General features: G+C 42.2%; 6 protein-coding genes across 6 annotated transcripts in view; 4 read left to right on the forward strand and 2 right to left on the reverse strand.

Moving 5' to 3' along the window:
• The first annotated feature begins 28873 nt into the window (after positions 1-28873).
• Positions 28874-32803, forward strand: arsa (arylsulfatase A). Its single transcript, XM_035642089.2, has 8 exons — positions 28874-29153; positions 29963-30203; positions 30325-30543; positions 30652-30821; positions 31083-31207; positions 31604-31731; positions 31833-31935; positions 32134-32803. The coding sequence occupies exons 1-8, from the start codon at positions 28924-28926 to the stop codon at positions 32427-32429; spliced, it is 1512 nt and encodes a 503-aa protein (XP_035497982.1). The 5' UTR covers positions 28874-28923; the 3' UTR covers positions 32430-32803.
• On the reverse strand, positions 32792-58475 carry mapk8ip2 (mitogen-activated protein kinase 8 interacting protein 2). Its single transcript, XM_035642088.2, has 14 exons — positions 57947-58475; positions 47394-47499; positions 42810-43037; positions 42615-42693; positions 42240-42443; positions 39617-41813; positions 39202-39410; positions 38002-38077; positions 37239-37411; positions 37028-37137; positions 36705-36827; positions 36161-36231; positions 35965-36063; positions 32792-35370 (listed from the first exon to the last, which is right to left on the reverse strand). Exons 1-14 carry the CDS (start codon positions 58009-58011, stop codon positions 35298-35300), a joined length of 3813 nt encoding a protein of 1270 aa, XP_035497981.2. The 5' UTR covers positions 58012-58475; the 3' UTR covers positions 32792-35297.
• LOC118315096 (gastricsin) lies at positions 49887-52884 on the forward strand. Its single transcript, XM_035642094.2, has 9 exons — positions 49887-49997; positions 50104-50245; positions 50388-50505; positions 50821-50939; positions 51447-51646; positions 51779-51895; positions 52023-52170; positions 52334-52432; positions 52523-52884. The coding sequence occupies exons 1-9, from the start codon at positions 49942-49944 to the stop codon at positions 52676-52678; spliced, it is 1155 nt and encodes a 384-aa protein (XP_035497987.1). The 5' UTR covers positions 49887-49941; the 3' UTR covers positions 52679-52884.
• A 920-nt stretch (positions 58476-59395) lies between the features above and the next one.
• Positions 59396-68506, reverse strand: LOC118315095 (zona pellucida sperm-binding protein 3-like). The gene is made up of 9 exons (XM_035642091.2): positions 68198-68506; positions 61251-61831; positions 61016-61134; positions 60759-60862; positions 60477-60651; positions 60250-60367; positions 60061-60143; positions 59709-59962; positions 59396-59515 (listed from the first exon to the last, which is right to left on the reverse strand). Exons 2-9 carry the CDS (start codon positions 61701-61703, stop codon positions 59451-59453), a joined length of 1371 nt encoding a protein of 456 aa, XP_035497984.1. The 5' UTR covers positions 61704-61831; positions 68198-68506; the 3' UTR covers positions 59396-59450.
• On the forward strand, positions 63860-66145 carry LOC118315097 (zona pellucida sperm-binding protein 4-like). The gene is made up of 8 exons (XM_035642095.2): positions 63860-64277; positions 64403-64587; positions 64680-64777; positions 64994-65151; positions 65237-65429; positions 65529-65715; positions 65834-65909; positions 66025-66145. Exons 1-8 carry the CDS (start codon positions 63893-63895, stop codon positions 66105-66107), a joined length of 1365 nt encoding a protein of 454 aa, XP_035497988.2. The 5' UTR covers positions 63860-63892; the 3' UTR covers positions 66108-66145.
• The window catches only part of chkb (choline kinase beta), an 8251-nt gene continuing 5339 nt past the window's right edge, over positions 68048-70959 (forward strand). Inside the window, exons 1-5 of the mRNA XM_035642090.2 lie at positions 68048-68685; positions 69057-69165; positions 69411-69524; positions 69748-69881; positions 69989-70093. Coding sequence (XP_035497983.2) covers positions 68174-68685; positions 69057-69165; positions 69411-69524; positions 69748-69881; positions 69989-70093 — 974 coding nt within the window. The 5' untranslated portion in view covers positions 68048-68173. The remainder of the gene's footprint in view (positions 68686-69056; positions 69166-69410; positions 69525-69747; positions 69882-69988; positions 70094-70959) is intronic.

Here is a 70959-nt window from a genome sequence, read left to right on the forward strand (position 1 = left end):
CAGAAGTGCATTAGCGTAGCAGCAGAATGGATCAATGGACCGTCCGTGTTGCACTTGTGAAGGGCACATCTGAATCAAATCCGCATGCGCATTAAAGCATTTGTGGATTAGGCATGTCGGTATTGCTATATTGTAAATCAATACATTTATTGACTACTAATTACCAAACAACACAGTTCTGTCACTCTGAATAATGGATTTGAATTGTGCTTCTACTCATTTATCTCCTCCTCCTTCAACCTCCTTCAAGTAAGATGAGAGAGACAAACTTTAAAAACCTTGAATGCATTACTAATGTATCGAGATGAATGCTGGAGGGAAAAAGAAACAACGAGTTATTACAGCATTAATGAAAAAGAAGGAAAGGGGAGGAAAATACTTTGGGTCCTACTTTCAAGTGCTGTCAAACTGTCGTCGTGAAAAATTAGCTGTGAGACTGCTGAAATTGCGAATTATGGATTACTGTGTATGAGTGTGTGAATGTGAAAGTGTGCATGTGAGATTGTGTTTACGCAAGTGTACACAAAGTCAGCAAGTCCCAGGTGTCACCTGTTCAGAGTTTTATGTATGTGTCTTTTCAAAGACTCTACAAGAACAATGAACAGGACACTTGAGAGATGATGATGATGGCAGCAACTATCCATCATGTTCAACGTCCCACAACTGTCTCCCTGAAGTGTCTCAATCAGGCCAGATCTTCTCATCATACATGAGTTGATTAAAATAGTACACAAGTCAAACCTTTGTATGATAAAAATATCATCAGCAGCACCACCCTGTACAAAACAATTCACACTGGTCTACACACCCAGACGGAAAGGCCCATGCTTTCCCTTGCTTCCTGCCAACCAAAGCAGAACAATGAGCATGACTGACCTTCACTAAGATGATGTGGATGTAGGGTTATTGGACGGTCACACACTAAAGGATTGCCCCGATTCTGCCTTTGATTATATTTCTCTGGGTTTGAAGGAAGCTTGGACTGAGGCAGGCTATGAGAGAATATGATGCAGCTTAAACACTATAATAGCAAGATGCACAATGCCCTCTTAAACAGCTCATAGTTATTGTAATGACTTCAATCTATTCTCTGTCATGGCTTTAATGCTTACTTGAACTCTGTCTGGATAAGGCGGCAGAGGGGAGAGTGGGTCAGAATATGAAGATAGATGTGTGGTAACAACTGTTAGTCTTGGCAGCAGAGTGTCAACATTAGATCTCTGAAGTGGCAAACGGGTCCTATGCTGCATGCTTAGACACATGGGACCACTAACACAAACATCGACACAAACCGCCTTCTGTGCCACCTTGGCAGGGGCAAACCCTCTGGGCAGTCAAACAGTCCACCCTCCCGCCCCCTTTTCCCTCTTCTCCTGGTCCCCTCTCCGTCTCCGTCGCTCAAGATCTCTGCTGGACTGTTGCCCAGCAAGGAGTGGAAAAGCCTTTTTACAGCAAAAGCATGAAACAGAAAAGTAGTAGAGGAGGTGTCAGGAGGAGGTTATGTGGCTTTGTGTAAGAAAAAAGTTCTGAGGGAGCTGGTGTACATAAATGCTGAAAACACACCCTATAGAAGAAGGGGGTGTGATTAATCAAAACAGGGCAACTCAATAAATTAATCGTCCAAATGCAAAATATGCTACAGTCTGTTAAGATGCATCAAGCTCTGGCATTATGAATGACCTATTTTTTTGGAAATAATGTTGTCATTTTCTTCGGAGTAAATTGCTCATATAAAGTTTTTCTTCGTATTCACCTTAAACCTTTCTAAGAAATGGGTTTTGTTGAATTAGATTAAAGGTGAGAAAAATGAAGGTCTTTTAACACAAACCCAAATTCACATAGGGTGGTACAGATAACTAAGCACACTGGAATGTTGGGACAGGTCCCTTCTGTTGCAGTGTATGTAAAAAAAATTAAATTAAAAAGCAACTCAGGATGAGAAACCCCATCTTTAGACGACAAACCATACTTATTTTATCAATCGATGATTACAAGGAATATCATAATCACAATTTAACTTTCCCAGTTTTACAAAACCTGACATTACATAGGAGAAATTACAGGTTTCAGTTCTGTATGTTTTAATAGAGGGGCTCTAACTGAGACTGTGCCTTCATCTCTATTTTTTATTCTAAGATTTGAGAACATGAGTGTCATTTAGACTGAAGTACTCCAGCTGATGTAAATGAAGTGGGATCATTGTTATTGATCTATGAGTGCATGCATACTGAGGATAGTGTTTGCGATTAGTGTCTATACGAGGCATATTGATCAGCTGCTGCCAGGCTCAATTGATACAAGCATATGGCAGACAGGATGACGCAGTAAACACAGTAAAAAGGGGAAACACAATATCACATGCCATACACCCTCTGTGAAGTTTGTATTCTGCACACAGCCATGCAGATGAGCAAGAGAAGGGTGTAGAGACGGAGAGAGATGGATGACTCGCACCTGGCAAGGGGAGACGGATTAACTGTTTGTGAAGAGGGAGAAAAATTGAACAGATAATGGAAAGGAAACACAGGAATACAAAGACAGATAAATTGATCACAAGAAAGATGGGGCTCCGGATTTGTGGCTGTGGATATTAATAAAAGGTTGATAAATATGAAAGATTTGTCACACAAAATTTGAGAAAATTACAAAAGGCTCCAGGGAGTAAAGCATAAGAAAATGAAAGGGAGCGAGAAAGAGAGCAGGGGAGGAAGTGAGAGTTTGAGGAGGGAAGCATAACGAACCAAATCACAAAGTTCATCTTCTGGCTTTAAACCAATCCCAATGTCTTCCTTTGTTAATCCATCATCAACCGTTCCCACATCCCTGCTGCCAAGCTGGAATGTGTGTAGTCCTGGGTGAATAAACAACCGGATAAATGAAGGTCAGATGCAGAAAAAGTGGTCGCTCTCAAAACTGTTACATGGGGCACAGGGGCAGAGTAAACCATTTACTGACCTGCAGTATCGGGTGTTAGTCAATGTTTAAACACTCTGGTCTGTAGTGTCAGTTTAGTTCATATTTATTTGTCGGTTGGTTAAACAATGTAAAACAGATTCTACTTTGTGTCTAACTTGTCTCAGACGCACTGCGGCGTTTATGATCGTCTATGGGTGTGAACAGCTGGTGGTGTGAAAAAAAAATTGAACACTACTTTGTTTCACTGCGTGGTTATTTGTCCCGCTCTCTCTCTCTCTCTCTGTGTGTGTGTGTGTGTGTGTGTGTGTGAGAGAGAGATAGATAGTCAAAGTTGCTGTGAGGCTCAGTGTTCAGCCATGCACAACACAGAAACAGTAATCAAACAGAAAGGCAACAACAAACCACCATGGCTACAACCTGGAACACCTGCTATCACACATTTGACTGGGCTTCAGTCTCTAGCTCACCATTAAGGATTTGCTCTGCAAATACCTGTAGCAACCTGGGAATATGGTTAGCCATTAGTGAAGGACACCCCTTTTAAGAGGTCATGTGTTTAGCAAAGAGCACAGAGCTACCTTGCATGAAGGGACTTCTCTGTATTTGAGGCAAGATAGACGGACAATATCGTGCCATGGTCCTCTTGCTGCTACAGTTAATTAAAGTCAACTAGTCAGATACTCACTCCAGGAGTTGCTCATTTAGAATTGAATCAATCTATTGTTCAAACATCAGTCATTTTGTAAAGACCAGCCATTTTCCCTCATCCAAGTCAATTAGATTTGACGTTACTTTGTTCAAAAGAAATGGCACCTGCATTATGAGAATGAAAAGTTAATATAAAAAAATATATAATACGTCAACTTAATTCCAATTTGAATTTGTGTTTTGTTTTTTTCTTCCAAATGGACACTCCAAATATTCTTTTTTTTAATAGAAATTAAGACAGTCGTCCCCAAGCTGGCATAGATGAGCTCCAACCTGAACAGAATAGAAAGACTGACGGAATTAATTATTAATATTTGTTCTAAGTTTAATTCTTTTTTAAGAAATATGCAGAATTGTTTACTGCAATGTTTACTGATTGCGCAAACCAAACCAAAATTGGAAGAGCTGAACTTAACTAACTCTTTCATGGCTGTCACCAAAGTCATTTAACAAGGCTAATATGCATGCAAACACATTCAAATTCACTTACATATGCAGACATACAAACATGGACTCTCTTTCTTTCTCACTCTCCCCCCCACCCCCACCCTCCACCCCCACCCACCAGTAATAATTGCTGATTAGCCTTCATGAGCACCATCACACTTCAGTGCATCACTATGGGGTAGATTACACAGACAACCATACCAATGATAGTGATGAATGAAAGTGGAGGGGTACTCATCGTCAGCCATGAGACAGACTCTGATTACAGTCGTTATTAGTTATGATGACTTGGACTGATTAATAATTTGAATAATCAAGTTGATAGGTCGGACTAGGTGTGTGATTTTAAACACCAATTGTTAACTATAGGCTATACTGTATATTAGAAAAACCCAAATTTCAGGTTTTAGTCTTCAAATTTTCTTTCAGTCAGTCAGACAAGTGATTTCACTTTTGACTCAGATTAAAATTAAAAACAAAAACAGACTTACAGTTGCTGAAGCTAAACAAAAGTAAAGTCCAACTAAGGGGAGTAAATACTGAACCGATCAAAACAGGAAGGCAAACTATCTGAAACTAACCAGTAAAGTGGACAAACTGACACTGACTAAATACACAAGGGAAGGTGAGACATGTTAGGAAAAGGGCAGACAATCACAGGGAAACACAAGAAAACTAAAAGTGACAGACAAGAGACAGGGAACTTAACTTAAATAAACTACAAATAAAAACAGGAACCAACAATGAGGGATCAAGAAACTAGCATAACAGATACACTAGGAATAGGAATTAAAGACAAAATTAAAACAAAGTCCACCAAGAAAGGCTAGAGTTCCTGGGGGGAAAAATCATTACACTTTTTATATTTTGTGCCTGTGTACAAAGTGTGTGTATGTATGCGTGTGTGTTTTGTTCCTCCACTGACAGATTGTTAGCTGAGCCAAATGAGGTTCTTCCTCATTAGCCTCATTAAGCTGTGTGTGTGTGTGTGTGTGTGTGTTTGTGTGTGTGTTTGTGTGTGTGTGTGTGTGTGTGTGTGTGTTTGTGTTTGTGTGTGTGTGTGTGTGTGTGTGTGTGTGTGTTTGTGTGTGTGTTTGTGTGTGTGTGTGTGTGTGTGTGTGTGTGTGTGTTTGTGTGTGTGTGTGTGTGCTTTTAGTGGATCCTTCATTCACCCTAAAGTCATCACTGTATTATAATCGAATTGCTTGGCAACCATTTCCTCAAAACTTGGGGAATATAAATGTTTGAGATTGTAAAGCTTTGATTATTTTTTTATTTTGCCTCGAGTGGACAGTTGACAGATGTTAGCAAAATGCTGATTGAAAAAGATACTTGGCTGGACAATAATCCAGGCCTTCGACAGTGAAAACCTGGATGCAATCGCCTTAAGTTGCAAGGTTATGGGCAGTAAAAAAAATGATATAGGGGGAGCTGAACAAAAAGCATTTTTGGCTTTGTAAAAATGAGATGTCACTGTTATATGCTATATGTTTTAGGTCATTATATCAAACTGTGTTTTTATTGCTTTATCCACTTGGGAGAATCTTGTTCTTCTGAACATTAGAGAGAGAAGCATGCTTGCCGGTAACCATGGAGACCCCACAGAATTTCTAAGAGGGACGTAGAAGAAAGCTTCTGTCAGACATTTCCACGTATTCTGCAAATGCCCCACTGCTCTGTAAGTGTTGCTCACACAAATGCAAAGGCACAATGCTGGATAACATGCAGCTCTCGGCAAAGCATGAAACCAATAACGTTAGTGATTTCCATGTGGAAATAAGGTGATCACTTGCGGGAGAAAGAAACAAGCTCTCAACAATTCTAGTACCGCCTTCACACACACACACACACACACACACACACACACACACACACATGTACACAGCCATGTTTGAGTTGTTGCGATGGTGACAAATGCATAGGAAAAGAACTGGAGAGAGAGAGGAGATTTTTGTGGAAAATGTTTAATCTCTTTCACATGGTGCCAGATAACACTGCACAAAGACTGGCAAACACACACACACACACACACACACACACACACACAAACAAACAAGCTCAAGCTCAGAAATTGGTGGGAACAGTAAGTGAACAGACGCAATCTCTCCAAATGGGACAAAACTTGTTGTGATTGAACATGGAAGGATTTATTATCCATCCACCTTTGCCTGGGTAAAGATGTGACTTTGTGCAAGTTGGTTGACAGCTGCAAGTCATGTTGTGCTATCTAGCGTCTGAGTGACATTCCTTAAGGTTCTCCAGAACGTATATCAACAAGGCACGCCTTCAGCAATGTCGATTGAGAAATGAATAGACAGAGACACACATGCAAACACAGAGACACACACACAGAAATCCCAGGTGATAAGAAGAGAGGGGCACTGGCCAAGGAATGTCTCTGCTTGACATTTGTAGAGGATTCGTAGAGAAAGAGAGAGAGGTGCAAACATCGACCCATGAATGAGACCCGGACAACCGGGATGTAAGGGAAGAAATCGATGACACCCCTTTGTCCATCAATGTCTGCTAAAGACACTGTCAACAAACGACATTACCAGGAGTTTCTCACATGCCTCTAATCTGCTCTGGTGAGAGGTGTTGAAGGAATCGGTGGAAAGTGACTTCACATTTACTCTAACATTACTTGTACTTGACCAACTTTGCACTTTTATTTGAAAGCCACAATTACTGTTACAACTCAGATTAAACATTTCATACAAAAATGTCATCATATGATTATCTTAAAACATGAAACACGATAGGAGTTTAGAAATTAAACTACTCTGCAGGAAATGAAATGACTTAAACTGAGATGACTTAAACTCTTACTTCTTTTTAATTTAATATTTACTACTGAAGCATAAAATATATTTATACTTGGCCAAAAAAAAACTAGAATGAGCCATAAGTTATTATTCAGTTATCTACTCTGATGCGTATCCTAACCAAACAGTTAAAATAAGCATTGATGCATGTCCTAGTTGCCATATGACGCATATGCAGACTTCTGTTGCTACAAGAAAGAAATCTATAAAAAAAAATTGAGATATCCCGGTTGTTGTTATTTTCATGAGAAAAATCTATATCTCCTTGGTGCAGGTAACACACAGTCAAGTGTCTAACGTACTGTGAGTGTTTATCTGTCACTAGCCCGCTGAGAAAAGTGTTGTGTGCAGAAACAGAGATGAAGAGAGTGTGAGGAAGACTCATCTAGTGGAAGTGTTGCAGAGCGGCCCTGTCAGCTTTGGTAATCGTGTTTCTCCAAATGTCCATCTCTTGTTACAACTTTGGAGAGATGGATATCAAGCTGGTCCTGTTACATACACAGAAGAAGTCTATCCTCTGTCACCACCCCTGTGAACCGGAGGGAGTGTGTGTTTGTGCCTGTGGTTTTATGCCTGTATAGGGCTCTGTCCTCTTATAGCTGTCATGTGTTCCCATTATTATGTGCATTCATGCATGGGTTTGTGTGTGTGTGTGTGTGTGTGTGTGTGTGTGTGTGTGTGTGTGTGTGTGCGCGCGCGTGCGTGTGTGTGTGTGTGTGTGCGCGCCTATTAATTTATCCTCCTGGTTGTCAATGGCGGAGCCCCTTTCTGAATCTCATGCCGGTGAATAAGCTTATTAAAGGCAGCGGTCCCAGTAGTCAAGTGCATCAAAGAGTACCAATTACCATCCACATTACATAGACTTTACTGATGTAAATGGATGTGTAGTTCTGCTTCATATCCTTTCAACCGGGGATTGTCAGCCTGTGAAGCCGTGTACTGATGATCCTAACAGGGTTTTGATTAACATTACTGGGTTTCAATAATGGAAGTGATCCCTGACCATTAGACTACATGAATTGTGTCACTAATAAGTATTCAGCACTCAGACACGATCACGCACTTGTGACAAAGACATGCATTTATTCCTGATGATCAACAGCAATGTTGAAAATGTTGCGCCCAAACAAAGCAAAGACAGTGTGGGAAACAATACCTCAAGGTCCGTTCTCTCTTCCTCTCTGTCTCTCGTACTTGCTGCAGAGTTTTCACCAGGTCGCTATGGTAACTTAGCTTTTCTGCCAAGATCGCTTCCAATGCGCCAGATTTGACATTCTTCCTTTCTTCATTTTCTCCTATTCCTTTACTGTCCGTCACTCTGTCTTTCCTTCCTCCTCTCACCTCTCTGTGACTCACCTGGTTGTCAAGAAGCAAGAAGTGTGTCAGTAATCTACTGTCAACTCCAGCTGGCATCAACTGAGCTGATAGTCCCCAGTGCTCATCTTCCTCATGCTGTTTGTGTGTTGACTTTTGTATGAGTTGCAGAGAGATTAATTTTTTCAAGAAAACTATGAATTTCAAAAATCAAGAAAATCCCTTGGGAATTTCTGTGTGATCAAACATCCTTGCCTTTAGAAAAACACACCTCATGTCATGATAAAACTACATTACATTTCATTGTTGCAACTCATTTGAGTGTGTGTGTGTGTGTGTGTGTGTTTGTGTGTGTGTGTGTGTGTGTTTTGGATATTAATTACTTGTGTTAATAGGTGTAATTGTGATATATGTTTGGGGATTAGAGCTCCAGTCAAAGTATGATTATTGAGGCGTTTCTCCTGACTGGTTTTTCAGGGTGAAAGATTCTCCAGGGTCTCAACTTTGACAGGGAAATCAAACTGCTGGTGCTTAGCTTCTCTTGAAACCAAGTCACTTTAATGTCACTGACTGAGACAAAATGCAAAGAAAAGAGTAAAAGAAGTAAACGTGATAGTAGTGTGGAGGTGATGAAAGAAGAAGTGCACAAAATACAAACAAAATAGAGATGAAGCTATAATGATTTGAGACCGATTTAGCATCGGACCTCTGTGTGTGCATGTTTGTGTGTAAGTATTTGACTGCAGTGAGTTTTCAGTGGTTGCCATCCTCTGACCTCACTGTCTAGTGTTGTCACGAAGCAACAAATGCTGTACACGACACACAGAGGACAGAATCAGACTCAGGGACGCATTTAATAAAAGACACAGCAAGCACTGACCTACTCTGCAACAAAAGTTTCCCAGGAGCATCTGTTCTCAAAGCCAAGCACATACTGGGGTCAATAGGAAGACAGACAACCAGACAGACAGAACACACTCTCACACCCACGCGCACACACACACACACACACACACACACATGCACACACACACACACACACACACAGACACACACACACACACACACACAAACACACACGCACATGTACACAATAGATCAATTTCTTATACATTATTTTTCCAAGCCCTGACAGCCCCTTACAGCAGCCATCATAATTGTAAATGTTACCTATACCCTTAATGACATCCTGGCCTGAATTCTGACTTATAACCATTACCCCATGGGAAAAAACGTTCCTAATGAGGTCTGAAAAATCATCCTTGCATGCAAAATCACTTTTCTGAGTTTCCTATTGCAGTGGGGGAGAGGTGACTCCACAAGGACGAGCCATCTCTCCTCCCCTCTGCCTGCCTGCCCTTTCACACTTTCTCCTTTCTCTTGCTTCTAATTCACATTCGCTCACACATAAAGGATCCCACCAAAGTGCGCGGCCGAGCTCTAATTACTCCTCCTATCGGCCTGCCCCTCAGCTTTCAGTCTGGCTTCATAGAGCTTTTGGCTGATAGCTGGTAGTGATGAGCCATTGAGAGTTAGGGGAGGAGAGGACAGAGATCTGCTGCCTATAAGGGACCGTCTGGCCCTCTGCCCAGCTATGAGATTAGAGGCTATGAGACTTCTATATCCCTGTCCAGTTTCCACTTTAGCAAATCAGAGTTAGCTCAGTGTGGGCCCAGATCCGATAAAGAGAAATACACCTGAGAGATGTGACAGAGGCAGATTAATCAGAATGGAAGGACTGCGTTTGTCCAGTCCAGATATACTGTATATTCCAGGATCTAAAGCTCCCCAATTGACACGCATTGTCCAGCCTGATGTTGTTCTCTAGATGTGAAAATATTTTTTTAATTCAGTGGGGCCAAGACCATTGCAGAGACAAATTAGCATAATTTTAAAAAACATTTGCTTGAAACTGTGAAAGAAATTACAGGAAAATTGACCCCAAAAGACCCACATCCATATCTACGTAAGATTTATAATGTTTAATTACCCTATGAGACTAAGCATCACTGAGTCATGCCTGCACACACAAAGACACACATGTTGTATTTATTTCTGGAACTTTTTGCAGCCTCTCCCTTGGAAGAAAAAAGAAATCGACTGCAAGGCTAGAGGAGCAGTAATGAGTTTCTCTGTTTTCTCCTTTTTGGCCAACAGCTGAATCGTGATCAGAGTGAGAGTGCTACCAAAGCGCAGAGCAGAGCGAATGAACGGCTACACATATGAGACACATTCCTCCAACCGTGGGCAGAGGACAAGACTTCAAAGACAAACCCTCAGAACTCATCTTCTGCACTGGTAATTAGGTTAGGCCATCTTATATGAAAACAAAACACAGTAATTCAATGAGAAATTTTAGCGTTTCATAAAGAGACTCCAATCATCAAATTCGTATTATCATAGTTATTTTCCATTTTCAATGGCTAACCATTGTTGATATTGCTGATATTGAAAGTGTAACAACCGTATTGTTGTATATGCCCCCCTGCAGTTCTCTGTAATTGCATTTACCTTTCTCAGTGTGTGTTTGCACACAAATTTGTGCGGGACTGTCTGTGTGTCTGACTGTGTGTCCGCTCTACCCGGCTGTCTATCCTCTTCATCCAACCAACACCCTCTGTCACATTTCTATGTGTAAAATCCCTTGGAATTGGAAGCTCTGAGACCTTATTCCACATCTCTGAAGCATGCAAATTTCAGCTCCTCAATCACTGTCCAGCTTTGCCTGTTTCCATCTCTGAGTCCAACCACGTCAGGTTAAAGCTTCAACCTGACCCTCCATGAACTCTGGGTCTTGTTCCAGCTCTCACTGATTATAAAATTTGAGTTACTTATTATTATGATTTTATTAAGTTCCCCATTAGATGATTCAGAAGGTCAGTTTCTCTTCCAGGGGTCTGCACAAAACATAGAAAAACAACAACAGACAAAACAACCATATAAAAAATAGGGAAGGTTTATCTACCACTTAATTTCTGAGGCCACATATTAACAGCATTTTTTTTTGGTCATTTCCTATAGGAAGTTTATCAGATAAACATGAAGCAACCCTGTGTTGTGCTGGTGTCACAGCAGGGAACGCATGCACCTGACTTCACCCTCTTAAGCTCATATAAACCATTAGAGGGTAAAAACCTGTGGGAAATAAAGCCACGGTTGTGTATCTTCACTCTCGCTCTGTCAGCAAAGGTGGAACCCCGTTGCTTGGCTGATCCTCAGCACACCATTTACACCAGGTCGACAATTAACAGAGCTTGCACCAGGAAGGATCTTTAACATTCAGGCCAGTGAGAGGGACATTATATATTTATAAATGCCCAAATAATAAATATCTGACAAGTTAAAATCTAAACAACATATCTTTTGGCTCTGTATTAGAACTAGTGATACAAGGTGTAATTTTTGTAGTCAATAAACCGCTAGGGAGGAAACCTGTTTATTTGTTTTGCACACGACAACCCTCCCCACGTCACTCATGCATGGGGATACTTGAATATATGCTCTACCTCGCAACGACATGAGTCATGCAAGAGTTCACCGATTGAGAAAATTGCGTTCAATTACAATATGAGTGTTTGCCATGTGAACAACCCAGAGTAAGCCAATAACAGTTGTTTAATCATAATGCACATTCTTGTGTCATGAACTGAGCGAAATATAATGTTGAGAAAATTACATTACAAAAAAAAAAATCCATGACTTTATTAAACCTCTTGTTCTATTGATCTACATGCACAGTTATTAGATGCAGGCAAACATCTCATACACCAGCAGTTATGGTGTTCGTCAGCTTCGCATGTGAGACATTGAAAGGGTTTCAGTCAACACTATTGCTACACTATGTCCACAGAGGCCAGAGAGGGTTGTCTGAATACGAAATAAAACAAACGGAGGCAGAGAGGGACAGAAAGAGGACACTTAAAGTAAGAAATAGAGAGGGAGAGGAGAAAAAGCAACAACAAAAAAAAAGAGACAAACGAGAGAGACCGTGAAGCCGCTGGCAAAGTCAGCGCTGTCATTATGGTGACGATTAGATCAGCAGGAGGGGTGAACCACGGAGCAGAGACACTAAACACCTCAGACCACAGCTGAGTGGTTCTGACACGACCTTCATGAATTAACCACTAATGCTGCTGGGACTCGTGACCCCGCAAAACAAACATGTATATACCAATAACATAATAATCAGCCTCACAGATGGGAATCACAAGGTGGCCACACACTATGATAAGAACAGTACCTATGACCAGATACTGGTGTCCCTGTATTATCTTTATTGTAAGATTATTCAAGTGGAAATGATCATAAATACTTTAGATTAAACAATGTATAGTTAACTGACCATGTTAAATGTTCAATCAAAGTAAACAGAGTATATATAATACAGTAGTATTTTTGGTGCCATCACCAAAAGAAGTACTTCTTTTAATGGCTGAAACCAAACAAAGTATTTTCCCCAAACATAACCAATTTGTTTTATTGCCTAAACCTACCAAAGAATGAGTGAAAAGTTCAAATATTAAAAAAAGAAAAAGTGAAAAGGTCAATGTCTTGTGTTTGACCCATTCACCTACATCATGTTCCATCTATATACTTTTTAATTACTTACACTAAATATAACAAAGTAGATTTGTTACCTAACCCAACCAAACAATGAGTGGAAACGGAAAAGAATGATACAGAAATAACCGAAAATACAGCATTATTAGACACTAGTGCAAACAGTTCACCAATGAAACATGCTCCATTATAACCTCATATAACACCTGGCTGAAGACATGAAGGGAGGGAGCTGTGGCTGGAGGTATGGATGGCAATGCATTGGTTTTGGATCGAGTTGATGTTGCTAGTACAACATCTAATGGCAGAGACATAGAGATAATATAACCTTAAATACTATTCTGTTTGAATAAGAAATTGAACACAGAATTCTTTTGACTTCTCATGGGTTTTATATGACACTGGTTATACTTGTTACACTGTATCGATGATGCACTACAAGAGACCAAATCTTGAAGTGCTGCTGTTTAATAATTTGCCCCCGACTTTCATCTGCATGTTTAATTATTTAAATGGCTAAATCAAAACCCTGAACTTTAAACCCTGTGAGTCCCAGTGTGGTGTCACATTCCAGAGGAGATTATATCGCGCCTGTAGACTGAGGGAAATTAATGCAATCAGATACCATCTGTTGAAAGAAGAGGCTAAATGTCAACTCAAATCTATGCAAATACAATTCCTCAAAGTATGTTTTGAGATCAGTGTCTTCCAGGCCTTCCCTGTGCTAAATACAACGACAAACACAAGTTTAAAGGAGAATATAGTGCACTTAATGAAATCTCTCGTTAACAAAACAATATAATTTAAGTGGTCATATCAGAAGTAATACCAAAGCAAATCTTCTATTTCCAACAACACCTGAAAGTGACCGATGAGTCTGACTGTCGACCCAAAGTGCTCGTCTCATCCTTGATGAGGGGCAAGAGACAAACAGTCCGTCATTCTTCGCGGGGCTCCCCTTGTGGGCACCTATCAGCCAGTGAGCGATGAATCAGAGGCAGCGCTTCAGAATTCACCCCAAGCTTCAAGTCTGGAGAGAGAAACACCGAAACAGATGGAGCGATCATTTTTGTAGCCTAATTGGTTATTGTTGAGTTGAGGAAATTAGACAAAGGCTGCATTTTTCTTTTGATAATGCTGAATTCTTCCCCAGAGAAGAGGAGGTTTGTTATATTGCTCAGCCAATACACATGTATTAGCTTTGTCTTGTTGTTGTTTTGATCACATTAGTGCTTTGCAACTGAGACCAATAAAGGTTGTCTAGATGGTTGTACACCTTTGAAAAACAGCAACCGCTTCGTCAGTCGTGTCACCGTTACAGTGTGAACTGTATATACAGTGTGTGTATATCTGAGTGTCTGCAGCCCATCATGCACTGGGTCATGATCACTTTCTTTATCGTGGGAGGATTCTCAGAGGAAGAGATTGATATAGCCAATTACTCTGCCTTACACCATTAACAATGACTGATACTAGTTTGGGAGGGAGCAAAAGCTGCAAAGTCATCCTCCTTTGTAGAAATATAGAACTGCAAAATACGGGATAAAGTGCAGTACTATAGTTATACTTTAAAGGAATAGTTTGACATGTTCTATTATATGTGTGTTCACTTTCTTGAGTATTAAATGAGAAGATCAGTGCCGCGCTTATGTCTGTGCATTACATGTAAAGATACGAAGCAAACAGGTTAGCAAACAACCATATTTTGAGGAGCGGGGCTGGGCCTGACATTGAGCCTGTCCTGTGCACATCCACCTACACCTGCAACATGCACCCATTGGACGGTACTAGCTGTCAATCACCCGGTATCCTCACCCAAATGCATTCAGTGCTTCATCTTCTATGTTATTCTAAATGGGACCATCGTGTACTAAATGAACATCATGCTGTATTGAAGTGGACTGGAACCTAGTGATTGAGACAATAAACTCCCTAAGGAAATGTTTACTGACGTCATAAATCAAGTAGGAAGACTTCTATAGTAACCGACTCCTATTTTGCGACCAGTGAAGGCGCCCTCTGCTGGTCATTCCAGAGAATGAAGGTTTCAGGGACTTCCGCTTTAGACCCAGTGACTGCATCCATACAGTCTATACAAGGGTTCCTCTGCACACTTGGAAGGAGAAGGTGATGCGAGGGGTATCCAGTCGGGTGAAATCTGCAACGTCACAACTAGATGCCACTAAATCCGACGAACTGAACCACGTTAATTGCACATATGCTTTTAATTGTCAAAAATTTTCTTTGTGTTTGCTGGCAAATACTCTGTACAACATCTTGTTACTCCAACAAGACGATCTTACAAGCTGTCTGCAGGCCAGAGAGAGAGACTCGTTAGAGTTTCTATCTCTGTGCATGTGTCTCCTCAGTGCTTGAGGGAGAATGTCATTTGCATCTCTTCTGTGTCTGACAAGGAGTCAACAGAGCATCTGCCTCGGTTGTGCTGCTATCACATCCCCTATCACCCGTCCCCCGAGGCCACCAGCAGCGTCGTGCCATTGGCTTGCCTGGTTGCCAATCACAAACATAAGAGGTCTTGTGTGATATTTAAGTGGCGGAGCATGTGCATCAAAGAGAGCCCTTTCTTGGTACAAGGCTGGATCACTATGCGGGGCTCACAGATGTAAAGATATAAAGGCTTGTGATCACCTTCACGACTACATTGCCATGTGACTGAAAGCCTTCTGCTTCTGTGAGAGATCGGTTCGGGCCTGAAATGACTCATTTGCTTGGTCTTGTGCGGGAGCAGAACCACAGACGGGCAGACATCTGGACCTGAATGTTCAATTCTAAAACTGCTCATGAGTTAGAAATGTGTCCCTAAACTCCACACACTCTTAAACTGAAATAGCTGTATACTGAAAATAAACGAAGCTTAGATTCCCGTTTTAGATAAACTGTTCCCAGCCTTTATTATTAGCTAAGCTGTCTGTCTACTGGCTGCAACTTCATATTGAGCATACAGACATCAATCTTCCTGTCAGACACTAAACCAAAAATGTAGAACCCTTTTTCAGAGTAGAGATTAGGTGGAAAGTCTTCTCCACAGGGGAGAATCTGTTGTGTTTTTAATTAAATAATATAGGCACTGTTGCAGTTTTACTTTAAAACTACCACAAATGGAAAGAAGAGATACTCTAAGTGTCTTGAAGATTACCCCATTTCAGTTGTGTAAAAAAACTGTAATCCATATTCGACACTTATATTAACAACAAATGAAATGAATATACGTAATGCGAAAGGGGTTGTTCATACTGACAGAGAATTATAACCTTTATAGAGCATTTTAGCATCTTACAGCTAAAATGCTGTTTTCATGACAGGTCTATGTTTTTTCTGTCTAACCACCCAAATCAATGTTTCTTGTCGTGAAAAGGCAAAAAAACCAAAACAGGACAATAAGAGAATGAGTATTAAACTTGTTTTCATCAGGTGCCCAAAAACCTGAATGTTAATTTTGCTCCAAATCAGCTTGATGTAAATAAGCATCTTTTTCTCTAACACTTAAGTTCCACTGACTCTAATACTTTTACTGTTTAGATACAATTTCAAAAAGTATTGAGTTAGAGTTATTTGAGTTACTGTACTGTTCACTTTGAAAAAATAATTCAACTATTACTTTAGTCCTCCATTAAGCCACTGGGGCCCCAAAGGTGGCATCTTAAATCTCATTAGAAGCGATGGTCACATCATTAAAATACCACTTTGGTCCATCAGTGACACCACTGTGCACCTTTTATTATATCAGTTATGGTTGCTCTGCACGGAAAACTGATCTGACCATTAAAACACACAGTCGAGAACATTGTTTTAGTCTTCCTCGCTCTTAATTTGAGACCTTCGGTCCTGAGCCTCTGGCAGTTACTGGTGCAACATGTCCACTCAGAATTAAGCTCTTTAAAATCTTTGAACCCACATTGTTTGACATATTCCGCAGCACCCCCCTCCTTATAAACAAATCACCTAGTTTGTGCATGGTATGTCAGGATGAATCCAACATGCCAGGTGTCAACACCATGGGGACACGAACGCACCAGAGGTAAGGGCATTACACCCATGTATGAACACGAGAAGACTCACGCACAAGAAAACCCAAAGGTACAGTCATGTTTCCCAGTCGCCCTCATCAGAGTGCACTGTTTTCATCGGCACTGAACAGCGGAGAAAAGCTTCGCATCCACTGTTAGCACAAGGTGAGGAGAGGCACAAACACAGTGTCACACCTGCACAGCAGACAGTGATGCAGGAGGGAGGACCAATCTGCGTGAGAGGGCCTCTGCGCTCCACCCTGCACTCCGGCTAATTGCAACAGATGGAGGAGTTGAGGACGGTGAGGAGGAGCCACGGGGGCGGCGGCGGCGAAGAGGGGAAACAAGAGGCACAGAGCATGTCGGGGCCATCGGGCGAGGACACAGAGAAGACCCACTCCTTTTCCCTGCGGAGCCTTCTCAGTGAGCAATCCCAAAGTCGCGACACCGTCTGTTTAACGCACAGGAACATTTCAGGAAAGCTCGTGACATTCTTGTCACACCTATTGACTCGAGATGTATTTTTAATACAAGGTGTTGTTTGAATTTGTTGATAAGATAATATCAAATTCAACATGGGGCGTCAGCAGCAGTCAAAGGCCCTCATTAAAGATAGTCCAAGTTTAAGTCCACTCAGCAACTTGGAAATTTTATGGAGCAGAATAAAAAATAATTCTTTACTCCCCTATGGCTTTCTTATCTACTGAACTTCCTCCTGATCGTGACTTGAACAAGATAAACCTTAGTTCTCATGCTGCTTCTTCTTGATGTTTTTGATTTAACAGTGACGCTTCCCATATTGCAGATGTTCTTTGCTCTTTTATAACCTGATGCTATTTTATTTTTTTACTCTGGTGCTTCCTTTTTTCAAGTTTCTTGAATATATCAGGCTTCGGAATGTGTGCATGTATCCTGACCTCTTGACATTGTTGCTGGTGTTTTCAGTCTTCTATTCATGCTGCAGGTGGAGCCGTATTGTTTCCAGCTTCTGAATAATATCGTAGCTGTAAAATGCACAACCAGATGACTTTTTTAAAGTCAGGTTAAGCTTATTTGTCTAGCTTAATATTATCCACTCCAAAATGTATTACTGCCCGCAACACTTTTTGGCTCATGTCCAGATGTCAAAGAAAATTAAAAAAAAATTCTAAAGCGCCTTTGGACCTAAAAAGAATACATTAGATGCAGTGTAACTTTGAGTGATGCACATAAAGTAAGAACATTGTTGAAACAGTGGTATTCAGCCTGCAAGTTGTAATACTTTAGTTTGAAAAAAAAAAATATTATAAAAACATCAATTATTTTGTGTAATATAGAAACACGAAAAGAGGCAAATAAACAACTGTAGTACTCATTCATTCATCTTTTGCTCTGTCCTACCTGAGGAGATGGATCCCGACGCAGCAGCAGGCTGAGAGCACTGAGATCCACCACCGCCACCAACAGAAGTACTAAATTATTCTTTCATGAAAAAGTGGAGAACTCCGGCCAACACGAAGGAAGCGACTGTATCTGCTCCTGTTAAAGTCTAGAAGGAACTTGTTTCCCTTGCAGCTTTCTAGGCAGTCGCCTGGGAGACACGTGACCGCTGCTATCAGGCTGTCCACCCAAAAACTCTGTCTGCTCCTCTGTGTGTGTGTGTGTGTGTGTGTGTGTGTGTGTGTGCGTGCGTGCGTGCGTGCGTGCGTGCGTGTGTGGAGAGGGTAGAGCGGCCTCTCTTTGTTGTCCATGGTAAGAAGATCCTGGCTGGTGAAACAGTACCTGGCCATTCAAAGGGAGATGAACAGACTTAACTGAGTCATGGTGAGGAGAGCTTAGCCAGACTAGAACAGACCAGTAAGGCACGGGGGGGGGCTGAATACCTCCTCAGTGAGAAAAGGAAGGAGGCAAGCCTTTCAGCAACTGGCCAGTAATTAGGTATCAGTGTGTGTGTGTGTGTGTGTGTGTGTGTGTGTGTGTGTGTGTGTGTGTGTGTGTGTTTTCATCATGGGGCAGATTCAAAGGTCCTCTTGTTAAAGGGGAGGATATGACTGAGGGGGTCTGATGGGGATGAAAGCAGGAATAGGAAATTGGGCAGATAGAGTGAAACTCATCCCTCATTATTTTTATTTATTTTTTTTCACCTATGTGTTAACTCTGCCTCTCTGCAGAGGTAATCTACATCTGCATTAATAATTGAGGAATGCTCTGTGTGTGTGTGTGTGTGTGTGTGTGTGTGTGTGTTTGTGTGTGTGTTTGTGTGTGCCTGAGAGGAATCCAGCCATTGTTTATCTCAACTGCACCCTGTATTTTAAGTCAGCAAAATTCTGTTAGTGAATTAAGGGGACAAGGATTGACCTCTGATAATTACCACTCTCAGGCTGTGGCGTGGCATCTTTATAAGTGCACGCACGCACGCACGCACGCACGCACGCACGCACACACGCACGCACGCACGCACGAATGCACACGTCCACATATGCTCGCTCAACTACCCTAATATTCCTCTCACTCTCCCCACCTGAGAAGGGCAGCTCCCGTCACTCATGTCAATGAGGTTTCTGGGTATTTAACAGTCAGCGAGTCAATTCAGATTGATCTCAACTCGAATGGAGCCAAAAAACACAATTTACATATTCATGGTGAAACAGAACAATGCTGACTAAATCTGATGAGGGTCACCTTCAAGGAAAAGCCGCAGCTGAATTTCAGCTGATCGGTGTCAAGTGCTGTCCACGCAGATAGAATGTGGCCGAAGGAGAACAGCTGGTGGGATGTCAAAAAGCCTCCAGCATAAAAATGGATCTTTTCACAAGGTTGCAGCTATATTCTTTTCTCTCTCTGTGAATTATACAGGAAACGCGTGATACTAATTCAAGCGCTGGTGTAATGTTGACTGAATGACTGAGCGAATGATCGCCGTGGTTCTTTATCTCAACAAACCAGACAGGCAGCTGAATCGACTGAAGCATGCACGATACAGGTATCAAGAGAATTCTCCCAACACAGCGCTTGTATTTCAGCGGCTTTCATCCCCAGACATCATCCGAAGATCAGCACCGTTCGCAGTTGCGCCATGTTCTACAGTGGCCATACATCACGATACCGCCCAGTTCCTTACCTCAGTGACTGAGGTCAGCAACGTCAGACTCACAAACGTTCAATGAAAGTTGAAATGCTTTTCTTTCATTTCAGTTTGTGTGAAAGCTAGAAAGGCATGTAAAAATGAGGTGCCCCTGTTTAATTTTTATTGTCATTGGATAATCCCGGAGGGGGCCATTAACAGTTGCATATGGATTTGAATTGACCCTGTGTTTACTTTATTCACTGAAACAGACTGAAGAATGAAAGAAACTGCGCCTGTGTTCCAGAATATTTGGATTTTGCCCCCGAATGTTTGGGAACAGCTACTCAGAGGACTGTTTTTATCGTCTGCAGTCTCCAAGACCGCAGATGATACAGACTGCAGTTACCACCACTGGGGTGCCCTTAAATTAAAAGTTCAGACTCTGGGTGGGGCAAACAAGATTTTGCATGAATTCATTTTTTTAGTACCACCGTCATGTGAGTTTTTCTTTCATTCACCAATTTTCTGTAGAGAGGAAGAAGGTGAGTTGAGTTTGTGAGTGTGATGACAGCCGGTGATGTCAAAACTTCAACTACGACATTCACAACTGCAGGAGTTTTTCCCAACTCCAGCCGGGGCTCCGAGTCATTTCTCAAAATGTGAAATGGCCCGCACTTTAAAGATCCAGGAGACAAATGAGAAGCTGCTTCGGCGCCGAGAGACAGACAGTGTAGAAAAAAACAGAGAATAGCTTTTATGGAGCGTGACACCCAGAAACGGGATCTGGGTTTGTAGGCACTGAAGAGGTAGGCTAATTTACTTAAGCTCTGGGATCTGCTCTGAGGCCGACCCCGGGAACATTGTTGTACGGGAGCTGATGGGCAGTGTGATAGCGTTTACACCCGTCTGACGGAGGGTTGAATCAGCACTCATCCAGAATGCTGTGGCCAAAAGCTTTGCCGTGCTGATTCAGAGTCAAAACTGTAATTAGACACTTTGTATGGCAGTACTCGGTAATTCATTTGCAGCTTTTCCCCGCTTCCTCGCCGAATGAATTCCATGTGATTAAGGCAGTCTGGCAATGGAAACAAGGATAATGAGTGATACTGTACTCCACTGTAGCTGAAGTCAGCACAGAGCCTCATTACGCAGCTGAGAAACCAAATGGTACCGTTTCACTTTCACCCTCTGGCTTAGCATTTATATACGGTGTATGAGCCATTGATAAATGGCTGTTAACGCCAATTAATCCATCCGGAATAGGGACATTGACATTTTAATATGTCTATATGCCTGTCATAAACTCATATGAAGCATTTAATGTATGATTGACAATATAAAAGAGCAGTTGTATATGTTTTGTTATTACGAATTATGACAACTGGGCAAAATACATGTGCCGCAGAATGTCATGAGGTACAGCTGTAAGTAGCAGTAGTAAGTAGTCTATTTCATCTTACTATTATTTCCAAAGTTGGCTTTTAACCGTTAACCTCAACATGCCATCCTGAGTTTTGTATTTGTAATTGTGTTTGACAAATACACAAATAACTACCTCATAATCTCAACCTACAAATGCCTGATTACATGTTCTAACAAATATATTAAGTGTTAATGTAATGCCTCAAACATGCCAAATAAGGCGAGGTTGATTTACAGAATCAAAAAAGTTAATGAGGCGTGAACGATATATGGTAAAAGAATAAAAAAGCTTCACAGTATCTCTGCATCCTGTGATTCACACATACAAAATGACTGATAGTTCGAGTCTCTTACCTTTTCATTGGCGTGACCCTGCACGACCAGCTACAGACGACGCCATGTCTGCCATCGGCTGATCAAGATAAAACTCTCACATGTGTAAAAAATCATTAAGTCAGCTCTTGCGGTTTGCATCCATTACATTTTGTGGGTTATATGCTCGCATACAGCAACTGACGAGACCGCTGAAGTCGCTAATGAAAGACAAACAACCCTGTTTACATCTCCTCCTGTGAAACATGTTCTGTTTGCATTCATCCAAGTTGGACATCAGTTTGTTCTGTGCGCTGAGTGATAAATATTACACATGAATATATTTAAATAGGGTTTCCCCACAGCGATATCGATGTGTGCTTTAAGCAAAAGCTCCTCCATTACTCACTTCTGCGGCGTGATAACTACAAGAAAAGAAATTGTCAACCTGAGTACTCCAAGTCAGAATTTTATTAAATCCACACAGCGCTCTGTTCTAGTCTTTTTAATCAGTCACAAGAAGTTTGGGGAGTAATACAGTGCGGCTTAATGGGCTGGCTATATATGTTCCAATTACAAATGATGACAATGCAGAATTCAACTTGGAAAGAAATGACTGTTCACTTTTGACAGCAGTGTTCGCATGAATATGGAAATGTCGGCTTGAGGTACTGATCTTTGTGATTGGACATTCATGACGGATGATTTATAAGATCAGACAAAACTGTGAACACTCAACGCAGAGAGTCGTGTGTCCCCGAGGACACACTGAGCCAAGTCACATCTCAAGGTGAGCCGAAGAGTAGACGGAGGAGCTGAGACGATAAAGCTCAACATCCGTGCACATTTTCCAAGTGCATCTCCTGAAACACTAATCAGAATATTTTGAACTCAGCCCTTAGCATACATCCGTTATCTCGTAAATGCAGCAGAAACTCCATTTTTCAGTCAACATTGCGCATGTTGCACTGTGCAGGCCTGTTCCTGCCTGAGTCATCTGTGCGTGTCTCTCCGGCCTGCATGACGGCAGCAGAGGTGATGCAGGTTGGAGCCGGGGAAAAGAATAAATCACTTGTGGAAGCGGCTTTGCAGTGTGGCAGCAGATGACAGCCGGAGGGTAGCTGGAAGATGGCAGCGGGCATGGGGGCCACTCAGACTGCCTTTTTCTGTTTTAATATTATTGCCAGGCAGTTGTGGGGGGAAATGGTTGCAGGGGCAGGTCGTGCTTGCTACCAGTAGTCCATCATCAGGGAGCAGGGAACACACGGGGACACACACAACGGGATCACAGGCGGTGTTGCAGGTGCAGTTTATATCTGACTGTCACTGTGTGTTGTGTGGGTCTGTGTGCTCCCATGGAGCGAAGAAAAAAATGCCAGTACCCTGCATTTTGACTGTCCCGTCTCTTCAGTAAGTTGTGTATAGATGTGGTGTAGTTGAAAAAACTTTGGCTCTATGTTCCGCGCAACGAGAGTTTCCGCACGCTTGAGACGGGAATGTCGACAAAAGTGCATATTACCCCGGCAGGTGCTCAAACATTTATGAGTTCTTCAGCTCGTGTTGCTCCACAGAGGCCTGTTAGACTTCATTGCGTAATTCTGCGCTCCGTTTCAGCCTCTGTTGTGCCAATGACGCTCGGTTTATTTGCCAGGATGTTTTTGTATAACTGCTCCCTCAGCTCACGAGCCAGAATAACAATGACTGTTCATCATCAAAAAAGACCGGTTGATCCCTCGTCATACAGGAGATTGTTGCGAAAGGGCCTCGCCAAACAAACTGCCTGTAGCCGACACCTTCGGCCGCCTTCACGCTTTCATGGACGCAAGCTTGCCACTGAAGCTACATGAGTCTGTGCTTTTATACTTTTTCTAATACTGTACTGACAACACGTGTAATAGCTGGTATTTATCTCAATGAAGTTGCAGCTTGTCTGTGAAGTCCATAATGAAAACCACAGGATGTGAAAGACTTTGGCTGTTATTTTCAATTTGCCCTTTTTCATCACCACTTCTTCTCTGAGGAGCAACTTCAAAGATATTGCGGTGTACGCTGCTCAAAATGCATTTGCATGACGGCAAGATAATAGGTGGCCTGCTCATTTAGAAGCGTTCTGCTGTCGGGGCAGCGCTAAATCAGATCATTTAGAGCTGTCCGTGGTTCTAAATTATCTATTTATCTATCTATCTATCTATCTATCTATCTATCTATCTATCTATCTATAACGATCCCTCTTAAATTCAAACAAAAGGAGAAAGGATATTAAACGTCCGTGAACAGAAACGGCAGTAGGGATGCAGAGCTGTGGAGGGAGGTGTGAGGTGTGTGCACATGAGGAGCAGCTTTGACCATCCTCAGAATGTGTTAGAAAGCTAACATGCAATTGAACATGTTCTATCAGCCACCAACGGCCCCATTACGGCTCAATGTTTTGTGCAGCACAGCCTGTGAAATCAGATTTAAAAGAGATGGTCTGTGTGGAACTAATGGTAAAAAAAAAAAAAAAGTGTCTTATCTTAGATAAAAGCGAAGCATGCGAGGAAGTAAATGGGAACAGTGATCCAATGGTGCCCACTAGTGACGGAACATTTGACCTGCAATTCGTGGGGGTCGATTCAGCTCACTCAGACGCAGCGGCATTGTGCTTCACAGTCTAACTCACGGGTTCTTACCGATGATATCGTGTGAAATGACAGACAGCAAGAGGACAAGAAATGATGTTTTCCCACAATGGCCCGCTGGCGCTAGTTTACTGTTGATTCACATCCCAGTGTGTCTGCTGCTCCTCTGGAGCCAAGTACGCAATATGTGCAGCAAACTGTGGCCATGATATGTTATTCTTAAGAAGATGAGGAGAGCAGGGTGTGGATGTGGGGGGGTGGGGGGCCCCTCCTCAGGTTTAAGGCTAGTTTCTCTCTCTCATTGTTTCTGCCCTGCGGGGATGAAAGTGGATGTTGGAATTCATTTTCTTCATCAGCTCTGCAGGGCTGTTTTGTTCCAAACCTCTGTCTGCCTGAAGCTATTACATTACGCGCACGTGCACGCACTTGTAAGTGCACACACACACACACACACACACACACACACACACACACACACACACACACACACACACACACACACAGAAACATACACGGGCCGAGACGCAGACCCTTCCCACAGGCTGTGAACGCAGATGTTTCCAGCAAAAAGCTGACAACACCCCCCTCTCTGTCCATCTCTCTCTCTGTCATGACATTTAATCAGATGAGTTTTTTTTCTGGCAGGACAATCCATCTTACATAAAGATGCCCAAACTTCAATCCCAACTAAATTCAGCAACATTATCCTGAGCAGCAGTCAAAACAACATGACAACTGATGCTAAACACACACACACACACACACACACACACAGACACGCAGACACGCACACACGCACGCACACACACACACACACACACACACACACACACACACACACACACACAGATAGCCAGAGGTGAGGACCCTTTTTTTTGGCCTCAGATTCTTCAAGCTACTTGTTCTGCTTGTTCGTCAGTGACAGCTGCTTTTTATTTACCAGCAGCAGAAGGTCAGAGCAGTCATCTTTTACTGAAACATTGTGCAGGCAGACGCTTGGGGTTCAGCTCCAGCCATTTTGGAGCCCTATAGGCAAGAGAAGGACTTTTGGGGTATTTGTATGTTGTTAAGACCTGAACACTTCTTCCAACACTGCTGGCATGCCATTCAAAAAGAGATGATATCATATCCTTCAGATCCAATCTAGCATTTGCCATCAGTCAGTGTTAAGTCCGGGTTTTGTTAATGAGTGATCAAATGGAACCCATTAAACCCCACTTTCCCCATTCTATATAAATTGATGTAAGCAGCATTCATGCAGTGGCCCGGTGACCGTAGGCAACCACCTATGATGCCGTTGCCACAAGCCGGTCTCCTCATTCCTCTCCATGAGACCAGTATGCCTGCTAGATTAGCTGTCTGGCAAACATGAGTCAAAAGTGGTGTCAAAACCTGAATGGTCATGATCCTAAATTGGACTATTTTTGCTCCCAACGATGGCTCCTTCTCAGAATTTGGTTTCAAGTCAACACGTGTACATGTGTGTATGAATATTGGTTTGTGTGTTTTGTGCTTTCCTCTGTTTAGTTCACTGGGTCAGGAATTAAAAGGTATTAGTTGCAGTGAACACGCTTCTCCTCTTTCTTTCAGGGTCAAACCATTATCTGTATACTAACGCATGATGACTTGAACACAAACACAGCTATACACAGACACAAGAAGTGTGCACACATATAAGTGGTGCAGGCAATGATTACAATCATACATGAGTGGTTGAGTGTTATGATCCGACAGTAGGGAAAAAAAGGACAAGTAAGAGAAGCAAAGCCTTTTTTTCTCAATTCTCTCTTTTTTCTCTCTCTTTTCCACACACACACACACACACGCGCACACACACACACACACACACACACACACGTGCATGCACGCACGCACAGACACACACTCATAGCAGCTGCTGAATGTAGGTCAGTACTGTCTATAGAGAGATGTGAAAGTGAATAGTAAATCAAAACTATCTATCAGCCGATGCCAGAGCAATGCTTCCCTGAGGCTAAACAGCAGTTGTGGACAGCACGCAAGCCAAATTATAGCCACACAGACACACAAACATGGGAAGGGATGTGTTGCATAATTCATCAGGGCCAAAGAAAACAGCCATTATCTGAATTCCACTCCTCAGTGAATCGGTTTCAGGTGTCAGCATTACTTTGCATAAGATCACCTGGGAAACACCTGAGTGAAGCATTCTGGTGATTAAAACTACATTTGTGTTAGGATTTATATGTATTCATGTCCCCATGGTATCCTTGCCCCACTATCATAGACACACAGTATGACAGCTTATTTAAATGCAGATCGCACCTTCCTTTTCTTTTCCCCGTCCACCCGACTGAAGCGTAGCGCTGAGAGGCCCCGCACTGGACTGTACATTTCAAAATCAGCTGTGACGTCCATTTCTCCTCAAACCGGTGTCCTCTGCAGCCCTGCACCAGATTTATTTTTCCTCTTGTTTGTGTAAATTGACCATTTGTCAGGTCCAATCAGTGGTGAAATCCAAGGTTACCATGGAGGACAGGAACTCAGCTGCAGGCCCCAAGACTAACAACTTCAGTCGAGAGGCAGATAAAACATCAGACGCGCAGGGTGCACAAGCAGCTCAAGAACAGTCGGTCCTAAATATCAGGGTCTGGTCACAGGACAAGCCCTTTTTCATGTAACTCATGTTGGTAAAGCTTATATGTTAGGGGAGTCCACTAGATTCCCCCTTAGCAACCACAAACTATGCTCCAGGCCCCTTTTGCAGGTCCCTGCACGAAAATGACATGCCCAAAATGAAAAGTATATCTCTGCAACTACAAGGTCTTTATGAATAATCTTGGTATCCATATAAAGGTAACATTTGTGAGATTTCAGCAGAGGTGCAGAATCAAGTATAGATGTTATTGGGTCAGAGAAAATGAAGATGGAAGACATAATAACTGAAAGGTTTAATGTCCGCCCGAAAAAAGAAGAAAAGAAGTCAGAGTGAAAATTTCCTATGTAATAATGCAGATGAAGCCCATTCCTCTTGAAATCCATAGAACAACATCTGAACATAATCTGTGCCAAAGTTCATGATGATAAATTGAATCAGGGCAAAGTTACAGGCTTTAGTAGAGACATGGTCAGACGGACTCTGTTCCATGTGAGGTTTCTTGCTGCAAAACTCATTTCCTTTCCCCTACACGTCTCTGTAAGTGTTACATCAATAGAACTGTTTTTAATTGTGTTTCGTGTAGGTGGAGAGGGTTGACATTGGCGTGTAGCCGAGCGGCTCCCCGTTCTGTGCAGTTACCGCATGGCTTCATGGCTTCATGGCTTCATGTTTAGCATGTAGCATATGCTACAAACAATGTCACAAACATGTCACTTTTTGATGCGAACATTTTTTTCATTCTTCTTCAGCTGCTTATTTTATGAGAGTTGGTCGGACAGTTATAATAAACACACTATTGGAATCAGTGATTCCAATAGTGTGTTTCAATTTCAGCTTTCAATTGATATGCAGCTTGTGTTGTTAGCTTGGAATATCACGACTGTCACATGTGGACATATCGGACATGTACAAATTTCGTGTTTGTGCGATATGCTGATTCAGTTGCTTGTTGTATTAATTGCTAGGTCCCTATGGAGCAGGTCAAGTCATTGATATTTTTATAATGTATCACTTGGCAATGTGAGAGGGGTTGCTTGTAGTGATGCACCTACTGATATTTATCAACCGAGCTCCCATGGGCTGTACAAATCCCTCTGTACCTCTTTCATGGCGTCATTTTCAGCTACAGCAGGCTGCTATTTTGAGTGGAAAATCTCTAAAGACCCAACACACACACATTGTGCTCAGCACCAGACAGCAATTAGCTGGTGAACACTGAAGCATTTTGCAGCAGAACAGACGGATATTGTCCTCAGGAGAGTGTAGAGACCAAAAGCAGAGCCAAAGGGAAAGTGAATATTGAGCTTATGTCCGCCTGGTGAATAGACAGTCGACTCCAAATTAGTGACAATATTGGTTGTAAGTATGCAACCGTTTGCAATCAAGTGGTGGGTGAAGGTCAGAGGAGAGGGCGGGCAGGGGGTGAAGTTTTGTATTGAGAGTTAAATGGAGGTTGGAAAAATATGTAAGAAAACACCAACTGAATTTTATTCTTAAAAGGTATGATTGGATTACACCAGACTAATGTGCTTATCTTGGCTTATTTCTGGATAGTTTCTTATTAAATACTACTGCTACTTCTACTACTACTACTACTAATAATAATAATAATAATAATATTAATTCAACATTTTTCAACAATGACAAACAGTCAGCATCAGGTTTGTAACATGAAACCAGGGTGGTATAAAATATGTTAAATTAATTGTCATTAAAGAAGAATAAACATAAATTGACAAACAGCTTGTACTTCAATGTCTGTCTCAAGAGATGATGTTTTGTGCTTTGCTGTGATACAGATTGTTTAGGAATGCTTAACATTTTTATTGATTTAGACGTTTTTTTTCCTGACAGACTTTTTATCAACCACGTGTTTTGTGGTTAGTATAGTATAGTTAGAGAAATAAAATCATGTTCTATGAAACATAAATTACTGTATTCATTCAACGTGTGGTCCCAAACTACATTTCCTAACCGCCCGTGACGTCATATTCACGCGACAGTTTCCGTGGCTGGACACGTGACACCATTGTTGTGGTTTCTCTCCGGTTCTTCTTCCGGTTCTTCTTCTTCTGCAGGAGGACGCAGGATGGACAACACCTGCCTCTTCGTCTTCGCCTGTCTGTGTCTGTGTCTGCGCTGCTCCCGCGGGGCTCCGCCGCCGAACTTCGTGCTGCTTTTCGCGGATGATTTAGGTTTCGGGGACTTGGGCTGTTACGGACACCCCAGTTCTCTCACCCCAAACCTGGACCGCCTGGCTGCGGGCGGACTCCGCTTCACAGACTTCTACTGCACCAGCCCCGTCTGCAGCCCGTCCAGGTGCCGTCTCTCTAGACACGTGACTGATTGTATCTCTTAATGTCTGTTTCTGAGTGGAAGTACTGGAGCAAACAAATATGCACACACATTTTATTACTTCAGAATCTCTTAAATATGTGTCTGTACCCTTAAAATAATAGATTCGACAGTGAAATATATTGTAAAGCACGTGGATGAACCCCATAATCATTCATAAATATATGGGACTGACATACAAATATAACTTGATATATAGGGTTGGCATTTGTGAAAAGAATATGCAAAACAACAAATTAAATCCTCTTGTGAATTGGATAATTAATTATTGTGCAATGCTTAAATAACCAGTCAAATATATCAATAAATATTTGTCAGGTGGTGTGCAATTGGAGCCAAAGATAAAGTGGCTAATATAACCTCGGTGTCGATTAACAGACACACTCTTATTGCAGCCTAGTTCTTTTGGTATGTGTGTTTCTGTATAGCCAGAAAAGACAAACATTTTTTAGAGGTGGATACAAAATGGATCATGTTCTTTTGCAGAGAAATTATGAAGCATGACCAAAACAGCTTCCAGTACTTATTATACCAAAACAACTAGATCCGTGACCCAAACAGAAAATATCTAATTAATTCATAAACCTCAGCTCTGCAGCTTTCAACAGATTTGAACACACTGTTGACCAAGATGAAATACATGCTAAACAACACAATATGTACATGCATTCAGTTTCAGTCTTCCTTAATATGAAAATACAACCTTCTGATTACGTACACTTTCCAGTCGCCCTTATTTCTGATAACCAACAGCTTTTTGGGGTATTCTTTAGGGCATCGTTGTTGACGGGGCGTTATCAGACTCGCTCCGGCATCTACCCAGGAGTGTTGTACCCTGGCTCTGTAGGTGGTCTTCCTCTCAATGAGACCACCATCGCTGAGGTGTTGAAACCTCTGGGCTACACCACTGCTGCCGTAGGAAAGTGGCATCTGGGATTTGGGGCAGATGGCATGTTTCTTCCAACCAAGCAGGGATTTGATCAGTACCTGGGGATCCCCTTCTCCCATGACATGGTGAGTGCGATTGAGTTTTAAAAGCCTTTAAATGTCATTTGTGATATTTCTCAAAAAAAGAACGGAATTTCTTCTCTGTAATATTTTAATTAGCTTTCTGCTGTACTCGTTCTGTTGCCAGGGCCCCTGTTGGAACCTGACTTGTTTCCCTCCAGATGTCAAGTGTTTCGGATTGTGTGATGTTGGCACTGTTATGGTCCCGCTAATGCAAAATGAGGTCATCAAGCAGCAGCCAGTCAACTTCCTGGACCTGGAAAACGCTTACAGTGACTTTGCGACCAATTTCATAACCACATCAGCCAAGAAAAAACAACCGTTCTTCCTCTACTATCCCTCCCATGTAAGACACACATACATTGTGAGATATGCGTTGACAATATTCTCAATATTTTCAACCCCCCTGTTGATAGATTCTGTTAACTCATAATTTTTCGACTTCTTCCTCCAGCACACCCACTACCCCCAGTATGCAGGTCCAGGGGCAGCAGGAAAGTCTTTGAGGGGCCCATTCGGAGATGCTCTGTTGGAGTTTGACAACACTATAGGAAACTTACTGACGACCCTGGAAGACACAGGCGTGATCAACAACACACTAGTCTTCTTCACTTCAGACAATGGGTTGGTTTTTCTCCCTGGTTTGTTTTTACATTCAAATCGATCTTTGGTCTGTATTTTCTTACTTTCTTACCGTATGCTACTGACATTTTCATCTGCCTCCACAACCAGTAGCTGTGGTACGGTAACGTGTTAATTCTCTGCTCAAAGGTCGAGTTGCATGATATCATTGTCCTCTTTTATGTTGCATTAAATATGCCTTTTTGTGATAGTGCATTTATTGTCCTTTATCAAACCATGTGTTATTCCTGTCTCTGTGTGTAGACCTGAACTGATGCGTATGTCCCGTGGTGGTAGTGCTGGCCATCTGAAATGTGGGAAAGGCACCACGTATGATGGGGGCATGAGAGAGCCAGCCATTGCTTACTGGCCAGGGACCATCAGACCAGGTTGGGACACCTTAGTCAGCTACAAAAACCGACTGCTAGGAATGCTTTATGTACGTTACGGAAGCATCGGGCGGACTAGAGGCCAGACGTTTCAGTGTTTTCTGTCGGTCTGTTTTTAACTTTGCAGAACTTTTACATACACAAAGAACATATATTACACACCAGAGAAAAGGGAAAAACTGAAAAAGCTCCTTTGAACTAAGGCCAATGTCAGTTTAGTCACATATATTGTAATAAGCCATTTGTCCATATCTTTTTACACAGATTTCATGTATTTCAAACATCAACTTGTCTTACTTTCATTTTAATACCATATAGAAATCAATGGAAACCCAATTAAACGTGACTTTTTTGTGATCTCTGCTATTCTCTTGTTTTATCTATTCGTCCCTTAAGGTGTAACTCATGAGTTAGCCAGCACTCTCGATATCCTACCCACCATCTCAAGCCTGGCAGGAGCCAAACTGCCCAAGGTGATGCTGGATGGGGTCGATATGACAGAAATCCTTGTCCGCCAAGGAAAGGTAGTGGCCTCATACCTCACACTTGGCACATAGTGACATAGTGTGAGAACCAAGATTATGTATTACAATGGTGTATTTTATGTTCGACCCTTGTTTTGCAGAGTAAAAGGGAGACGATGATGTTCTACCCCACAGATCCCAGTGAAATGTACGGTCTGTTTGCTCTCAGGTTGGGAAAGTACAAGGCCCACTTCTATACACGAGGTAAAGTACTAGGTTTCTATTTATGGTCATCAACTGTGAATTCTCCAGATATTTTCCTGAAATTTTAATAGGGGGCTCGCAGGAAATATTTAGGAAAATACCCGGAACAACATTTGGGACTTCAGTTTTCATTTCTGAGAACAGCTAATCAGAACAGAGGTGTTTTTGACTTTTAGTTGTTCATATTTTTTTCATCAGGTGCCACACACAGCGGTACTACCCCGGACCATGACTGCCCAGTATTCGCAGTTCTCAAAGCCCACGACCCCCCTCTGCTTTTCGACCTGGAGGCTGACCCCTCTGAGAACTACCCTATCCCTCTGATGGGAAGACCCGACCTCCAAGCCCTGCTGCAGAGGATCAAGAAAGTCAAGGAGCAGTTCGAAGCCTCCATGGTGTTCGGCGAGAGCCAGATATCAAAAGGAATCAACCCCAACCTGGAGCCATGCTGCAATCCTCAGTGTTCCCCCAAGCCCAGCTGCTGCCGGTGTTGACGGGACAGATGTGTGGGGGAGGCTGAACGTACTCCACTGCTTTTATCCTAAAATTGCAAATTGAAAGTCTAGCTTTCGGTACATTGATACTGAAAAGTAATTCGCAAACAATCTTTTTCCTCAGTGAGGAGATTCATTTTTAAAATGTAAATATTGATTATATTTAAAACTAATGTTTAACAATGTCCTGTATGTTTCCTGACTTCAATACGTGATTTATTATTTGATTTATTATGTAATTTCCTATTCAACATTCTCTATTATTGTAAGATTTGCATGTGGAAATGTTTTTCAGCCCATTTCAAACATCCACTCTCTATTGTTCAAAGAGTGGATGTGAACAATAAAGACGACAAGAAAGCTTTGGACATCAAGCATATATTTTATTCATAAGACCAGATCCAAGACAAGGCAGAGTGATCATTTTTTTTGTAATTTTTTTTCTGTTTCATCGCTTTCATTTTACAAGTCCCTGTTTTTGAAGATACAAGATTAAGATATGTTTGTTCTGTCACATACTGTTTTGCTTAGGTATACAGTGAAGAATCTTGTTAATGTAGTAAAGTCAAAAGTTTGGTTTAACTGTTAATGTATGTCTCAGCAACTATATGGGACTAGATAACCCTCAGAGGCTGTTTTGTGTAGCTGAAAGAAAATGATTTGAACTAGGCTGTAACAAGATCAAAATCATGAGCAACATCAGAAGCAACTAGATACAGATTAGAGATGGGTCACATAATGTTGGAACTCCAAGGCAATTACTATAATCGGCAAGACGCAATAATAGTTTTCCTGTGACAGCTGACTCAGTCACTATTCAGCTCTAACAGCAGATTGGTCGATAGTCTGGTGGGTGTTTGACACACTTCAGATGTCACATATCACAAATATGCCCTAAATGTGCTGCTGAAGCCTGTTTGTTGAGAGTTATCGCAGGAACCCAAATACCACGTGTGTGACAGATACTGGGATAACACCTTGTGTGGACACATAAGACACTGAAATAAAATTATTGCAGATCACAAGATATTTAAGCGTTTTTCTAATCTTTCAGGGGTTTTTGTCTGGTTGTGATCTTTTTTAAATTTTTTTTTTTAGAATTTCTTTTTAATTAAAGTACATATTTATTTCAGTAACATACTCAACATAAAGGACACAGCACTATCTTAGATTCGCTATTGTATATACATGATCTAACTGACAGCGATACATATGTAGATAACACCCCACCTCCCTCCTGGCATTTTAACATTCAGTGAACTTTTGACACTGAAATCCTGCAGATCTGAGGTGTTTGTTTCTTCTGGCGGACTGTGACTGAAAGCAGCAGAACAAGATGCCGAACAGGGAGAACGATGTGGATGGTAGGGAGACGGTAGGGTAAAACCTCGAAGCCTAAAATTCCATGTAACAGTCAACTGTGTTGACTGCGTCATGTTTTAAACATACCCCGTCCCCTTTGTTAGGTGCTAGAAAATAAGGTGATGTGCTCAAACAAGCCCAGAGTAGGTTATTGTGCAACGTGTGAATGATGCTTTAATCCTTGCCCAGACTAAAAGCAATAAATAAATATGGGAACATATCGCTATCGCTCCTCTCCTTAACAGTTAAAAACAGATCAAAGTCTAACCATTTACATAACTACAAAACCGTTTATTAAAGGTTCAATTCCACTGTGATACCAGGTCCGAGAATTAGCAAGTCGCTGTCACGCGGCCATACAGCCCTACTGACACATGGCTGCAGGTCAATCCAGCCGTTCCTTTCCCTCGTTGAAACTGCCAAGTCAAAAAGTAAATGGAGACTAGAACGTCACTAAAAACCAGAGTTCAACAGTCAAGAGGTGTGAGAATATGGCTTTTCAGAGGCTTTCTCTGACCTGAAAGTCACATCAATCATTGCAAAGCAAAAGTGATCCACAGTTAAATGATTCTCTATGACAGCTCCTCCACGGCGAGGGTCAACAAACTGGACTGGACCAAAGTGAAAATCTGCTGACAGTTACTGCACTTAATCCAAGCTGAATAAAATATCTGCAGGGGCTGATAACATTCAGAGTTCATTCCAAGTCTTTACACCTTTTCTAAAATAATCAATCATAAATAATCTCATACACCTGCAGTCGCTCCTGTCAGACATTAATACCCACAACAAAACTAAGAACAGAATCCCCTCCATCAGTCTCAACTGTGAGTGTTTCTTAATTAGTGTGGATGAGGCGCCTGTCTGTCTACTTTCTATACATGTATTTACAACACACACTAAGTCTTGTACGCAACACGGGGGGGGGGGGTTGGTAAGCTGGACCAAGGACTGTTCACTGTACTCTCTCTACTTTTCTCCAATGTCACTATCAGTAGAAATCTAACCAGCAGTTTGTCAATATTGAACAAATACATATTTACAGTTAATTCAACGCCAACCTCTTGATTCTACACCCCTCCCGTGCTGATTGTTGAGCTGCTTGCCGTTCACTTGGATATGTGGATTTCTTGGTGTGTCTGTGTGCATTAACCCTACTAGCCATGCATTGAAAAGTGAAACAGCAGTAGTAGGTACATTGTTTTCATTTCAAAAGAGGAACCTTTGAATAAACAGGTGCTCAGCGTCTTAGTTTGATATCATAGAAAAAGATAAAAGAAACAGGCAATCAATCCATCGAGCTGATGGAAACACACAGAGAGAGAGAGAGAGAGAGAGAGAGAGATGAATGAAGTAAGTCAGATGCCAAGCATACTGTGGAAATGAAGTTCCCAGTTTTAGTTTTTACGATGGAGAGAAGACCCCGCTCACAGTGCCCTCTGGTGGCAAACGTGATGAACATACACAAGCTGTGGAGGAAGAAGGCGGTCGTCATGGCAACACTTCTTACTCGAGGTAAATGTCCTCAGTGGGGCAGGCATACTCCAGATGTTCCTGGTAGTACTCTTGGAAGGCTCGTCTGCGGAAAAGATGAGACAGATGAGAACCTGACTGAATGTCTGACAGCTGCTTCCTGTCAGAGCAATCTTACACGGTCACGCTCGGTTTCCTAATAAATGTCCGGGTAGCACAAAGAAAATAATTGCTTAGCAATTATAGTGCTTGTCAAAATACAGTGCTCCTCAGTTGCGTGCACTCACTCCATCCATCCAGAGACAGTGAACCATCTGCATCTTTAATTATTCAAATCCAACCTTACACACACACACACACACACACACACACGCACACAAAAGGCTAGTGTTTACCACCCATCAAACAATTAAAGATCACTTTAAATGTGATATACAGCTTATATACATATGAGATATATAGGTCAAAATAGTATTTCTAATTTCTGAACCTGATTTCTGATAAATAGTATTATTTTCAGTGGCTTTTAAGGGCTGTTAGCATTTTCAGCATCTTGGCAATTAAAGTTCACTTACAGTATAAATGGATTAAATATGTGAACTCTCATATGGCTTATCCTATTAAAAGATCGAAAGTTATTTCTGTGCCATGGTATGTGCTTGATATAGAGCAACTGATTAAATGAAGGATTAGGACTCACCCAACACACTCTGCTACAGGTCGCATGGACTCCTGGGAAACAAACACATGGCAAGCGAATCTGCTCAGCATGGGGTGCTTAGTGATGAAGCCAAAGTAGCTGCAGAGAGGAGAAAACAGTATGATGCAGTCAGTGGTCGGTTGGTCCACGGTTCACCGGCAACATCAGGGCAGAAGGTCGGCATGTTCTCGTTTACCAGTTGTTCCTCGGATGGCACCCACAGAACGAGATGTTCTTCATCTGGAAGAAGTGACTACATCTGTCATACTGAAGAGGGAGAGAGATAAAGACGTAGTTAAATCCGGTCGAATCAAGTTGATTTCATTTATACCCCAAATCAGAGGGCTTTACGTGCAGTACACTCTCTACATTCTAGTTGAATATGAGTTTACATTCTTAAAGTCTTCAGATAATTGTGTTTTGTGATACATTTTTTTATGCTAAACTCTGAAAAGCTTTGAAAAAATTCTAAGATTCCAGTATTATCCTGTTTGACAAAGGACTCATACAGTCTTTGAACTATACTACTGCGAAGATTCTATAATTGCCTCACATATACAGGAAGTACTCTGAAGGTTTCATACATGCAGTATAATAATCCCTTGAGGGTTTATTCAACATAATTTCAAAAAGTTGTGGTAAATCATCGATAAAGCATTAATCCAATATAATGGCACTTTTAAAAGAATGGCTCATTGATAGCACTTATTTGACTGAATGAGTGATTCGTTTATTCATACCTCATCAAGGATTTCATATTCATCCTCCAGGCTCATGATCAGTTTCACTCCTTGCAAGCTAATCTCCAACTCACACAGAGAAGGAGGTCGCACATGCACAGTCCGTTTCCTCGATATCGCAATCTAAGCAGCAGAAAACGTTTGTGTAAAAAAACACATGATTTTATGGAGAAAACTGTAATTGTGCGTATGTTTTTTGAAAGATAGGTCTCTGCCATGGTAACAGGTGATTTTGGGTGAAACAGAATATAGGTGGTGGGGTTGCTAAGCCAGTGTGATTGTTGTGCAAACTGTGCATGTAGCTGTTCTTTCACTTTGCTTACCTTCTGCATGGCAGCACAGAGAATACCGTTTCCTTGGTGATATGGTACTTCAACAGACCCCAAAAACTGAACGCTGAAAGTCTCAATCCATGCGGGATTTCTTTTCATTCCTGCACGGTGTGATGTGGACATACATAGAGAGCATGTGATTCCTCTGACATTCACAATGAGACCACCGAAGAAGACAGTGGGTGTTTCTCTCAACACTCACCCGACAATTCCTTCGACTGGCCTATGACCTCATGGGCATAAAAGGCAGGAAAGATCCCCCTCTCCCCTGTCTGCATGTTATAGCCTCTGTACCAGTAGTCATCCTCTTCTTCCTCCACATATAAAGGATCGTCCACATCCAGCTCCAGCTCATCTGTATGTCTGGGAATGAACCTGCAGAGGGCAGCATAGAGGCTGAGTCAAAAAGGTCCTCTGAAACCATTTGTCCTTGCATGGTTTGGCAGATACACTGCAGTTCATTTGATCCGGAAGAATCTCGTTGGGTTTCAGGTGACTCCCAGTGGGGAGCAGAGTGAGGGGAGTGATGGGACGCCTGACCAAGTGAGATAATGGGCTCCTTGAGATGACTGAAAGAGGGCTGCGGCAAAGCAAATATATAATTACACATACATAGTGTGTACATGTATACAAGGAAGGAGCATGTAGCTTCCTCTCTCGTGCACATTTACACACACATACACACACAGGCTGATCTGATTATTACTGGCCAACCCTTTAGTGCTCAAGCCCATCTGTAGCTTGGACAACCACCTTCCTCCCGAACATCATCATCGTGAGTCATTTTTGCTGCGATCCCCCACAGCACACGGAAAGTGATGTCACCTTGAAGAAATATTATTTTGCTTATCTAAACAAGGATGTTTCCCCCAGATGAAGAATGGTGATTGGAAAGTAAGCAATATTTTATAATCAATCAGATTTTTGCATATCCCAGTGTTGAAAATGACTGTGGGTCGTCTTACCTGTAAACTGCCCTGTGTGTCTGGTCCCTCTCCTCTCCATTGATTGTACAAGAGAAAAGTCCAAAGGATTCTGTACCTACAAGGCAAAGAAACACCAGTTAGCCCGTCTTAATGTCATGAAATAACCGGTGGCAGAAAAACTGAATCATATTTTCTCTCATCAATTATTTGATGATGTCATATTTCTCATATAAACTCTCTGAGAGAAAGTCTAAATTAAAGCTAATTGGATTAAAAACGAAAAGAAACCACAATGCATGCCTTGTAATGGGTCGTTCATTATGCAAATTGAACTTCATTAGAGATATCAATCTTGAAGAGAGACACCTGATTGATGATGCATGCACTGGGAAGCAGAGCCTTGAGTACGCTCCCTGACATATTTAGAACAAATGTTAATTATTCATGCTGTCAGAAATGGGTTATGAGGTAAAGTATGTTCATCCTCAGGACTGTGGAGGGATAACATTAGCACATGATGCTGCTGAGCTATAACATGTAGGGTGTGTCATTGCGACTGGCTTAGCTCAGCAAAAAGACTGTAAGAAAATACATATAGTACAAATAAATCAATCTCTGACATTCTGTATTTCTCTCCTACAATTTAAAACTTGGCAGGTGTGTTTCTGAGGACCGCACGATTGTAGTACCGACTGTGAATTTTATTTTGATACTATTGTTTGATTCTTTGATGAAGCAGATACAAATGTTTAACTTGAGCTAATATAATATGGTCCAAAAAATTTTTTCCAAGATATCGCCATTACTAAAAGAGCTATAGAACAAAATCTAATGCTCATACTTCAAATAATTTATAATCATCAAGACATAAATATGAAGTCAGAAAATTATTGAATACAGTGTAATACATTACCTTTTGTAACCAAAACCAAAGAGACATGATCCACAGTTTATAGATCAACCATTCACCATATGGTATAAATTATTATTATCAGTCATTATGAAATGACATATCACAATATAAAAATGTTAGCATTACCTGATTGGAGTATATATTATATATGCAGGTTATGCATCGTGCTTTTCATTAATATTGTAATAATGCCATTGCATAATGACATCATCATGTCATTTATTCCTGAAAGGTTGAAAAAGATACACAACAACAAAAATCAGCTAAGCCTTTATTCTCCTGGTTCTAGTTTCATATGGACAGATTCAGTGGTGTGTGTGACTTACTGGAGGAGCGAGATGTGCTGTTGACGAACACATTGAGGAACTTCTTGGAGAATGGAAGGTCGGCCTCAGGAGAGGAGTCCTCAGAAGAACTTACAAGTTCTGGCCTCACCTTCTCATCCTCTCGACCGTAGCTCACGTCAGTCGTTCCCAAAGGCTCCTCATCACATAGTGTGGAAAGCTCACTGTCATCACTCAGAACAGAGGTGCATCTGTGAGGACAACATTTGTCAATGTCAAATCTAAGTTTAAGGGTAGACAGCCACAAATACCGTAACTAACTTTGAAAAAATCATGGCCGCTATTAATATTAAGCAATATTATCTCAAATAACACATTTTTATGGTTACACAGATGCTGTGTAACACTTACAGATACAGTAAATGTTACATTATATTCTTAGCTTGCCACAGAATACCTTCTGAGGCTGACTAGCTCCAGCGTAGTATTTTCATCCACTACCAGTGTGTACTTCATGGAGTCATAGGCCAGCCCATCATCTTCATTCGACTGCCTTAGACCCAGATCTTTCTCACACAGTGGGAGGTCATTGTCAGTTAAACAATGGTCTTGCACACTGGAATCTATGGGCGGTGAACTGTCAAGCTCCAAGTCACTACCTCTATAGGACTGCTTCCTTAAGCCACCCAGGAATGGATAAGCGTCCCCATCGTCCTCCTCTTCGTCATTGTCTGTAGAGTAGGTAAGGCTGAAGCAGCGGTTGGTCTGGGTGGTGGGTATGTCCAGTGTCAGGCTATGTTTGACCTCTGTGATACGCTCAAGCGAGGCTGATGAGCGGCTTGTTGGTCTGGGCTCCGTCTCTCGACCTTCATCCTTGTCGCTAACAACACTTTCACTGAGGCTTGGTGAGTCCAAATCCTTCCTTCTCTCCAACATCATCAAGTCATTATTGGGCTCTTCATCTTCCTCTTGTCTCCTGCCATTTTTTGATGGTTTGAAATCTGTGGTTCCTGTCCCATTGTTTGAACAGCGGTCTAAAATGAGAGGGGATATGGTGTCACCAGTGAGGTTACTCATATAGAGACAGGGACTTATCACTGCTCCTTCTTTTGAGGACTCCACACTCTTTCTTTCTCCAGGCGCCATCATTTCCATTCTGTATCCATCCCCCTCCTTTTCCTCTTCCTCTGATTCCTCCATCCCTGATTTCTTCTCACCATCCTCATCATTGAAACCATCTCCCTCTCCAATGTCGGAGGATGGTGAGATGGTGTCCGACACAGATACTTTTCTCTTGAAGCACTCCTCGGGGCAGGTTATTGGGTATGAGCCCTCTGAGATCATCCTGTTGACCAAGTTGCTGAGCAGCCAGGGTGAGTCTGAATTCTCACTTAAGTCGTCTTCGCTTTCAGATTCTGAGTCCCCTTCACTTGTTCCATCATATTCATCTGCACTTGGTATCATCCTCGGCCCCACTGGCAGGTAGAAGGAGCGTTTGAAGCTCTCTAGGCTGTGGTCTGGTTCTATCTGGAGAACCATCTGTCTGGACAGACTGTCCTCACAGGTTTGGGCTGGTGGTAGAGTCTCATCTGGGTCAGCCTGGTGCTCGCAGGACAGCTCATCATCCACATTCTGCAGCCCCATCAGAGCTTGACCGTCATCATAAGAGTCAGGGGGTAAGATGGGCAAGTCAACAGGGGATGGTGTAGCAATTGTGGGTGAGGGTAGAGGTGAAGGAGATGGTAAAGTAGATCCTTCTTTGATTGGGTCTGGCTGGCCAAGAAGTAGAGATGCTTTCAATCCAACAATGCCACTGTCCTGCTCTAACTCTGTATCCGGGTCCAGTTCTTGGTCTGATGTAGGTGAGCTAGCCTCTTCAATGGAGTTGGTGAGATGGGATGAGCGTCCACTGCTACTATCATCACTGGTAAGGTCCAGCTCTGTCTCTGAGATAGAGGAGATCATGTTTGAGACAACGGGACCTCCGCAGGCAAATGCTGCCTCCAACTCCCCTTCAATATCAGAGTCAGATCCTGGAGAACTGAGGTCTTTATCCTGGTCTGAAGTTAAGTAACCCCGCTGGTTCATATCTGCTATCCCTGGATCTGAGGATGGAGAGGTGGAGTCATTCGCTGCTGCCTCCATGGCAGAATTTACTTGAGCATCCAAACTGTTGGTCTCTTCAAGAGCCTCTGAGCGGCTGGAGGACAAATAGCTGGAGAAGGAGACAGGCTCAGAAGGTTCAATGGAGGGGAATTCAATGTATGATGACTCCTTACACACCATATCATAGGTCTCCTTACACATGAACTCCACTTCAAAGTCCTTATCCAGTTCCTCATCAGACAAGGGTGTGTCAGCGCCATCATTGGCTCCCATGGGTGCAGTGGATGACAAACAGCGACTGGTTCCATCTGGGTCTGGGTCATTCTCTGGCTCCATACCTGACTCGCTGGTGATTGTGTAGGTGTCAGTGGCACACCGGTATGAATGTTTGTGATTGTGGTGACTGTTGAGGTCGTGGTCCACCTCTGTGTCTGAACACTGGGAGTGCTCTTCTACGGAGGGTACTCTGTTTTTTTGGATTGAAGGGTCCGCTTTTGGGTCATTGACATCACCAGAGCTTGAGTGAGACTTAAGATGACCAAATGAGCCTGCAAAGATAAAAAGGTGTGGAGAAGCAAGAAAGGGCATGAGAGAAAGGAAACAGTCATAAATTATGTAGCGAATGCAAAAAGAGAAAGAGGACAGGTCAGAGGACTTATGGAGGCCAGAGCAACTTGGAAAATTAAAGAGCAAAGATAGAAAGAAAGAGCATTAAGAATAATAGTGAATAAAGAGAGATACAAAGAACATGATGTTACCTTAAATCTAAACAAGGGATGAAGGATGAATAAGTTCACCAAACTTACTTAATAAGTAAGACACTACTTTGATTCACTGGTGCAAATTTGCTTGTGAGAATGTTTGGTGAACTTTTATGTAACTCAGCAAGTCAAATCCACGTCACATAACTTCATTTCACAGCACAACACTGATGTAGGTGAAATGAGATCTAAGCTTTCTGGCCTAGTTGTTACCGTATTCTGGCCTCTCGCGCCTGTTGCCCTCAATGTCGCAGAGGAGGGGCCTGTGAGGGGACTGGGGGTTCCCACCCTCCCCTGTCTGTTTTGGTAGAGTACTTTTGCTCTGAGACCCCGGTGCCTGGGAAACTGGAGAGCCTGGGCACTGGCCTGTCACATGGCTACCATCCTCCAAACATGAGTGAGTCGGTGACAGACGGCCTAGAGGTAGAATAGATAATGTAAATGATTGTTAATAACAAATAATTATATTATATTATCTTCTTTAGCACCCTCTTGTGTTAGGTATCATGTGTAGTGGACAGATAAATGAATACAAATCAAAACATCCACTGTCCACCCCTCATTTACTGTAGCTAACAGCCTACTCACCCTGTGAGGCAGGGTTGCGTAAGGAGTCCTGCCAACTTCCTTTCTTTGGGGACAGACTGCTGTTATTGTTCAGAGAATCCTAATAAGAAGAGAGAGAAATGTATTTAACAAACTTATTCATAACTTATGAAGACTAAACACTTTGCTTAATCAGTGTTGACTGTGTATTTAGGAGCAGGAGTTCTGTTTGTTTACCTGTGACACAGCAGCGGTGAGGTTCAGTGTGGTGGGTCGGCTCTTAAGAGTGCCAAGAGTAGGGGAGAGAGGAGGGGAGGCAAAGGGCGATGGGGGCGCATCAGGGTCATCATCCTCTTCCTCCTCGTCATCCTCATCTTCATCGTCAATCATCTCAAACTCTTGGAAGTCATCCTGGAAGGAGCAGACTGGATGGTGCAGGTCATTCTTCTCCAGAATAAGGGAATCCTGACCCCAGAAAAGAAAGAGAGGGACAGTTAGTAATGGAGACACATAAAGTAAAGCATGTTCTGTTTTTACACACTCTGATTTTATCTCAGATGATAGACACGCTAGTCGAAGCATGTTCTCTCCTGACACCAGTGGGGAGCCTATTAAGTAGTGAGCAAACACAAAAGATTCAAAGCTGCTACTTTCCATCCACTACACACTACTTCCTTTTGGCAAGACGAAGCTTGTCCGAGAGATGAAAAGAACTGCGAGAGCACAGATGGACATTATGCAACACAATTGTTCTTCGATTGAAAAGATGGCATTTGTAAAACACAGACAAACACACCCGTATCAAAAAAATCAAATCAATGTAGATGGAAACGACAATATGTTCTAATTTATTCTTAGCACGTTTTGTGCAAATGAACCCCTGAAAACATTTGTGTTTGTGTGTGTGTGTGTGTGTGTGTGTGTTCACATAAGACAGAGAAGCTAATTAAAGCTTTCAGCATCAGCATAATTACCTCCTCAATGTGAGTTGAAAAGGTGGGAATAATTAAGTCTCTAAATAAGAAGTGACCCCACAGAGAATAGAATAATGGAGTTGTCTTGAGAACAACGAATGGAGGGATATATAGTGTGTGTGTGCGTGCGTGCATACGTGTTTGTGTGTATGTGTGAAAGAAGAATCCACGCACAAAGCGGATCAATCCAACATCTCTCAGGTTTGAGATGGATTACCGGAAAGTGGTGCACTAAATGCTTTTGAGGTTTGATAGACCACAACTTCAAAAGCACGTCTGTGTTGCTGTGCAGCCTTTATGTTTGCCCGATACAAGGAATGTTGATGTACAGTTGCTATACATGGAGGAAGAGTAAATAGATTTAACTCTTGTATACTCTTATATTGCTGTTAAATGGAATTGTTTGATTTGACTACACTCGATGATAATGTTAAACTGGTTGTTTTATTGTTATAACTACCCCAACAGTGTTGACGGTCTCCCAACGTTATTCATCCCTAGAGGTTCTACTTTAAGCAAAAAAGTGACCGCACACTAACATCATCTTTGTTGCCTGTACTACTATTAGTAAAAGCTTCCACACAATAACTTTAAAAGTCTAAATGGTCACTGCCGCAAACATTTGTTGTTTCTTTTTTCCCAGAGCATCTCGTCCCTACTTTCAATGTATTTAACAACGCCAGGATTGATTCAACTGGTTTGCAATTTGAACAGCGCTGCAGTTTCTGTGCCTTTCAGTGCAGCCTTTCTAATGGACATATCAAAGCGTGTGCTCTCACCCATCCACCACTCACAAATCTGCTGACGCCTGGTGCCTCCCATTTAGGCCACAGCAACAGAAATCTACACGCAATCTTTTAACCACAGAGAACACACCAATATTCAAATGCATAATATACCTATCTATTTTCCTGCGATTTAGCTGTGACTAACTGTTTTTGGAAAGTTGTGCATCTCCTGTCAGGATTCACAATGCTGTTTCCCCACACTAACCCATTATGATCCTTCGCTGATGTGTGACCTATAACTCTATGACGCCGTAAAGATCCAGTGATCCATCAGCCAGGTTGTGAAAATGCCAGATCGGCTTTGGAGAATAATCTGTGCTGTCAGGAGACATACATTAGAGAGGCCATCTGACGGACAGGCAAGCTTAAAGAAAGAGAGCGAACTATAAATAAGAATTGTGTGTTGGCACGAATCGATCCCCCGTGGTCTCCAGTTCCCAAGGACATCCCATCCAGCCCCATGACCATCCCACCACTCTGCTGTGAATGAATTTAAACCCTCTTACACACTCACAAGCATCAGGGAGCACCGATGTATTCAATATAAATGAAATTAGTCTAACGGCAAAATGGTACACACACACACACACACACACACACACACACACAAATACATATACTGTATTGATCTGCAGTTTATAGGTAGAGGTAAAGCAAAGTAATAAACCACCAAGTTGTTCCCAATGTGCCGTCGGTGAGTCAATGTTGCACTGTTTATATCGTTATACAGTGAGTGTTTCGATGGTCAATAAGACTAAAGAAGCACTTTATGAAATGCAGTCCATTTACCATGTATAGGACAGTGTCTATGCATGCTGCTCAGTTAGCATAGGGCTATTGCTGTAGCAGTAGGAAGATGATGGCAGAGCAACTTTTCAACCTCTGAGTAGCAGACCACATTGATCTTAACCTCCTGCCCTTCGCTTCAAATGACAGAATAAGCTATTTCAAGGCATCCTGTGCTGTGTGTCGTGTTTCTGTTCACATCCCATAACGAATTGGAATTAATCAGAGCTGGGGATTGGGGCCAGAGGATAATCTGACTGTTTAGATTGGCTGATCCTCCAGAACATCAAAGACACGCTGCCCAGTATGAACGAATCCCACTGACAGATAAACCGAAAGCCTCTCTCCTCATCTGTGCACGAAGGAGTCACCGCTGCTGCTGCTGAGCTGACAAAGTGTCACACACCCTAGTGATGCAGGCAAAGTCAAACACCATGTGAAATACTCGACCCATATAAAATTCTGTCTCGCCTTTCTGTCTCTGTAATTTAAATGTGCAACTGGGTGTGTGTCCTATCCATCCCAAGTCAGCGAGATTTCTTCCTCGGGGCGACAATGTAACTTAACAAGGACCAACACTCTCTCTGCTCTGTGCTTTCTTGAAGTGAGCAGCCGTGGCCTTTCTTGATGTGTCTCGGATGTGTGTGTGTGTGACCGCATGTGGGAGGCAGAGAGGCAGGGAAAAAGGTCACGGTGCATGGTTTTCTACTGTATGACCTCTCTGGCATGAGAAGAAAAAAAGTCTCTCTCTCTCTCTGGAGGTCTTTTTTACAAGCGATGCAAAAAGATCTTTGTTACCGAACAGGGCTTTGCTCGCTATTCATAATGTGCTTTGTTGGTGGATTAAAGTGGAAGAGGCAAAATGTCTTGCACAGATTCATGCCGAGAGCTTAACCCTCAGAGCCAAACCATCCCCATGAGCTGAATCACCTCGGCAGAGACGAGCAAACGAGAGAGGGGAGAAAATTCCGGGAAGGCAATCTTTCAGGAGGGGAGAGGAGAGATGGAAGAGAACAAGGGAGGAGGGAATCTGAGTCGCTGTCTCCAGGGCAACACTCTGCATAGCAGGGAGGGAAGACATACGGGAGGGAGGAGGGAACTACGGAAGGAGGGAAGGAGGATGTCTCTGCATAGCAGCAAACTGCACTGGGTCACCCACCCTCTGCTGCAGCTGTGGCTCCACGCCACCACCATAAAACATTTACATCCGACAGGGAGGAAAGGGAGAGGCGGAGGGAGGTGCGATAATAGTTCAAAAATGTGTAATTGAGGTCAAAGCTGGTCAGACATGTGGGATGATGCAGCTAATGACTCTATTATTTGCATATTTCTTTCTTTCTTCTTGAATAGCATGCCAAGTGCAAGTGCCGTTTGCTCAGGTCCAGTACGTAATGATGTTTGATAACGGTCTGTACAATCTACAGTACATGGAGAGTGCTTCAGAAGAATCTTCCAGTTAGACACAGCCATGCATTATAATATGGATATTGAGATTGCAGTCATAGTAAGATAAGTGGCCTGTAGATAAAAATATGAAAGTATGGATGTGCTAACATATGACAGGCATATGCAAAAAGGGAGTTCTCAACAGTAAATAGACACAAAAACCTGGTCAGACTATCTTTCCTTCTCACATTCCCTATTTTTGGTGTTGTGCGCTTGCCCTTTAAAAAAATGTTTTCTACGAAGTCCCGACAGGTGATATTCTTGAATATCCTGTGTATTTAGCGTGTGGGAACAAGTACATTTCTTGTGCGCACAAGATACTAAAATATCACCTGTCGGGACTTCAGGGGTTCCATAGCTTTCAGACATGCACTGAAGTCAGGATATTTTCTGGAAATTCTCCTGCCAGCCCCTTTATAAAATGTCCACAGAATGTCCGAGACAGAACACAGCAGGTCAATCAACCACCCCTGGCCTCAATCTTCCAGAAATGCTGTTGTGAACATATCTGACCCAGACAATTTCCTGCTGCGTTCTTCATATATGAACGGCGAACTCCGGAAAATGCCCCTTTCCGGAGTTTGTGTCTGAAAACAGCTTAAGTTGTAAACCACTGAAACTGCAGAAGACCAGCAACAGGCAGACAAGCTCTTTGTCAACGGAATCATTGCACACAATATTTATCAAAGAGAAGATTTGACATCATTTAATTTTGTAAGTCCAAAAGCAGCCATCAGGGAGTTTGCATGTTTGCATCTGAGAGACAGAAAGCTAAAAATGGGTAAAAATCTCAATAAATGGAACAACATGAAAACAAAGAGCCTTACCTTCTCGTATGGATCAGAGTCATAGTTGAGTCCAATCCCACAGTCATCTGTAATTTCAGAGAGATCTTCATCATCAAACTCCTCCAGGCTGATGTCATGGGATGGCCTGGAAATACATCACAGACAGTTTATTCACTACATGATGTAAAAAATTATATCTATAATTTGCCTTTTCCATCAGCGGATCCTCGTGAAGGGAATTTCTCTGAGCCCTGATCTGGAGGTAACCTACTGTAAGTCATGGCCTGTCATGTTTTATCTGGGTCTCAGTCTCATGCAGCCACACAAACACCCACATCCTCGATCTTCTCCTCCCATAACAATCCATACTGACAAGTTGTGACACATGTGAGTGATGCTGAATAAAAAAAAAAGACACAAAGTACAGAAATGAATATTCAATAATGTTTACGAGCTGTGGATCCTAAAAACAGAGTTTTAAGTGAATTATTGGTTGTTGCGTCTTGCACCAAAGTTCCTCAGCTTCCATTTGCAGCACCATCACACTACAGCAGGGAAATGTATATGTCTCTTTGATGAGCCATGGCGTTGCCAGTTTGTTGCTTATGTCTCTGTCTCATCTTTGCCCCATTACATTCAGCAGGCTTTCGGTTCTACAGCAGCTGACTTGCACTGTCTAGAGGGAAATGCTGCATTGCAGCTTTCTCACTATGAAAAGGAAACTCAACATGTAATGTATGGATGCAAGCTTACATCACACAGTCACACAGGGGCATCTGTCTACACAATGTCAACGGTCCCGGTGAACAAATGAGGATATGCTGATGCATCTAAATATGAAACAAAGGAGGTGAAAAGTCACAGTAATCAGAGCGTCCCCATTCCGTTGGTCTGCGTTCATGTACAACGAGGTGACTGACCGAAAATAATGGGAAAACATAATCATGGAGGAGATATCAGAGGGTAAGAGAGTGGTTCACAATTAAAGTAATGAGTGTAAAGGAGGGTCCATTTGCAAAAAAACAATAAACACGCTCCCGGCTATCATGAGTTATTCTTAACACAGCTCATTTTGAAGTAAACTTGTCACTAAAGTTGTCACTAAAGCCGTTTTTGTCCATTGGCAAAATGTTTCTCTTTCAGGTTTTATGTCAGAAAGCCTTTCCTGTCGGAAACCTGCAGGACTTGAAGCGAGGGAGCATGAAGAGCGGCAAAATCTGCATAGAGAGCAGGTTGTGGTGCATAAATGGGTCAAACACAGGACTTTCATCCAGGGGACTGGGGTATGAATCCTGTAATAACTGTTGACACTTTTTGTCACAAATGCTTTCTCATGGAAAGCCTAAAGGCAATGTCAGTGCTGCTCTTGAACACAACCAGGTACATTTCAAAAAGTGGGTGGTCTGGGTCTCAGCATAGAAAAAGACTGAAACATTGCCAACGTGCTTGCAGCTCAAAGGAAAAGCCTAACTGACTCGATCTTTCGAAGCCAGCTTTCCCTAGTTCGCGTGCCGAAGTGTCCTTGGGCAAGACACTTTACGCTAAATTTGCCTCTGTTGGCTCTTCCGGCAGTGTATGAATGTGACAGAAAGAGCATGGGGAATAGCAGCGCTGTGTGAATGGGTGAATGGGTGAATGTAACTTGTCCTGTAAAGCGGTTTCAGCTTTAATATTACCTGAATTAAAATAAAAAAAATATTTTGGCAAATGAACTTTGACTATGTCATCTGCTGCAGTAAGACTAAAACATAATAAAATAAGTTAATGAGCTAAATCAAATATCCATTATATGATGTTTGAAAAATAAGGACTGAAAACATCTAATCTTATTTTCATCAGAGGAAAATAGACTATCATATTCAAACAATATTAAAAGTTACGATAAGATGAACAGTGGGAAAAGTTTTGATAAAATGGTGTGCTCAAGGTGCTGCTGATACAGAAGTCTAGATATGACACATTCATTTTCCATTTAAAAGTCACCTACAAAATATTAATCTTGACCTTGCTGTTGATTTAAATATAAATATAATATGTGGCACCTTGAGGATTTACAACAGCATGCAGACAACTTTAGGAAAAAGGAATAGAAGTGGTTGAGATTAATTCATAACCAAAAAATATCAAATAGCTCAGTACTCTGAATGAACGTCCTAAAAGATAAGGAAAATAGACATATTTACTGTATTATACGTGAGATGTTTTAGATGAAAAATGCAGCTGATTGCTACATACAGTATCTTACCGCTATCATGTGGAGTAACGTTATTTCAGTGGATACCCAACTGGATAACTTTTTAGTATGTAATTGTTATATAATATATCTAATTGGGAGGTGGGGGGTGGGGGTGGGTGTGTGTGTGTGTGGGGGGGGTGTTTGTGTTAATGGAGCGTAAAATGGTAGATATAAAAATCAACTATGCAGCTTCAAAGAAAATGGCTTCTAAGGGTCACCCTGTGTGAACTGATTTGCCTGAAATGTGGATAACAATCTGGCTGATATGGGACCAAACAGGTGTATATAAAGCCTGTTCAGACCCAAGCCCAGTCGTATTCATCCAGGAGAGAGTTGTGTACAGGAGGGATCATGAAGTGTCTCGTTGCTCTTCTTGTGTGCGCGGTGCTCGCAGAGGGAGTCGTCAGGTAAGGAAGCAACCTCTGTGTTTTCTTAATTCTAAATATTGGTGACTTTAAGGTCCAGTATGTCGGTGACAGTGACAATGAAAACGTCTGCGTCCTCCCTCCTCAGGATTCCGCTGCATAAGCACAAGTCGATGCGCGAGGCCCTGAGAGAGAAAGGGATTGAGTTGCCTTACCAGGATCCAGCTCTCAAGTACCAGCCCAATGAGTTCGCCGGCTCTGCCAACATGTACATCAACAACTACGCCGATGTGAGAAGCTCTGGTTCAACACCACTTTGGCGTATTTAATACCCCCAAAAAATTGATGAAAGCATTAACTAACTGATGGCTTTGTACTTTGTCTTTTATTCGGCTCCTCTCTTTCTTTAACTCCAAACACTGTGTTGCTCAGACCACCTACTACGGAGCAATCAGCATCGGTACACCCCCCCAGTCCTTTCAGGTGCTTTTTGACACTGGCTCCGCCAACCTGTGGGTAGACTCCGTCTACTGTAACACTCAGGCCTGCAGTGAGTACAAACCAACATTCACCTGTCACTCTCTTCAGAGCATTCTTGCATGTGACCAATTTCAGGCCAGTTTATGCTGAGCACACAGAGCTTGCAGATTCCATATCGTATAATCATGGGATTCATTTTTTTTGTGCGTAATTACACGCACCCCACTTAAATTTTTCAGTATTCGGGAAGCATCAGCGACTGCATTTGTTATAATTCATCTCATGATTTCAAGGATCAAATTAATAATCTGTATGTAAAACGGCTCTGAGAAGCAGGAGGGCATGTTGATGGGAATGGCTGCACAAACCCAGATCTATTTTACAGACGCGCACACAAAGTTCAACCCCCGACAGTCGTCCACGTATTCTGCCAACGGTCAGTCCTTCTACCTGCCCTATGGAGCTGGAAGCCTGTATGGAATCTTTGGATACGACACTGTCAACGTGAGTCAAACCAAGTTCAACAAAACATGAGCATTGTATGGAGTGGTCACTCTGTATTTCATTTAGTTTCAGCAGACTAGACTGGACTGAGTCATGGGCACTTAGACAGAGTGTTACCGGAAACCAGGCGTTTTAGAATATCACCTAAACGTGTGTTGCCTCGCAGCAAAAACATCCCTGACTAAAGTGGGGTCAGAGTTACATCATGCTGGAAAGTGTTAACACATTAAGATTAGTTTTGTGTGTATTGAATTCTATAATTTAAAAAAAAAATCTAAAATAACAAAGAAAAAACTGAAAACAAGGATTCTTATATGAAGGACACTCAAGGCAGTCTTAATTTTACAATAGTGTAGAACTTGAAGAATAATTATAATAATTTTGTACCAAAGTAGAATTCATTGATTTATTGATGTTGCTGTCAACAGTCTTCAATAGTCTGTATGTATAAATACAGTCTATGATTTGCACCTTATACTGCATCTTATTATTATTTTGGACCCATAGGTTGGCGGGATTGTGATCAATAACCAGGAGATTGGTCTGAGCACAAACGAGCCTGGCCAGAACTTTGTGGTGGCCAAGTTCGACGGCATCCTTGGCCTGTCCTACCCCACTATCTCAGCTGGAAGAGAGACCCCTGTCATGGACAACATGATGTCGCAAAACCTGCTGAATGCCGACATATTCGCTTTCTACCTGTCCAGGTAAAACTGACATAAGACTAGACATTCAGTCAAATGTGCACTGCCTCGGCTGTAATACATCCCCAGTACTGGTGTTACACAAATTCTCTCAACATGGAAAGCTTGAAGCTAAGTCTATGTCGTCTGGTTTAGGGGGGAACAGCAGGGCAGTGTGCTCTCTTTCGGAGAAGTGGACAACAGCTTGTACCAGGGACAGATCTACTGGACCCCAGTCACCTCTGAGACCTACTGGCAGATCGGCATTCAAGGGTCTGTGCTTTTTCGACCTTTTCATCAGCATGAAACAATCATTATTTTTTGATTTTCAGTGAGCATTTTGTGTCCTAATATGAGCGTAAGATAACAAATAACTTCTGGCACATGTTCTGTCGCACAGATTCCAGATCAATGGTCAGGCGACCAACTGGTGCTCTCGGGGCTGCCAGTCCATTGTGGACACTGGAACCTCCATGCTGACAGCTCCCAGCCAGCTCCTGCCTTACATCATGCAGGCCATCGGAGCCCAGAGAAACCAGTATGGAATGGTAAGACAAATGGACAGACAGACAGTCAAGAGAGTGGGCCACCATTAAAATGAATCTGTCGACAAGCTGCGAGAGTCGTTGTGAGCAGCGGAGGTCAAGGTCACAAGACATACCTGCAAATCAAACCTCTCAATCTGTATCTCTTTGTTGTCCTGATCTCCAGTATGTGGTGGACTGCAGCCAGGTGAACAACTTGCCAACTCTCAGCTTTGTTATCAGTGGCACTGCCTTCCCTCTGCCTCCTTCTGCTTACATCATCCAGGTAAGTTACTGCATACGTGCCACCATGTATCCGTGTGGGTTCATATTCCCAGTTTTAATGTGCACATTTCTCCACCTCCCACAAAACCAGGAGGGATACCAGACCTGTGCAGTGGGCATCACCCCCACCTATCTGCCCTCTCGTGATGGCGAGCCCTTGTGGATCTTTGGAGACGTGTTCCTCAGAGAGTACTACTCCGTATATGACCGCACCAACAACCGTGTCGGCTTTGCTGTAGCTGCCTAATTCTCATCAGTGTCACCAAGCCTGACCACAAACTCTATTAGATAATGATGATTACAAGTGTCCATTAAGAAAAACAGCCACAAGCTTGAGGCTTTGTTACAGCTCAAACATCTGAAAAAGTCATTTGGACAACATAGATTTAATCTCACTGCAAAATATTGTCATACAATTCTTTACAATTGGTGATTAAAAATCTTGAAAAAGCATACTCTCGTTGGAACTGTATATTCAAAAGACAAAAATGTGTGTGTGTGTGTGTGTGTGTGCAGACAATTACTTCCTTTAACTAGTGGCCCTTTTAACTGTCATACAATGTGGGGACATATAAAGACTAAGTGTGATAAAACATTCGCAGAGTCGGACAAACGCAAAAAGAAAAATCAGTTGTGCTGCTCCATGTTATGTCACTTTTAACAGAGCCCCATGCGATTGGTCATTTGCTGTTCAGGTACACACAACGTTCAAAGTAAAATGTAATCAAAGCAAACTCTCTAGTTCTTGTTAACTGCCAAGCATTTTCTTAAGTGTATAATCACAATTCAAATCATAGACTGTGTATGAAAATGGACACAGCCATTGGTGTCAATGCAGTGAGACGACTGGTGCCGGACGCTGTGAAACAATATATCACGAGAGAAAAATTAGACCAACCTCCCAACCTGATTGTGGTCTGTGGGTGTCGCTACAGCCTGACAACCTTTCCACCAGGTACACACACACACATGAAGAGAAGAGCCTGTCTTAAACAAACCTGGAGCCAGAAGGTCACTAATGAGCTCCTTGCCTATAGGAACCTTCAGGGAATATGTTTGTGTGTGCACGTGTGATTATTAATGGAAAAAACACCACAGTTGGCCCGAAGAACAAGATGGTTCCTGTTCTCTCTGGGACATCTGGCCTCACAGACACAACCACAAACAAGAAGCTTCAGTGGCTTTTTCGGTTGTGATATCAATTTTACAGCCCATTTTAATTATTTGACCAAAACTTTCTTTTATCATTTGTGCAATATCACAAAGGTGAGACCTCTACTGAGCCAGCACTGTACTTTCAAGTTCTTTTAAGTTTTAAAGGCACTGAATGGACTTGTTCCCTGTTATTTTCACTAACCCCTAATTGTTCTATGGTCCTCCATTGACCCTAAGACGCACTTTTAACTTTTCCCAAGGTCACCACAAAAACTACTATAAGCTACTATGCCCCCAAAATATGGAACACTCTGCTTTTGAATATTAGACTTGCTGAATCAGTGGAAAGTTTTCAATGAGAACTATACAACAAACAGTTTATTTTAAATAAAGCCTATAACTCAAGGCTGTCTGTTTTTATCTTTCTAAAGGAACTGTGTTACTATTTCATTTTATAAATAGTCATGCTATTTTATAAATAGCACTATGCAGATACACAAACCCTCCATGTGTTTGTATCTGGATCTGGAGATCAGGTAAGAAAAGTGTTTTGCATCATCACATCAGTCTTCATCTAGTCTGAGTTGTGACATGAAGAGCGAAAATGAGAATCCCACCACAAGGAAACACGTCAGCACTAAATTACCATTCACTGATGCTGGTCATGTTGCTGCAATGGCACACCCAGATTTACAGCCACCAGTGAGAGTGGTGCATCCATACATGCTCTTTCTTTCATTCTCTCCCTGCCTCTGTCAGATTCAATCTCTCCATCTCACATGTGTTCTTCTATTACTCTTTATCAAGATCACACAACTGTCTTGTCGAGTTATTCGGTCTTTCACAGTTTTTATGAGTTTTATTATATGGAAGAGCAACGTCAAAATCATTTTAGAGCTGCGATGATGAATCCCTTTACGGCAAATATCTATTTTCACAATCAGTCAATAGTATGAGTATTTTTTTCCAATCAATAAGGCCCAGCATTGGATGGTTCCAATTACTCTAATGTTAGAGTTTGCCATTTTTCCCTGTATTAGATTATTTTGAAATCATATATTTGTTTTTTTTTGGACTCTGTTGGACAAAACAAGACAAAGATGTGAACTTGGAATTTGCAAAATGGTGAAGTAAATTTTTCACTTTTTCTTGTTTCATACACAAATTGAAAAATCTGAATATTACATTTTTATTTCTTTTCATGTCCATAAGCGTGATCCATTTTTCTTACATTAAGCCGCCTTTTAACCACAGTTGACATCATCATCAATGACATTTGATGTGGTTGACATTGATACATTGGCAAGATCAATTTCCCTGGCTTTTCACCCACTGAGACTGGCTGTGGGTTACCAGTCTCCAGTAATGAACGCACACAAACACACACACACACACACACACACACACACACACACACACACGATGAGTCATGCCTTTAACCTAATGAAGCACCAACTGTTGTCTTTGTCAGATCCAAACCTGAAGATCACGCCATTTCTAGGCTGACGGCAGAGATGATGCTTCACTTCGCTATCAGAGGAGGACTAAGTCTTGGCTGGATATCGATTAATGAAGTCATCAGATGTGAAATGAATGCCGATAGATGTGAAATGTTCACATATTGATGGAAGACACATCTCATGAACGGCATAATCACCACAGGAGAGACGGCATGATGGCAGGAGAACGCTTAAGCTAAAATGAATGTGTATTTGATTAAGCCTCTTATCCCATGGTAACCATGCCCACCCTCCCTCTGTCTTCTCCAACAGCCTTCAAAGAGTCGGGAGGGAAAAGTGGAACATATGAGATTCAAAAAGAGAGGGATATAGGAGACAAATCAGAAGGGTGCTAGTGGAAAATCTGTAGGACTAAAAACCTAGAAAATCCTCACATTTGAGAAACTGGAACCAGCTCACTTTTTTGCTACTTTTGCTTAAAAAATACTTCCATGATTGATCAATTAATTGCAGATTGATTCTGTGTTGACTAATTGACTAGTATCCTTTTAGGTTCAACTTTCCTCAGTTGCTCTGGACAAGAATAGTAAATAATTTAAACAAAATAAGTGTTTATACTGTATTAGCTACATCCATGTGAATGTTCTATACATTTAAAAGAAAGAGCTTCTTAAAACTGAATCCAAAATGGAACCCTGTTAATGCTTCTACAAATTCATAGCCTTACAACAACAACAACAACAACAACAACAACAACAACACAAGACCTCCCACCAGGCTGCATCAGAAGCCCTAATAGGCAAGTGTGATTTTTTTTCTTTTCGTCCAGGTGATCCTTGATTTCATTGCGTGCATGGAGAATCACTGTATCCTATCTGACTTCAGTCTCTTATGAACAAAAATGAATGTTACAAAAACAAACAAATCCTGACAATTTCACCCTAATTTTATGGAAACCTGTCACTTCATTTATGATGGAAGAAATAATATAAATCAACATATTCTCTTGGCAACAGAAGACAAATGTCATATGTATTAAATGAGAGAGAATCCTCTGTGCAGGAGAAATCACAGTCCGTCTTAAATTTCTGGTGCTCGGGGGAGAAGGCTCTCTTACGGATTATGTTTCCCGTTGGAAACTAAGGTTATGTAATACAGATTACTGTACCACAGCATCACAATGCAGGTGGTTTCCTCCATGGATTGGTCACACACCAAGAGATGAAAGACACGCAAACCTATACACAGACACAGTGAGAAAAACATGGTCGTACAAAAAACAAATGAATGAGGGAAAACAAACCTGCAAATATACTTTTTTTATTTCTATATGCTCCACACGTTTCACATTAATTTCAATTCATATTTCACTGTCTAAAACTGATTATCCAGAGCTGACCAAAAATAAATAAAAAGAACATTTTAAACTGCCTGTGTACTTTAGAAAGCGCAAAAAAACTAATTGAAAAAAGAATTGGTGGAAACTGATCCGTCTCCACCCCGTTCACATAACAGAGTGACGAACTCGAGAGACACATTTCCTTTGTGGTCTTTAACCCTGACTTTATTTTGAGTGACACAATATATAATCAGGTTTTTTTCTCAGTGCTGTAGATTCCAAATGTTTTATGTAATGGACAAGAGGTTGTCTCTGTCTTCTGAGCTAAGGTCACGGGTAGCCATCCAAAAAACCCAAAAATTAATAATTCAGTTTCACAGAATTGATCTGGTTTGATCCGCTCATGAGATGAAGCTACACTATGTAACCAAATCCTGCATGAGTGCACGTTGTGGATAAAAAAAAAAAAATCCCACTGGGAGTTGCTTGCTAATGTGATTGCACTCTGTAGGACATGGGACATGTGGAGGCAGACAATGAAATGCATTAGTGCTGGTGCATTAGAGCCTCCACTATCCATTTCCTTGATTTTCTTCTTCCCATCACTGTGTATGGGTGAGTTACAGTTACAGTATGTAGACAAAACAAAACAATAGCATTGTTTGTTGTCAAGTAGATTATGAAGGATTTGTTCTTCTGTATGTGGTAGAGAATGCGGTATTGCAGCGGGAACAGCGGGAGATTATAGAAATCATACTAAAGAATAAATACAATACAATCAGTGATATTTCTATAACATAATGAACGAATACGCCTCCTGGCAAAACATTGATCTGAATATTGCAGCAGCCTCCACAAAATTTTAGCCCAAACCTGACCCAAGAGTTGCAATATTCCACATCTTAGTTTCCATCCTCCCCCCCAAAAAACCCCCAATATAAATACTGAGTTATTGATCTGTGGTACCTGCCACCTCACAGTTGTGCTCATGGGCGAGGGGGAAAACGCCGGCAGATGTGTCATGTTGTGTGTGGCAGAGGTCACATCGGAGGCTTTTGAAACCGCGTCGATATCAACGAGACTTCCGTGAATCATTGTTCAGCAACCTGCCCTTGCCTGGGCTGGACTCAACAGGGCGTGGGCCTCGCGCGGAGACTGCGCAAAGCGGGTGACTGTCGCCAGCGCTTGACGACCCATCATTTGCAAAAAAAACGAATTGGACATTCGGTGCGCTCCTCCGCGCGTCACGGGCCAGAATCGAACCGCTTGACGCATAGAAACGGTTCCATTCGCGTCGCGAGGCGCATCAGTTCCACAACACAAACAAGCTGCACCGCTGAGGCTGGGGCGCGCAGGGAGGCAGGAGCAGGCCTGGCAGGTCAGTCAACAAATATCTCTGAGGCTGCTACCCAGGCTTCAAATGTGCGCTTCGCTACCGCCTTCAAAAAACTGATCCCCGTGTTTCCGATCGTCAATGTCCAATGGTCACCTCAGCAACCGTGCACACCCCCCCCCCCCCCCCCCCCCCCTCCTCCCTGTCGCTCCCCGTGTAGGCTCTTACCTGCATCCAGGAGGAGAGAGGGAATGGAAAGTGGATAGGGAAAACATCTCAGCCCTGTCCGCCATCTTCTTCCTCTAATGACTCAGAGCGAATGCAGAAAATCACGGAGGGAGCGCAGTCCATTCACAACCACAGGGCAGAGGACGGACGCGGCCGTGGACAGAGGATTGTCTCTCTCTCTCTCTGCGGCCCCACAGATGCGCCCACCCGCCTCCTCCCTCCTCCCCCCTGGCCGCAAGCCCTCGATCAGACCAGCCGGCACAGCGCCATCAAATCTGCAGTCAACCGTCCACACGAGCAGGCTAGAAAGGTGGGCGTCAGGGCACACCGCCGGAGTAAAGGGTACGATCCCGTGTGTCCCTCGGATGCGCCCACGCGAAGCACGAGCGCGCAGTGGGCCACCGCAGTCCGTGTCTGTGCTCGGCAAATGTCTGCTGCTGCTGCTGCTGCTGTGATGATGATGATGTGATGATGATGATGCTGCTGCACGTGACACACGACGGACGGGTAGGGGCCAGCAGTGCGGAGACGGGCAGAGATGGGGGGGGGGGGGCAGAGACGATATAACGTCAGTGCCGTTACCATATGAGCAGGCTGTCCTGAGCGGATGCAGGCAGAGCTGAAGCAGCAAAAACAATGGCGTAGAAAAGCAGGGGTTTACAGTGACACCCCTCTGGCAGGGACGTTTACGCACACAACAACCGTCCGTGCTCTCCAAAGTTAGCAGCAGATGCTGTTGACTCTTTTGACATACAATGATGATCGGAGAGTTAAAGTTTCCTGTCTTTCTTTTTTTTTACCAATAGATCACATATTGTAAATTGATAATCAATGAGTGAGTCACCCTTCAGACTCCAGCAGGTCTTTCACGCCGCACTGAGAAGGTGGGATGTGGAGCTGTTCACTGCCCGTGGTGCTGGAGCAGGGCAACCTGATAAGCTGCAGTAGACCGTGTGTGCCACAAGGGGGCGATAAATACCCACTCACCGTAGCGTTAAACCTTGATTCACCAAAGCACAGGTTTCACCGTGAAATGGTGTGTTGAGTCCATTTCAGCTAACTTGAGATGTTTTATTTTGTTGTAGACTGAATGAATTGAAAATGTATAATGGTATAATCAGGATGAGAGTGATGGAGTCTAACCCTAAAGGATACTAAATTCTTTAAATTTATTATATGTACTAGAATCGCAATCGTCAATTTTATTCCATGTGTTATTTACTTTACACACACTTTCAACACAGTTTCATTTTTATTTCCATTAAATGGAATATTGACAGTCTGTTAAAATGGACAGATGTGGTCCATATGTAAAATGTATCATTATACAGCTGTTACGGCGTTTTTCGATCCGTCAAATTTGGATTACATTGCATGGAGTAAACTGGGTTTCTTTCATGTTTAAACTGATCTATTAACAAGAGGCAAGAGATAACATACAGACAGATATATGTACCAATGAGAATGTTTATTTTGATGGACATTGCTGTGGCAGGGCATTGAGTTAGGCAATCACCCTCTCTCCAATGCTGATGGGACCCAAGGTGACGTCACCTTCCCATTCCAAAACTGAGAAAGAAAAGCAGAAGAAGTTTGTTACTGTGGCTGCCTCACAACACAGGCAAGCATATCATAAGATGTTAATTCATCACAACTATAGTGGTATCATAAAATAAACTCAGATTTAAATGTTGGTTGTTCCTTTTCCTTATCTTTGATCAAATTACTTAGATGATTAATATGTTATACAGGCTAAACATACTTTCACTTTGGGACACATCACGCATCTTCCTTGAAGGATGAGACAGAGGGGATGATCCACCTGAACCAGTGCCACCCCAATATCCACCAGAAGTAGAGCCAGAGCCAACTCCACCAGCTGCAGTGGCTAATGAACCAGATGAACCGGGATATCCACCAACTGGAACATTAATCCCACCAGGTTGAAGTGGAGCGCCAAATTCAGGAGACTCACAGGAGCCACAGGCTGCATCAGCACCACTGGCCTCCTTCCACCTTGGAAGAAAAGGAGATGTAAAAAGTCCCATATCAATTCGCTTGTGATCATTTTTAATTCACACACACGTACTGTAAGTGCACACTTGAACACTCACCCGTTGATGTAGGAACAAGCTCTATGTTCACTATCAAAGGCATAGGCAGTTGATGTTGCTTTCAAGTGGCAGGAAATGTAGAGCTGTTTGAATAACAGTGAGTCTGGGTTATTTCTAAACCAAGTTTTGCTGCCTTTGATATACAACTGAAAATATGAATTCATTAAGTTTGGGTTTGGAGACACTCACCAGTCCACTATCGGCACCCTGGAACCTGAAGGCCTCCAACTGGAACTGAACCTTGTTCTCTGCTACACGAGGCATGAACTTTGAGGCAGAGCCAGTGATCCTAGCATCAACCAAACAGCTGCGGACAAGAAAAGCATACAATAAAACAGATGGACATGCTGGCGGTTTGTGATACAAAGTTGTCACTCTACATAACAATTTAAATTAAATCATTAAAACTACCTCACCCATGGTTCTCAATGAAGGCATATCTGGGGCTGGATGCATCAAGGGAAAGGCAAGCTACACAGTGGTCCACATAAACACGAAGGGGCACGTGGTTGTATTGCTTGACGATGGCCTCAATATTAATTAAATCTCCCAGGAAATACTCGTACCTTGGCCTCTCAAATTGCCAGTCATCTGTGGAATTAAATGATGAGATTTTAGTCATGCTGAGAAAAATGCATATTTTGGATCACAGTTCCTCAAAAGTAGAAAATATGTATTTACGTGATTCGATAACTCACCAGTCATGAGTTTCAGTGAGAAGTATAAGAACTCCTCTGCCATCTTAACTGCAGAGAATGGGATCCAGAAGGGGTCGAGAGGCAAGCTGCTCACATTGTGCTTCCTAGAGGATTAAAGATGTTTTTTATAGTATGAATGTATTTTTGGTATTCCATATTGGCTTTCATACGGTCAATGGTTATATATATATGTTTATACATTTACATTGTTCAATGTGTCTATTTGTTGCCACACCTCTTACTGATTGTCTACATACCTCGGGTAGTGGCATTCCACAATCACAGCAGCTGGAGAAGTCCTCACCACAGGAGAACCACCCAGAGTTTGAGGAGCATACTTCAGAAAGAAGGTGTAGATGAGGGCATGTTCTGTCATCTAGCAAGAGAAGACAATAAATGAACATTAGTACAAGCAAAGAGCAACGTAAATGAAGATATTCTTCCATAGTTTTGGTTAGTATGCATTGTAGTGTAATTTTCCATTGTTCTTACTGCTAATGAGCTGCCACAATCATGGAGCAGAGATTCAAAAATCAACACTTGAGCACCAGTGTCCTCTGCGGCAGCAGGACACGTTCCGAGGGTAAGATCGGCAGGATTGATGAACTGGCCAATCCCAAACAAGTCCTTCTTGACTTCCACATGAGCAATCTGTTCTCTGCACTCGACAGCAACAGTTGCAGCAGGAACGGGATATCTCAGCTCAAAAGGCACCTCTGGTTGGGTAACAGGCTGGGGAATTTCAGGATACCTCCAGGTGAGTGGTTTCTCGAAAGTCTGCCTTGACTGTTCGGGCTGTTGAGGCACCTGTTTGCTGGGCTCCTGTCTCACAGGTTGTGCTGGCTTCTGGATAGGGTTGCGTATGGGTTTTCCGTATTGAGCATCACATAAACTGCCAAGCAAGACCAGTGCCACAAGGCAACCCACAGAACACTTCATCACCATGGTTTCACAACGAGTGAGTTGGACAGATCACTGGGTGCTGTAAAGAAGGTGTTATTGTGCACATACTTTTATAATACGGTGAGTCTGTTTACTTCCATTGCAGTCCCGCCTCTTCAGTTGGCCACTGCCTATCAGACCAAAAGAGTATAAACCTTAACCAATGAAATGAGTGCAGCTGTTGACCAAAATCTATGACAGCAGGACACCTACAGTTGTGGTAAGACAGGTCTCTAGGTTACTAAATATTTTAATGCATAAAATGTGACTGTGCCAAGAAAATATAAGCAGTGAAAAAAAGGATTTTACACCATACAACATTAAATTACATTAATTTAGCTGAAGCTTTTGTCCAAAGCGACTTACAATAAGTGCATGAAGCGCAACATAAATCAATATGAGGATAAGGTACCAAAAAGAATATGTAATAACATCATGCTGGTAAATTGAAAGTAACCATCATTTTTTCTTTATATTTATGAGGAAAGACGTATAAATAGTTGGCAACAATGTGTCAAGTTATGTTGACCGTGGTTAGGTCCATCTGCCCTCAACATGACATGTCAAACTCTGTATTTTGCCAAAGTACATTTTGCAAAGGGCTGAAAATCAATTTGGCTCCGACCAGAATCAACTGAGGTTAACTGATAAACACAGGATACAGAAGTAAAAAAAGAAAATGTCACAGAAAGATAACATTACTCGGACGCTCTCACAACAGCTCGCACTGTTTTGATCTGATGATGTTATAGTGATCACAAAACAACCTGCTGTTTTAAACGAGTATGTCTGAGTAAATAAAGGTCTCTAATACACATTTTCTTCTTACTTTGGCAAAATCCAACCATTACTGGATTAACTGGATTACACTCATGCAGTGGCAAAACCCTAATTTTTCTTTGTTTTACTTTCAACTTTACCGATTTGTATCAGTATGTCAACCAATATAATATTTGTTCACCTTGTCACATAATTCTAAGAGGACATCCTTATTCCATGTATCCTTCACAATACAGAACAGTTCTTAGTTTTTTTTTCTTTAAAAAAAAATAAATAATTATATTCCAGTTAAGGCTTAGAAAGGGGACACAGCTGAGAATGACTTGTTAACTGACTATCAAAAATATGTCTTTTACATTTTCTTTCAAATATATCTGCATAGTTAGAGCCAAGTTAGAATTCCTCGAAATGAAATAGTACATGATTGACAGTATATGATTGGTCAAAATTAAACAAGAGCTATTTTGAAATTTGGCTGAGTAATTACCCCCCCCCCCCCCCCCACTCAAATTTTGACTCATAACAATGCATTGGTAGAGATTAAAAATAAAACTATAGGTAACTGATCATTTAAATATTCCAATTTACTGTGTTTTTGTATACTGTTCCTCCTCTTTGTAGGTTTCTGAAAAGTACAAATTTAATATTTCCTTTTAGTTTTCCATATAAACAACAAGGCAGCTAAAGATATATATCATTTCATCTTGACTAAAATCTTACTTTAAATGCCACAAAGTGTAATAAATATATTTTGTAAAGATAGAAAAAGTCAGTAGACATAATTTCAATATGAGTTACATATTTTGTCACAATGAAGATATTTAGATGTCATAACTGTGGATCAATTTCTTTTACTGACTACTGAAAGGGTTCAATTGAAATTCAATAAATTAGAAGGATATGATTCATTGTGCTATAGATTTTTAGCAATAAAAACTACACTTGAAGATAAAATAAGGTATTAATATGTCCATCCATGCTGCACAAAAAGTGTGACCGGCACAGTGTCGGTGTTGCAGATTTATTTCGAAAATTGTTCAAAAAAGTAGGAATTTCATTTATTCACAGTCAATAACAATCAATGGGGTCTCTGTTGCAAGCCTAGTGTGCATATTCATGCATAAATAATATTCTGTTTTGCATGTATACAGTTAATCTACTAAAGGAATATCTCAGAGAAACTGCTGGATTTATTTGGGGTTTGAGTTTTTTTGCATTATCTGTAATCTCTCCATTACTCAACCAGAGACCGCCCAGTAACTGAAGCAGCATTTGATTGGCAGATGCAAGCAGCAAATAGGATGCGAGATATCAACAAGTCAGTATTACCAACACCTTATAAAAGTCAGTCAAATTGCACCACATTTGTCACAGCATCTGGTGTGCTTCATGAATCACTCTGCTGTGAAGCCATGGCAATGAAGTTGATTTGTGGTTGTGTTCTGGCAGTGGCCCTGCTTGGCTGTCTGGCTGATGCTGGATATATTAGTCGGCCCCAGGATCCCAAACCTCAAAAGCCATATAATCCACCCAATAGGCACACGCCTCAGCAGCCTCAGCAGCCTCAGCAGCCTCAGCAGCCTCAGCAGCCCCAGCAGCCCCAGCAGCCCCAGCAGCCCCAGAAGCCCCAGCAGCCCCAGCAGCCCAAGCAGCCTCAACAGCCTCCAGATGTATTTCACACTTGTGAAGTGAGTGAGGTCTACAAGATACAATGTGGGGCTCCTAGCATTTCTGCTGAAGAGTGTAATGTTATAAACTGCTGCTTTGATGGACGCATGTGCTATTATGGCAAATCTGGTATGTATTTTTCCTCTTCCTCACAAAACCTTATAGAAAACTCTCTGGTGAACTTCAAAGAGTGTTCAAAATGTCAAGCATGAGCCGTGAGCACTGCTCTTTGCTCTCTAACTTGTTGTCCTCAGTGACTCTTCAGTGCACCAAAGATGCCCAGTTCATCTTGGTGGTGGCCAGAGATGCCACCATACCCAACCTCGACTTGGAAACAATTAGTTTCCTTGGGAATGATCCAAGCTGCAGTCCAATGGGTACCAGTTCAGCTTTTGCCATCTACCAGTTCCCTGTCACAGCCTGCGGCACATTCATGTCGGTAAGGTACATGACTCTTTTGACTCTTTGGAATGGATTTGACTCATTTTTTTCAGTAATTAATAAAGATTAAAATACTGCATCCTACTCTAGGAGGAGCTTGGCGTTATAACCTATGAGAACAGGATGTTCTCCTCATTTGAAGTCGCAATTGGACCCAAAGGAGTCATTACCAGAGACACCAGCTTTGAGTATGTTTTTCTTTGCATAACACTAAGTGGTCACAAAATAAGAGGTTACTACAAGTAAGCTAAGGCTTCGGGTAATCAGATAATTCATTGGTATCAAGAAGACACATCACAACTCGCCTTGAATTCACAACACAGGGTCAACGTCAGTTCATTGGGATATTTGCCATATACAGTATATATGTGTATATATGACATATGCCTTGTTTACTGTCTTAGGCTACTTGTCAAGTGTAGATATATTGGAACCTCAGTTGAAGCTCTGGTCATTGAGGTTGGCCTGGTTCCTCCACCCCCCCAAGTTGCAGCTCCTGGACCCCTGCGTGTGGATCTCAGGCTGGGCAATGGACAGTGTTTCAACAAGGGCTGTGTTGAAGGTTAGTGCAAATAAAAAAAATGTTTTGTGCAGTAAACCTCGTTAAACAAGAACTGTGTCACCAACCAATCTTTGTGTTTGAGCAGAGGAGGTGGCCTACTCTTCCTTTTATCAGGAGGCCGACTACCCTGTCACAAAGGCTCTCCGGGATCCTTTGTACGTTGAGGTCAGAATACTTGAGAGGAGTGATCCCAACATTTTCTTGACTCTTGGAAGATGCTGGGCAACTTGTGATCCCTATCCTCACAGTCTTCCTCAATGGGACTTGCTGATTGATGGGTAAGTGTAAGTGTTGGTCTGCCTTGGAGATACGTAATTGATTACACAGCTTTAATGGTATACTCAGGCCCTTTTCCACCCTCTCTCCTGTTGTCATAGCTGCCCTTACCGTGATGACCGTTACCAGACCGCCCTCGTGGCAGTGGGTCAATCACTGGATGTTATGAACCCAAGCCACTACAGCCGTTTTGTCTTCAAGATGTTCACTTTTGTATCTACTGGTAATTTCAATCCGTCCAAGGGAGGGGCTGCAACTCCAGAAAACTTTACTCCTCTCAGGGAAAAGGTAATGGAACCCTCTCTGTCAGATTTTTTTTTGGGGGGGTAGGAGGGCCTCATTTTCATCTTCTTTTTAATATTGCCTCATCTACATTTTTGTAAACAAAACAATTGTTTTCCACCAGGTATATATACACTGTAATGCAGATGTGTGCCAACCCTCTCTTGGAAATAATTGTCAACCTAGGTGTTTCAGAAAGAGTAAGTAATGCAATATGTATTAATAAATAATAATATATGATCTCTTGGCTGAAGCCAATGTATAGCTACCAAAAGAGTAAATGAGATCTGACATCTTGTTTTTTCTTGTACACAGGGAGAGACCTTTCTGCTACCATCCAGAAGGGCAGGGAGGAGTCCACTGTGGTTAGCAGTCCAGAGATTGTCTTCGTTCAGTAACAACAGTATTTAGTAAAAACATCCAGACAGAACTTTTTTTTCATGACACTGTTCGTGATTCTATCTGGAAAGTGGTTGAGTTCCAAATAAATCTACAAGTTGCTGAATGTGTTGTCTGATCTCAATAAATGTCACTCACATTATCATCCCACAGCCTATAAGCTAACAGAAAGCTTGCAGAAAATGTGACTCAACATCAGGTAAATTACCTCAAGAAGATCAATTGAGATATTATGTCTCACAGTCACATGTGGGAACCAAGATAAGAGAGAATTTAGTGACTGCCCAAAAGCTGTCAATTTAAATATCTGAATGATATCACTTTGAAAAAAATAAACAAATTGGCTTAGACCTAGTTACCCAGTGTATTAAGCAACTAACATATCTGAGAGACCTGTGGTTGCTTTCGGTACCAATACATATATTATATTATAAATTCTACAGGTTATATCTAATGGAATTATGTGCGCTTTACTTGGAGTTTGCTTTTCTTTGCAACTTTTGAAAGTCCTTTGAAGATTATTGGGCTAGGATTTGAATGCCAAATACAAAACACACTGTAGGTTGTTATTACAAACTGCATCATCTAAAACAATTTCAACATAACCTCAACATTATAAGATGTATTGTTGTACCTGACATTAGAGGCTGTAGTAGGCAGTAGCGGTTGGTGGCTAATTTCACTGAGGAGGCAGACTATGCAACATGCCTGCAAGCACATACAGTACCTTCTAGTATTTGTAAGTGCATCCCACTACAATCAAGTCGCCCAGCCTGCTAACCATTTCACCTGCGAGTATGTATCCAATTTGAAGCAGCGTGATCCACCTGACGTCGAATTATATTTAGTTTCGGAGTTGGCCTTCCATTATTTCTTATTTGGAATGTTAATCACCGAAATTTAACTCACAAGTACATGCAACATGTTCTCCAGTATATTGTTGGCGTTTTTCTTAACTATCTTGAACATTAGCAGGCTACACAATATATCATGTCACTAGCAGATACAACAGATTTCACAGAAACCTTCCCTGTAATGGAAGCTGACGTGTAAAAATACAACCCCCAAAGTTTGGCAAGTGAACGCAGTTGATAGAAGTACAACAAACATTATAGAGAATTCAGATGATGGGTCTTACAGTAATTTTTTACGGGTACCAGCCAGCACATATTGGTAACAAAGGAAATTAAATGGCAGATAAGGTTGCAAAGCAGGCAACAAGGAATGAAAACATTGATAAATGGGGTTTTTTCTCCTCCACAGTCACCAAGTGCTTGCTCATTGTGGGAACTGTTGGGTTTCTCTGTAATATTGTGAGGTCTCCACCTCACTATGTAAAGTTCCTTGAGATAATGTATGTTATGATTTGGTGCTATAAAAATAAATTGAATTGAATTGAATTGAATTGATTTAAAAGTGAAACTAAGCAAGACAGAAACCAAGAGCAATATTAAACAGAAATTGAAGGAAACGTGGCAAAAGCAATGGGAGAACGAGAAGAAAGGACAATGGATTTACAGAATTCAAATTTAGGTCGGAGAAATGAGGTTTGTAGGAAGGAACAGGAGAAATGAGACAATAATATCAAGTCACGCTGGACTTAACAATTCACTATTCAAAATGGGTAGACATAATACAGTTAAATGTGACTAATGTGGGCAAGAAGAAACAATAGAGCAGGTTATGCTACACTGTGAAAATATGAGGAAGAAAGAAAGAAAGAAAGAAATAATGCAAGATTAAGGTACAGTTTAATCTAATATATATTCTGGGAAAGAACTCAAATGAGTGTTATCAAATTCTATTTTAGCATCTTGGACAGACTAATGTAATTGGGCGATGCTGATGCACACTCCATACCAGTTGGTGGCGGTAGTGCGCCAATTTGTTGTTTGCTAATCGCCATAAAAACTCAAGAAGAAGACAAAAAAAAAAGCATTCAACGCGAAGTCTCGTTTCTGATTGGACGTTCGACTCGCCCCCAATCACCGGACGCTGTACGTGCGAGGTCGACGACTGCTTTCCGAACATATGGTCGTTTAATGGTCGCCGCTCACCGCCTCCCATGCCACTCAGACCGTCCACTTACGGTCGTATCTTCCGGTTGAGTAGACTTGCCGGTGGGCCGCGCCTGCCAGCGAGTCCGCCCCGCCGCCTCGGACCGACGTTGGGCGGCAGCCTTCCTTTGCTCTTCGCCCGGACACTCACGATGCAGTCGCGCGGACACGCTGCCGGCTGCGGCGGGCGAGAGGAGGCCCACTCGGCCCGGGGAGTGGGCGAGCCGGGGCCGGAGCTTCCCCGCAACATCCCCACCATCACCACGGAAGACACGGGCCCCCCGCTGGAGAAGAGCCGCGCGCGGAGCGCGCTCGTGGCGCACGACAGGAACCTGCGCACCCCTAGTCCCCTGGCGGAGGCCAACGGCGACGACGACTCGGAGGCGGAGTCGTACCGCGACGGTCGCACCGACGAGGTCGACCGGGACACCCGGGGCCGGGCGTTCGCTTGGTGCCGAGACTTTCTGTCCGGCTCGTGGAAGGTGATCCGAGAGGAGGATTTTCAAATCAGCATCGTCAGGTGAAGAATGACGCAAACAGAATCGTAGTGATTCTGAAAGACACTGTGAATCTTTCTCTCCGGTTCCAATCCCTGTGACTCGGTCTCTTAAAACATGGTTAATCTCTCGCACAGATTGTTTGATTTGATGGAGCATCAACAACAACAACAACAACAAAAAAAAGCTCAAATAGAAAATGTTGTGTGACAAGTTTCTGATAACTCATTTGATTTTCTTGGCAGCTGCTTTGCAAAGTCTTGCTGATCCAAGTGTGGGTGGGAGCCACTGCTGATATCATGTAGACCCTGTCAGCTACAGCTTTTTGTGACTGATCGTTTTTGATGGGTTCACCTTCTCCAAAGTGATAACACTACTTCTCTGTGTTTTGCAGCGGTGGACTGAGCAATCTGCTGTATCTGTGTAGTTTGCCCGAGCATGTGCACTCCATGGGAGAGGAACCTCGCCGGGTGCTCCTCAGAATCTACGGTGCCATCCTACAGGTTGGTCTCTCTCTCTCTCTCGTAGGAGAAGAAGAAAGAAACTACGTTCTCCCGTGAATGTGTGTGGCCGCACAGAAGGTTTAACGATCACAGGGCGAGAATGATAATCTGACTCAAATGATTGTGCCATTACTGTAGTCAATGTACCGCATCGTCGCCATCGTCCTTCACATGGACATGTGCTGCGAACCTAATGCATTGCTGCGTTGTGACTGGCTGTCTGTCGTTCCGTGTCTCTGTCACAGGGCGTCGACTCTCTGGTGTTGGAGAGCGTGATGTTTGCCATCCTGGCAGAACGAACGCTCGGGCCAAAACTTTACGGCATCTTCCCCGAGGGACGCTTGGAGCAATACTTTCCTGTATGATCCACACACAAAAGCGTTCGCGCACGCACACATACACACACTGTGTGTCTCCTCTCAATTACAAAAATATGCTTTCTGCTCTTTAGTTGACCAGGTAACGTGATGACATTTGTGGCGATTTAAAGGGCCTGTCCTGGTGTAGTTTCTTGACCCAGTTCATAATGTTGAGGAATTCATTTTCAGAAGTGGTCATTTCTGTGTGTCTCTGTTTTCCCAGAATACCCGCATGTGCACAGCACAACTCTCAGATCCGGCCATCTCAGCTGAGCTCGCCACCAAGTTGGCACATTTCCATGAAATGCTCATGCCCTTCAACAAGGAACCTAAGTGGCTGTTTGGGACCATGGGCAGGTAAGGAAACCTTGATATCACTCTCTTTCTACCACTAGAACGGTCTCAATTGTAAAAATATATATATATATATATATATCCACCTTTTTTTTCTTTTCTTTTTTTAGATACATGGATCAAGTGATGAAGCTTAATTTTGTACGGGAAGCACAGTTGAAGAAGTACAAGAAGCTGATGAAGTTTGACCTGCCTGCTGAACTAGAGAGCCTCCGGTAAGTTGGTGCACAAGCTTCAGAAAGTCAAATACCGTAGATTGCGTGGACTGACTGTACCTGGCAGTGTCAGTGGGAGACAAACTCCGCTCCAGAGTGTGCTGATCAGTTTCAGAATGACCCTGAAGGCAAGTAGCAGAACGATGGTGCCATCACTATTTCGTCAGAGCCATATCATTTTACCAACTGTTACCTCCATCTGGGCAGAGTGGCAGTTTTAGTCTGTTCACTGTCTCATGTTAGAGTAAAATCACAATAGAAGTCCAGCGAGTGGTTGCATAGTCTTCATCATATCAGGGTGTGTGGATGTGTTGGCAGCTGCAAAGTAATTCTACAAGAAATTGTTTATCCTATCATATATCATGTGTCTGGTCATATTCCTTTATATTCTACATGTTAGGGGCTCACAATATAACTTAAAGGCTTGTCCCATTTGTGGTCCGTATATAAAATAGTTTTTCTGAATTCTGACAAACAGCTTACAGCATAGAACTTAACCTTTGGGCCTTAAACAGCTCAATTTCTATTTTTGAATCGTCTTTCTTGTTAAGTTAGATTTAGGAGTACATCTGGGTTTGCTATGGTAAAATCCTAACCGTTGGAGAGGGAAAAAGAACAAATATTTATACAAGAACACTATGTCCAGGAAATCAAATAAGACGAGACTATCAAGTTATTTCATACAACAATGAAATGAGGTCATGTCGATGAATGTGAGAAGATTTTAATGTAGCATGAATAAGGCTGTAAAATTGTTGGAGATTTGTCGGACAATAATCTATTAGTAGGGACAAGACTATCTGTCCTTCTGTTTCCACTAGTCAAAATTCTGACCTTTGTTCCAGTGCCTCCACAACTTCACTGCC

Source organism: Scophthalmus maximus, chromosome 7 (genome assembly GCF_022379125.1).
Source record: "Scophthalmus maximus strain ysfricsl-2021 chromosome 7, ASM2237912v1, whole genome shotgun sequence".
NCBI classification, from domain to species: domain Eukaryota; kingdom Metazoa; phylum Chordata; class Actinopteri; order Pleuronectiformes; family Scophthalmidae; genus Scophthalmus; species Scophthalmus maximus.

Excerpts from the sequence above, each read along its gene's own strand:
- LOC118315096 (XM_035642094.2), top strand. The coding sequence starts at position 49,942 with ATGAAGTGTCTCGTTGCTCTTCTTGTGTGCGCGGTGCTCGCAGAGGGA. Across the intron at positions 51,896-52,022 it reads TGGCAGATCGGCATTCAAGG|ATTCCAGATCAATGGTCAGG; the intron begins GTCTGTGCTTTT and ends TCTGTCGCACAG. Across the intron at positions 52,433-52,522 it reads CTTCTGCTTACATCATCCAG|GAGGGATACCAGACCTGTGC; the intron begins GTAAGTTACTGC and ends CCACAAAACCAG.
- LOC118315097 (XM_035642095.2), top strand. The coding sequence starts at position 63,893 with ATGGCAATGAAGTTGATTTGTGGTTGTGTTCTGGCAGTGGCCCTGCTT. Across the intron at positions 64,778-64,993 it reads ACCAGAGACACCAGCTTTGA|GCTACTTGTCAAGTGTAGAT; the intron begins GTATGTTTTTCT and ends TTACTGTCTTAG. Across the intron at positions 65,430-65,528 it reads TGGGACTTGCTGATTGATGG|CTGCCCTTACCGTGATGACC; the intron begins GTAAGTGTAAGT and ends CTGTTGTCATAG.
- LOC118315095 (XM_035642091.2), bottom strand. The coding sequence starts at position 61,703 with ATGGTGATGAAGTGTTCTGTGGGTTGCCTTGTGGCACTGGTCTTGCTT. Across the intron at positions 61,135-61,250 it reads ATTGTGGCAGCTCATTAGCA|ATGACAGAACATGCCCTCAT; the intron begins GTAAGAACAATG and ends TTCTCTTGCTAG. Across the intron at positions 59,516-59,708 it reads TGATGTGTCCCAAAGTGAAA|TTTTGGAATGGGAAGGTGAC; the intron begins GTATGTTTAGCC and ends TTTCTTTCTCAG.
- mapk8ip2 (XM_035642088.2), bottom strand. The coding sequence starts at position 58,011 with ATGGCGGACAGGGCTGAGATGTTTTCCCTATCCACTTTCCATTCCCTC. Across the intron at positions 39,411-39,616 it reads GAGCTAGTCAGCCTCAGAAG|ATGCACCTCTGTTCTGAGTG; the intron begins GTATTCTGTGGC and ends TTGTCCTCACAG. Across the intron at positions 36,828-37,027 it reads TCTGTGCTGCCATGCAGAAG|ATTGCGATATCGAGGAAACG; the intron begins GTAAGCAAAGTG and ends TCTGCTGCTTAG.
- arsa (XM_035642089.2), top strand. The coding sequence starts at position 28,924 with ATGGACAACACCTGCCTCTTCGTCTTCGCCTGTCTGTGTCTGTGTCTG. Across the intron at positions 29,154-29,962 it reads CCCGTCTGCAGCCCGTCCAG|GGCATCGTTGTTGACGGGGC; the intron begins GTGCCGTCTCTC and ends GGTATTCTTTAG. Across the intron at positions 31,732-31,832 it reads TCCTTGTCCGCCAAGGAAAG|AGTAAAAGGGAGACGATGAT; the intron begins GTAGTGGCCTCA and ends CTTGTTTTGCAG.